We start from the raw sequence: 72,089 nt of genomic DNA, 5'->3' as shown, positions 1-72,089 counted from the left end.
ATTGTTTTGGTTTGCTTCTTTTGTACATTTGTTTATCTGGTTTTGCATTGACATAGGTCATTCACCTGCAGTACATCAATTTATTTTTTTCATGAAACCTTTTGTTATGAAATGCAAAGGGTGTAATTAGCCCCTGTTACTCCACTAAAGACAAGATTTTACAAAAAATATAACATCACATTGAAACAGGGGTATATAAACCCTTTACCCATTGAAAAATATGCCTAGTCATGTAAAAACGTCTCTTGACAATTAAGGTATAAATGAGGAAATTTTCTGCTTTTTGGTATGGAAAAATCAGCACTTTGGGAGTTATTGAAGAAACAGGCTTTTTACCCACTGAAAAATATGCTTAGTCATGTAAAACATGAAAAATCAATTGAGGTAATGAGAAAATAAGCCTTTCTGTAAATACATATTATACTCCTGAATTGAACATTTTAAACCAAACATAGGGTGAAATTGTTTTTTGCGAAAAATATTAACATTTTCCCCAATCATTTTGTTTTGTATCATCACCAATCAATTCCTGACTTCCTGTATCATTTGTGTAAATTAAGGTTAAACATTTCCTGCAGTGTAAAGAAAGGACAATGTATTGCTCTGAAAGTGTTAATTACAGGAACTTAGAGCATAGAGTTTAATCATAATGATTGTATATTGTTGCTGAGTGATGATTTCCTTAACTCAAGAATTTTCAATAGGCTTGGGTTTACAAATATTACTACTGTTGATGAGGTTCGAGATATGTTTCCCAATTTAGACATGGTTGATCACAAAAGAAGACCGCCAAGTACAGAGGTTAGTAAATAAGAACCAAGGAAGTGATAATTTGCATGCATTGCATAAACAATAAAGATACAATGTGTCTGAACTCCATATCATCATAAGGCAAAAAAAAAAGTTGTTTGTTTGTCTTTCACCGCCCGCTCCTCAGTTTAAGGCCTGGCCAATTTTTTTTTTTTTTTTTTTTTTTTTTAAATAAATAAAATACCGTAAAAACTTGTCTACAAGCATATATAGTGTTTTTGATGAAAGCTAAATTAATACGATACATGCGTAAATATGCCAAGACAATAGATTGGTCTTACAATAATACTTGTTTGAATATGCATGGATCTGTAATTTATTTGCTCAAATTCCAAAATGGCACGTGGATTAATTCAGCTTTCATCAGAAGCACTCTATATGCTTGTAGACGAGGTTTTACGGTATTCAATTTTTTTTTCAGATTTGGAGTATCTCTGGACCTAGCTAGAGCTAAATGCTAAAGTTGAAAATAAAAAGCCCCCCGAAAAAACATTTTGTGTTTTCAATATGCACAGTTATAATTTGTGTTCATGTCATAGTCTATTATTATTAATGACTTCAAAATACATTGGATTTATATCCATTTTGAAATCATTAAAATACTATGACATGAACACAAACTATAACTTTGCATATTAAAGAAACAAAATGTTTTTTTTTTTAAGTCACCATGAATGATTGTAGCTTTTAGCTCTAGCTAGATCCAGGAATATGCCAAATCCGAAAAAATAAAAAAATTAAAAAAAATCCGCCCACCCACACCTCCTCTTTCAAAGCTGTGGAGGACAAACAAACAATTTTTTTGGCCTAATCCTCGGTTGGGAGGTATAATTAGTAATTGTATTTGGACATTTGACAGAATTTAGTTGTAAAGGTGCATTGAAATGGGACGCTTACAGTTTTAGGTTTCAGGAGCATTGATCTGAATTCCCTGAAATGCACCTAAAACAAGTATAGCAAGTGCCATTTTATACCCTTGGAAACAAGACTTGGAAATTTTCTTGGCTTTCCCTCCAAGTAAATTGAAATTTCTCTGCTCTGACCTTGCATTTGATACACAAACCTCTACTCACAAGGTCTGAAATTTTACTTGATTTCATAAAATTGTTTTTCTCAAAGAACCCTTAAAATGCGCTTGTTTACATACCATTCATGCTACGTACATCTATTTCTATAGTCTACATGTAGACTCTATAGAGTGCTTTAATCTTGGAAATTTCCCTTTTTACATGAATCTTTGCAGACACTGTCTTTTGGGGAGCTTTGGAACGATTGTTCCTCTACAGCTCCCCTTAAAAAATGGCATGTAGAAGAGTGATAGCTCCACTTGATGACTCATTAACTCTTTAAAACTTGAATGGCCACTGTTGCAAATTCCAGCTCAGCTCTAATTTAAGCTATTCTTGAGGAGACCCTTCATCAATGAAGTTGACACTAATTTGGAAGAAGGAGGAGACCAGAGGAGCGTTATACAGCTCTTAATCACATTTCAAAAGACAGTGCCTGTTTACGAATGATATCCAATGGTCAACATTTCAAAAGACATTGCCTGTTTACGAATGATATCCAATGGTCAATGACCAGTGGCCCCTGGGACCATATCAATACCAGGAAACTATTTCTCTAGTCTACATGTAGATAGCCTTGAGATTGAATAACCAATGACATACACATTGATATGTGATCTAATTACTGGGTGCAGTTTATTATACTGGACATGATAATCGGGCTAATTGAGTGGTCTTGCTTAAACTCCTTGCTAGCCATGTGACCTTTAGGCTAACTTCATATCTTATCAGACTAGTCCGACGAATAGGACATGTTTTTTTCTCAGTTACCAACTATCACTGCTCAGGCTCTGATTGCTCAAGAAAGATTGACCGCGAAAGTCCAGTGACCGCGCCGAGGTCACTGGACTTTAGCGATTCGTCTTTCTTGCGCCATAGTCTGAGCTGAACATTGTCTGGTAAATAAGAAAAAAAGGTCCTACACGTCGGACTATATCAGACACAAGAATTTCTGACTCACGATCCATTTGTCATGGCTACAAGTCTGAAATATGCAATTAAAAAAATTACCCACATTTTAAACACGATTTGTGATTTTATCTAAAAATGTAGCTCAAAAATAAGCAGATTTGTTTTCATAACATTTTGTACTTTTCAGCCAAGACATAAAGGAGAACTACCTAAAATTGATGCAGTTGTTTTGTTTGGTGAGCCAGTGAGGTGGGAGACAAGTCTACAGCTAATCTTAGATGTACTTATGACAGATGGTTATCCAAACAGTGCCCCAAATAGTATCGCTTACCCACATATACCTGTTTTTGGCTGCAATATGGATTTATTGTGGATGGCAGAAGCTCCCCTCCCTAGGTAAAGTATTACATCATGTAATATAACTTTTGAAAGTAAAAATAACACTTCTAGATTCCAAATGTGAAGTTGAATTTATAATCATGATCCAGATAAAGATAGTGTGTGGGTGTGTGTCTGTTTTGTAACTTACATGGAGGTATTAGCAAAATAATCTGAATCCTAAGCTTGATTTCAATATGTATCAAAAAGGCTCATAGAATGGTCTCACATATTGGAATATTTCGTCAAATAGTCGCCCCCTCAAATAAACGCCCCCCACCACAGCAATAAATGGCGAAAATCTGCATTGGCAACCCGGAAGTGAACCAAAAGTCAGTGTCAAAAGTTCATAGTTCGTCATTTTAGCGTGAATTTTAAGCTAACAGGAATTGTCATGCTAAAAATGACCTCTAATAAACCCCCTCCCCTTGGGAAAATGTAACGCCCCCGGGGGCGTTTATTTGACGAAATACGGTAGTACCTTAGGGAATGAGGCCAACACTTCAATTGTTCATGCCATCTAAAGGAAACATTTATCAAGCCTAAAAGTTTACTGGGGATATGAGAAAAATATAAGCATTCTTTAGATATTGAAATCTCAATTTTGATGGAGGGTTTATTAGGGAGTGAGGCTGCGCAACTGAGTCATATAATGAGAATCAGTCTGGTTGTGAATTTTGTTCATTATGTGACAAAAGCTTGTCACTAAGAAGCAAAGTTTAGCTGTGCAAGCATGGAGAGACAGGCAAACATTGACACACTCTCACAGACTCATTTTTGGGTCATATCTTAGAGCAGGGATAGACAATTCAGTGTCCTTCAAATCTATTGGTGAAGGTAGGATGCAACTTTCCCAAACACATCCAGAAAAAGATCAACATTTATAGGATAGTTAAGTCTTCAAAGTAGAACATATATTTGAAGGCTCAGATTGAGGAGGAATATGGACATTTTCAGTGTTTAATAACTGATCTGATAATTATGTTGTACACCCTGCATTAGAGATATTGTGTGATGAGAAAATGCAACTAAACCATTTTTAATAAAACTATATTATTACATCCATTTCTTTCAGGTTAGGACATGGGTCTTTCCTTGTGTGTCTAGAAACTCTATACAATGTGAGTATTATATATGTATTATTCAGATGTGTATTTCAGTATACTATAAAACACAAATGCATTGCATCAAATATTAGAAGGGTAACAGAATATCACTTAGCAATACTCAATAATAGTTTTGATAAATCAGAATTTGATGTTGTTGGCTTTAACGCGGCTGTGTACTCTAGACATTGTTTCTTTCGCGAAATTGAGCTTTTTTGAAATGTATTTACTTTGTTATGTTTTTTATAAATACAAGGAAAGAAAATCCAGATTTGTTAACTCCAAATGCTCTATTTTATGGATTTTATTTCACTATTTCACTCGTTTTTGCAATTTAAAAGGGAAGAAAATCTTTGTTGTACCATCGGGGTATACGCGCGCAACAACTCATCGCGTTCTTTAGACGCGCAATTTGTTAACGCACAGATACGCTTACGCATACGCATAACGCTTATCTGCATGCTTGCGGCGCATCTTATGGAAGCACTACGGAAGCACTGATTTCATAAAACCTTGCGGTCAAATGGCTCCGCTTTTAGCTGATAAAATGTGAATTTTTTCAAGTTCTTTCCCCCGATTTAAACACCAGGATATGAATAGATTTCGCCCAAACTTCTCAAGGGGCTGTGGATTTACCCGATGTTCACGTAATGTAAGGTAGAAAAACAAGAACTGCCGCATTCTCTTGTGAGCTTCGATCAAAGTGCAAAATGTGACCTCTTTAAACTTCAACGGCCTTTATTTCAATGTTCATTTTCTCGGTAAAATGACGATTTAGGTACACGATAACTCAATAAATACAGCATCTATAGGTAAGCAATTATGCTCATCATAAAAAGCATGATCGACTTAAGAAATGGTTTTCTCATTTTTTATATTTTGGTCTATTTCCGATTTTAGGCATCATTTTGTGCAAATAGGCGCTTGTGAATTTTAAAAGTTCATTTTGATGCCTTATATGGTCAATATCTAAAAAATAAGGCCAATATCAAAAACTAAAAAAAGCATTTTTGGAATGATGTCTGAAGATTAAGAAAAAAAGAAAACAAAATTTTTGGAAAGAGTGTTTTTTTGTTATGATGTACCGAACAAAAATGGCCAAAAACTCACTTTTTTGTGATTTTCTTCATAATTGTTGTTTTTACACCAAATCTGTATTTATATTAAGATTCATTGATGTATTGCCTTTATAAAATGTATACTTTTATATGTCTTATGCGTGAATAATTACAAAGTTATGGCACTTTTACTACATGCATGTCTGAGAGTACACAGCTGCCTTAAGGCGATAGCTGGTATCAAGTTGCTTTTGACAAAAGAATATAAAGTGCATTCAACTTGTGCATACAGTATTTTTCTGATTTAAATCCTGCATGTTATTACTTTACATTTAAAGTCTTCTTAACATTCTATTTAATGATTCTATATCATATTATCAGGAAACTAAAATAATGATTTGAATTTCTTAAAATTTAAAACTTAATCTGTGCAGAGGACAATGCTGGAAAGAAAATAAAAAGAACCAAACAAACATTTTATCACCTAAAAAGCTATGTTTCAGTGATAAAATTATAAAGCATGTTTTCACTTCTCTTAGTTTTCTTACGTATTCAGATTTAGAATGAAATTTGAACAAAATTGTGCAAAATAACTAAAAAATCGCCAAATACACTTTGTAATTGTTGGCATAAGGCATAGTTAATTGCATGCTTGGATCTTTTTACTACATACCAACTTCCTGTTTACTTGTCTCTGCAAGGACTGCGATAATGTTTATACTGCTCGTCACCTCCATATTGATAGAGATGTCACTGCACGTTTTAAAGGCGCATGCCAATCATGGAATCGCAGCATAATGTATGCTCATGTCATTTAGTAAAGGCAGCACAATTGCAATGCTCTCTCACATACACATTTTGACGTCACTGCCAATCTCAAGGTGACAAGCTGTTATAACCAATTTGGTGTTTGTAACTTTATAAAATTGATCATAAGAAATATAGGATGCATTTGTCAGTAGCATAGAGTATCTTAAGGGCTGGGGTATGAACGTTTGGACAGTATTTATTTTGGGACATTAGAGCACATCAGACATATCGAATTGCATTCTGAATGCGAAGAATGTCATTCTGATATCAAATAATTTTGATTTTTTGTAATTCGCAATTTAATACACATTTTATGGCAAATCATTAAAAATTGAAATTTTTGATATTTAACAGTACTTGAAGTAAACTTTATAAATCTGATGATTTATACTTAAAGTGTATGTAGGTGGGATGAAAAACTGACGATCAATTGAAAATTTTGACTTTTCGTATTGAAGATATTGATTTTTTTTCCCAAAACACCAAAACAAATTAGGTCTTTTGGGAAAAAATCCATATCTTCAATATGAAAGGTCAAAATTTTCAATTGACCGTCGGCTTTTCCTCCCAGCTACATACACTTTAAGAATATATCATTCGATTTATATAATTTACTTCGAGGACTGTTATATATCAAAATTTGAAAAATATCAAATTTTTATAATTTGTCATAAAATTTGTATTATATTGTGATTTTTAAAAATGAAAATTATTTGATATCAGAAAGACATGCTTCAGATTAAGAATGCAATTGATAGGTCTGAGGTGCTCTCATGTTCCACAAAAAATACTGTCGAAACGCAATAAACGCTCATTTTGGATCCCTTAAGGAGGCACACAGGATCACTAATTATCCATTATTATTCACCTCATAACTCGAAAACTATTTATGTAAAGTATATAAAAGTATACATTTTTTGAAAGGAAATGAGCTCATAAATCCATTTAAAATGTCAGTTTTGGGTCAAAAAGTACAATTTTCGAGAAAATCCCAAAAACGCTTTTTTGACCCAAATTTTTGGTCCGCCATAAAAAATTATTTGAAAATCAAAAACTGTAAAACATGAATTTTATTAATTTAGACAAATAAATCTAGAAAGTGTTTTTTATTTTTTCAAATTTTGCTTAGTTTTTAAAATATAGGCAAAAAATCAGTAAAAACGTGTGACACGTGTTCAAATTTTTGAATTATGGGTGATAAAAAAAGTTCTAGGCCCTAATTTAAAAAAAAATTAAAAAACACTATCTAGATTTTGGCCATATCTAAACGTTTGACTTAAAAACTTACCTCAGTGATGCTTCATTTAGGCGCTATGGCGGACCAAAAATGGTTAAAAGTGGTCAAAAGTGAACTTGCCGAAAATCGCGATTTAGAAAAATACAGCTTAATTTTAGGTCCATTTTTGAAGATTATTCCATAAATATATAATCCGTGACTTGTGACGCTTTGGTCAAGTTAGAAAATGAGAAGGGCGTCCAACTGCAGCAGATTGGCATTTTTTTTTGGTGATTTAGAAGGTAAAATATACAATATGACAAAATTATCCGTGCACATTCGGCAGATGTTTATCCACATGGTGTAGCCATTTTATTTACTTCAGTCTTGTTTCCATGGTGCAGCAGAGCGTCCGCAAGGCCGTGGCGTCAAGCGTCGGCGTTGAGGAGCGACTGGGCGCGGACAGACAGACAGGTTACGCTGAATAAGTTGCACAGTGCATGGTCGTGTTGCCATGAATCGAAACCATGATTATGTAAGCACAATTTTGTCCTGTTCCGTATAAAAAAAGATCATGCTCTGTATTAAAATTTGCGGACATCAGAACATTAAAAGTAGCATAGAATAACTGACAAGCAATTATTTTAGCAGATAATCAGGAAGTTTTATGAAATGAAGAATAAATTGAGACATAATCATGATAATTGCGATTTCTGTTTTGTCCTAATTTTCATAATTTTGCTTTAAAAATGCAATGTTTTTAATTTATCGTTTTTGGTGATTTTCATGATGTTGTTACTACTCGCTGCTTTTTCTTGAGAGGCACCACCGCGGCCCGTCCGCGCCAAAGATAGAGGCCTAGGCATTTTAACACCCGTTATAGCTATAGGCCTACCTACATCACAGGAATCCCAAGTAAAATTTAAAAAGTTTCTGATGTGTCGCATTACTCAATATTCCGTTTTTGTTATGTAATTGTTTGTTGTTATCATATTTTATTTTTAACTTTTTACGGAATATCAAACACGTATACAAAAGTCATAGGCCTATTATAGGCCTAAAGCCACAATAAAGTTGAAAATATTTTGTAGGCCTACCGCATAAAAAGTGAATAAAATACAACAACAAAAATTTAAAAAAATGTGTCTGTTGTTGTTTTCAATCAAATAAACGTGTAAAAAGTGGGGTAAAAGTTGTAATATGTCTTGAATAAACTTCTTGTAGAACGGACAAAAAGTAAGCCTATATATATGTTAAACGGGCAAAACACGGAGAGGTCACAAGAAAACTGAAAAACACGGAAATTGACATAGCCTAACAAAACCGAATTTCAAAACTAGAAAACGGAACACGTATGGCTTTAAATTAGATTGTGGTTTATGCAGTAGGCCTACAGTATAGGCCCTATAGGCATCATGCAGGCATCATGCTATAAAGAGCGTTTTAAAACACTGCATGAAAACATTCACGAAAAATGCTTTAAAGCAGTTTACCTTTTAAAGTATACAGAAAACATTATAAACGTGAAAGTTGAAAGCCAGACAAACATGCAAATAAAAAGTCATTCGGCCAAAACATTCGCAAAAAGTGTTGTAAAACCAAAAACCTTTATCGCAATCATGGCATATGGTAGACCTCATAGGCCTACTAATGGAAATGTAGTTAAAATGGGTTATGAAAAAAGCATGAATTTGCGTTTTCGATTATATTTCTCGTTTGAAATTATTATTTAGCATTAAACCATTCATGAAAATGCTTTCATAAACGCGTGCTCGCTATGCCGATTTCAAATATCGACATTTTTGACATAGAGTTGTAGGCCTATGCCATGCCTAGATGGTCGATATGATGTATTGAAATGTCAACGTTTTTGACATTGCGTTAATGGTCAATCAGTAGTAGAGAACATTTGAAAACGAATCTTAAATCCGTGTTTTAATAACACTTTGAAACATTATTCAGGGCCTTAGGTATCTAATATAGGCCTACCGATAGTAACTGCTTGCCTATTTTTTATGGTCTTCAAAATTAAGACGAGACTGAACGACCGCAGAGGCCCCCGAACCAAGGCTGGGACTGCATAAAATATAAGCTAATAATAATAGGCCTATATTCTTGTCCAACTACACCAACTTGGTAAATCAAATAATAACAATGAAATGAAATGAATGAATGAATGAATGAATGAATGAAATAAAACGAATTTTTAAACATAAAATAATAAGCCTAATGATGTACTATACGGGCTAAGTCCAGCCTACTAGCAAAATATTTAGGGCCTATACGTTTTCTATCTATCTACCAGATTGCGTCATCATTACAGGGCTTCTTACGGGTAGGCCTAACTACTTCTTACAGATAAATTTCATCTTTTCAAGTTCAGAATGAAACTTGAAAAACAAAACAAAAACAAACAAAAAATTCACTATTATGTTCATATAAAAAAAAACACTTTATACCACTATATCAGCCGGTTTTTTTTGGGCGAAATTTATCGAGTAGGCCTACTGATTCTGGGACGGGGACGGTGGTGGTCTGTCGGCCCGCAGTTTCACAATGCAATGGTGCAAGCTTTACCTATACCTTGGAAGAGATCAATACCATGAATACCGTGACGATAAACGGTAGTGATCGCGATTAGCGACTCTAGCGCCTCAATCAGCAATCACCTCGCCCATCCAGTTTACCATGTGTGCGTGTCTTTGCTAGCTGTACGCGTTACGAGAACGCGATCTATTGCGGGAAAACAATGATTTATTTGCTTTTGCATTTTGACGATTTTTTATTGAAAAAGGGTCTTTAAAATAGCTTTTCTTATGGTTCAAATTTTAAGATTTCTTTAAAATCTATTAATGACAAGATAAAATACGGTTTGAAGATGACATTAGTGATGAAAACTCAATTTTGGCCATGTAACACTTCAGTGATCCTGTGTGCATCCTTAATGTGAAACAAGTATTTGCCATTAGATAGTTCTCTAAAGTCAGTAATTACATTTACATGTATTGAAAACTAACATATCACATTTTTCCTCAAAATTATTTATCTTGCAGAAAATCACAGGCAAAGATCTAGAATACATGGTACTAACTGGCAAACCAAGTCAGATTACTTACCATTTTGCCGAGAATGTGTTAGCGCAACAAGCAAGAGAAATGGGAATTGAAGGACCGCTAAGAACACTTTATGCTATTGGGTAAGATACATGAATTGAGCTGTGCATTTGTCTGTCTTTATATGTATATTGTGCACCACAGAATTAGAGAAGGAGAACCGGGACTCCCTCCCTATACCGCCACATACACTCGCGCCATCAACTATGGGGAGAAAATTGGGAGTATTCGGGTCCTTGCCGAAGGTGCGCAGAGACAAACAAAAACAATTCTCATCATGTGTATCATGCTTGCAAGACAACGAATACCTCGTTCACATTCCGAGGGAAAATGAATACCCCCAATGTGCTGGCCTTACATGTACCTGTCGGACACACACCTACTTCCTGACATCATCTTTCAGCCACTCTCACCAATCAGGAACCACCACACTCGGACTCATGACTAATACATCCACAATTTGACATTGAAAAGTTAACAAATTTGAGCACTTTCTCATAACTTTGCACACCCCCAAATGCACATCCACAAAATTGATACATGCTATATTTAGGAGCTGTGCAATAAGTAAGAGCCCTGTCGGAGAGTCAAATTGGGGGGTATTTATGGCAAGCCGAGAGAGGGGCAAGCAATTTTTGGCAAGCCGAAGGGTAGAAGCAATTTTTGGCACACATTTATGGGGTGCCTTTTAAATAAAACGCTCTAAAATGGCTAACAAAAATAGTATGGAAACGCTTCAATATGCAAATTTTGCTATACTCGCAATATACAGGGTACACAACTTATAAGTTCCCCCCTAAATACTTTTTTAAATGAATCAAAAATATTTGATGCAATGCAAACTTGTAAAAAGACATGTGTAGCCTTATTTGTGTTACAACTATGGTACAAATTATAGCGTCACACGTCATTGCGTTCAGTCACAATGGTTCATTATGTAAAAAAGAAACCGTTTTAAACTGTGTTAAAAGTTGCATCTGAGTCCATAGGAGTCAACTCCTCAAACAATACAGCAGGCAAGGCCTATAATTCATGTGTTAAAGAAAACCTGACTGCTATGGGCTCAGGTGCAACTTTTAAAACAGCCTCTTTTCTTACATAATTAACCATTGTGACTGAACGCAATGATGTGTGACGCTATAAATTGGTCCACAGGGGTAAAACAAATAGGGCTATAAATTTCTTTTTACATTTAAATATTTCATAAAATATTTTTGGACTTATTTTAAAAAGTATTAGGGGGAACTTTTAAGTTGTGCACCCTGTACCATTGGGATCCCAAAAATTTGGTATGTGGAAAGGGGGGCAAAGATTATTTGGCAGGCAGAGAGGAGGGGAGGGGCAAGCGATTTTTAACATGTCGAGAGAGGGAGATTGTATCCCACAATACCTACTATGGTATGCCTACTATAGCAAACACAGTTATCAATGCATCAACTACAGTATCAGCCCCAGCATTTGAGAAGGCGACTGCTTCTGGGTATCTAGCATAATCACAGATAGTCACTCAAATGATATATATATCCTCTTTTGAGATCTCTGAAACGGACCAACAGTATCAACAGCAGGGACATCAATCACTGGCGTGAGTAACGGGGGACTTTGCATGTCTGCTTACCTTTATCCATTTTCTGACACATGTCACAGGTTCTACGATACCTTTGAATGTACTGAAAGACACTGGTCCAATAAAAGTGGGCAAGTACTCTATCCTTAGTCTTTTGAACACCCATATGCGCAGCATTGTCATGCGCCATTACCATGATATTTACCCGATATTGACTGACCGTGCTCCCACTTTCTCATCAAAAAGCCATCCTTTTGAAGGAAAAAACTGATATTTTTCTACATCAATAATTGGTAGCACATGCTGTGTGATACTGTTCAATGTAGCATCATCTGCTTGTTGCTGTCACAAATCATCTCTCATATGCGATTGCTGCAGAATTCAACATGTATACTTAATTTAAACTTCAAATTAAAATGTGTGTGTGTGTGATCAATATTGGACCCCCAAAATTTTGGATTGGTAAGTTTTGGATCCTGCCTAACACCCTGCTAAGCTGCAGAATTATCAGTTTTCTATCAAGGTCAAATTTCAATATTGGTTCAATCAAGCTCAAATTGAACAGGCAAATCACCATGGGTTGTTGCAGGTTCATTTCCTTCTACCAAAAGTAATCACAAAAGCAGGCGGATGCGAAAGCAGGCGAGACTCGTGGTTCGAGAACCACCTTGTCTATCAATCTATTATTTATTATATTGTAGCATCTTTTATGGTGTATACATGTTCAAGGATCAAGTTGTACACCTATAGGCTACTTCATCTTGACAATGTTCTTGACTAATCGCTGTGTGCTGGCCTTGCCTTGTAGACACACATCCGCTTCCAGACATCATCTGCCAACCACTCTCACCAATCAGGAACCACCACACCCAGACTATCACCATTTGACATTGAGAAGTTAACAAACTCAGCACTTTCTCATAACTTACAACCTTATAACCCACATACTCACAATATTTAGCAAATGCTATATTCATTATATAATTGATATTTACATAACATGTACATTGTGAAAATATTTGTAAAAAGCGCAGTGATTTATAGTGCGCTACGCACAGGCACGACGCCTAGACGTTGATCCACAAGCCTCAGCACACTTTACAGGTTGTTGCTGACCACTATGGCCCCACATCATTCCACAAACCATTAAACAACATATCAAGGACTTTGCTGCTTCAAGAGCGCACACCCTAGACATTCCATAAATAACCTTCGCAACCAGGATCAGCTGCCGGAGTTACGTACAGGTTATACAACGAGACAAATAAGCAGTGAGTTCCTTGTCCAGGGGAATTTCAAGCTAACTCAATTTTCCCACGAGAGCGTACTATAGGCACCGCCAGGGTTCGAACCCGCAACCTCTCGCACCAATAAATGGGAATATTTGAAATGTTTATGAAGTTATTGTAGTATATCTTTACCTCACTTGTCTCATATCCAAGATGGCAGCCACAGGCGTATGCCATCGCTGCATTTATTGCGCACTGAGTGGCATTTTCTGTTAGCACATTTATACGCCATGAGCGAAGGACATGTTAAACAATAGATTTTTTTTTCTAATTACGAATATCTTGTTTCTTTATGATTTCAGAGATAACCCAGTGACAGATATTTATGGTGCAAATCTTTACAACCAGTACCTCGGCCAAAAAGAAGTTAACCGCCTCAAAAAATCAATGGACCGTAGAATGAAGGCAGTCCAGCGAGGTTCACTATTTGAAGAGAGTCAACTTGAGGAGGAAAGTCAGAAAGTTGTTGCTGGACTAGAACAAGTACCAATACCATATGAACAGCTTGAACAGTTATCAGTAATCATGCAAGAAAAATGTGCAGAGGTCATGGAATCATGCATAGTATATACAGGAGTACATTCTAAGCACTCATCAGTTCAAGCTTTGGAAGGTGACATAGAACCCAATATTCTTGTTGATCATGGACATCGAGACTTTGAGAGTAGTAGTGAGCTTCTGGCACCATCCATGGAAGCACATCACATCTTAGATGCAATAGAACAGATATTCATTCGAGAAGGGTTTAAATAATGTCAGTAACCTAACCTTAGCTTTCTTTATAACCTTAGGGAGGACATGTGAACTGACACAACTTTGGTCACCTTTTCTATGGCAGGGTCAAACTCATGCAGGATGGAAGACAAAGGTATACAAGAATAACAAGGTTTCACAACCAAAGAGGAATGGTGAGGGGTGGGGTGATAAGCACACTTGTAGTTGAGTCAATAGAGGTTCATTTTTGTCTGGAACCAGTCACAGACAAATTTAATATGAACAACAGCAGTATGTAGCGCAGTATGTAGCCTAATAGAATATTTACAGCTTTATTGATAATCGACTCCAGTGGCATAGCTAGCCAAGGGGTGCAAATGGTGTAGACTGCAACGGCCAGCTCAGTCTACCTGGCCGGCAAGAATTTGACCAATATTGCAATGTGCATCTTCTTTTTGGTCTGTTTAACACCAAATTTTAACTTGATTATGGTGTAATATTTAAATTTTTGCACCAGGTGAACAAAAGGCTCTCTACATGCCTGATCAACGCCCCGATTCGAGCTAGATTTGAACCCTGGTCTTGCTATTGGATCCTGGACTAGTGGACTTCACTCATTTTAACTTCCAAATTGGGACATTTTAGGGCTCATATTGAAATACCCTACCACGTTTTCACACAGAAAGAAGGCAGGATTCCCCTCGCAAAGCGCGCGCCTCAGGAAAGCTCGGTCATAAAACGGATGGATTATATGCATCAGTGATACACCCTGCCCAGGATTTTAACAAAAGAAGGCTAGCACAGGAAAGCTGCAGGGTGGCGCACACCTTCCTGTGTAAGGGAATTTCAATATGAGCCCTTAGTTGAATAAGTATGTATTTAGATTGATCACAAGGCAACATGCATGCGAGCCTTGAATCATGACTCAACTACAAATTTGGACCTGTTTAGAGGCAACAAACATGTCTGAATATTTTATATAGCAGGGATGTCACCTAAGAAATATTGCTTTAGTTGGTGTAGCATGGTCAAGCTGTAAGCAGCAATCTTGTTACCAATAATGTGACCTACTTAGAGAATATATTCCCTCTCCTAGTGCAAGTATTAGTAATAAGTAATTGAATATGTATCTAATTATTTGCAGTTTTATTTTTAAATGACAGTGAAACTGACCCACCCGGCATGAGATCTATTCTTTACTTGTCCAGACTGAGTGCCAATGGCAACATACCTCAAACTAATTTGGTTGCCCCATTGGTGAGTGAGCTTTCAGTGTGCCATCACTGTACAAAATATTGGTGGCCAACATCTTTGTCAGCTTTTGTAAAAATTAATCTGTATCATTCCAGAGACAAAGATGATGAGGAAAGTACTCATAATACTTGGCTACTGAAGTGTCTGCGCATGCAGACCCAGGTTTCTAGTAGATGCTCTCCTAACATGTTGTGCCAGTATATTTAAAGCAGAATTTGAAATACTTAACATGTGTTTTAGCATGGTTTTATTCAATACTCGGGTTATTTGTTTATCACTGGGAAAATCAGTGATATTTAGTGTGGGTCAGTTTCAATGCATTATTCAGTAACTAAGAAACACTTTTTGCTCTTAAATCAAAGTCTACTCAGAGTGTCAGTGTGTGTATGCATTGTGAGTGTATAGTGTATAGCTTTGTGGTGTCAGTGTCCAGTTCAATTGACAGAATTTAAATACAAAACAATGTAATGCTGGTTTCATACTTTCTGCCGCTTGCCGCTGAGCGGCATGACGCTTCATCATGCCCCTTGTACTTTTATGCAAGCGGAGCGGCACCCCCCAGAGAGCGGCAGCGGCATGACTATGAAAGCCAATGTTGCCGCTCAGCACCGCTCCAAAATCATATTTTGTTCTCATACGTCAGAGGGGCACCGCCCTGAGTTGACTTGAATTCAACTCCCAGCAGTGCTACCGCTGCGGTGAAGTGGTCGATATATTTCGGCTTGCCGCTGGTCACCGCTAGCGTTTCTGGTGCGACTGCGTAGTAAAGCAAAATCAAGAGTACAAGCACAGCAAATTAGTTTTACATGTCTTGATGTTACAGAATACAGACTTACTAAAGAATAGCAACATTTGTAAGTGTGTGACATCAGTGACCAGTACATTGTAGAGGTTATAATTGATTTCACCAGGGTTGTAATGAATTTCATCACTGGGTAGTGATGTAAAGAGAATGAGTGGCCAGCTTCAAGTCCTCTCTTTATTATGACTTTCTACAATGTAAATGTGAACATGTAATCCTATTCTTGTGTACCCTCCATAGGAAAGAGAGTCATATATACTTTATAAAGCGGGATATTTTTGCGGTATTAATTTTTTGCAATTTGAACTGTTCGGAGCATTTTTGTGGAACAGTTACACATTAATGCATGGGTAAAAATATTTTTGCGGGCTTCTAAATATAGATGTTTTGAAATTGACTGTGAAAAGTGCGAAAATCAAAACCTTGTGGAAATTTGCCGCTATACAGTCATTTAACAGATATATTCAATATTCAATATTATAAATTATGCAGGTTTCATACTTTCCTGCCACTTTGCCGCTCTGAAGATGATTATGCTTCACTGCGCAGTCGCACCAGAAACGCATTGCGGTAACCAGCTGCAAGCCGATATATCGATCACCCCACTGCTTTGCCCAAGCGGCAGCATCGCTGGGAGTTGAATTCAAGTCAACTCGGAGCGGAGCCGCTCTGCACGTATGAGAATAAAATATGGTGTGCTGCTCCACTTGCAGACAAGTGTAAGTGCAGGCATGAAAATTTTCAGCATTTTAGCTGATTTCAGTGTTTTTTGTTACTGTTTTCAGTATTTTTCAGCCTATTTCTAAATCAAATTCACAGAAAATGGTATAAAACCTGGGTATAAAACATGGTTTTCAGTGTTTTTTTCCAAGACCAGTTTTAATGCCTGTAAGTGGCATGATCAAGCATCATGCAGCAAGCGGCAGAAAGTATGAAACCAGCATTATTATCTGAGCACAAAATGGGATGACATAAAATGTTGAGATGAAACACTGACACGCATCACTCTGTATGTGGATTGCGGAACAGTCGTAATAATAGTGTTAACATTTACAATGTGAAAAGTCCAAATGAGTATGGTATAGTGTTTTCAGTTTACCATTAAAAGCCCAATGTTGTAATTGGACATACAATGCCAGATTTTACCCTGTTGTCCTCATACACAGACCCTTGATATTAGAGTATCAAGCAGTAATATAGAAACCATATCAGTAGTAAAAATGGACGATTTGGTCCTATTTTTCACATCTCATGCATGGTACTCTAATCAGTGATATGACAATTAGGCCAAAAAAAGGGGTTTGTCTTAAAGCTTGCGTGCGCATTTGTAAAATCGTGCGATGAAATTTTTTTTATTTAAAAAAAAAATTATAGATTTTTTCCAGAAAAATTCAGCGAAAATCACTTTTTTTCTCAAAATACCATAAAAATACCAAGTTGGGAATATAAAAAAAAAATTGTGTTTGTTTTCAAACCACTTGTGAGCTTTGAGACAAACCTTTTTTTTTTTTTTTATGTATGTACACATTGCATCACTGAAATGGGTATGTAACACTGTATCATTGAAATGGGTATGTAACACACTTTGCAGCATTGAAATAACTGTGTAACGCAAAGAAATGATTTTCAAATGAACTGAAAGTAGAAATCATTTTATTTAAAGTATATATGCTAAGATTTATAAATATCTCTATATTTTATCATTAAACTATTTAAAGTAATAAGGTTAACTGTGATTTTATTAATATTTTAAACTTAACCAACGTAAATGTTTTTAGTAGATGTGTGTACCTGTGAGAACTATTTTCAGTTTCTGAGGTTTCTAATTTTTTTTAAAGGTAAATAGTCACTGTACTGTATGGACTTTACAGAATTTAAATTGGTATTACAGGGAATGGATGCAAGTTATGTAACATTTGCAATCATTACAAGAGAGTGCAGAAAGAGTGATAGGTAGTTTAGTTGGTAGAATGGTATGAAAAGTTAACTTATTGGAAATATACTTGCAGGTTGGCAGAACGGTAAACTGCATATCCGTCAATACACGCTTTTTCAATGGGAAATGAACTTTGCTGCTTGGATGATGTCACGATGAGGTTAGCATTTATTCCGTATTGAAAAGCGTGTACTGACGGATATGCAGTCGACCGGCCTCTTGGACAAAGACATCAATTTACACAATTGGACATAAGGGACCGTTCACAAACACTTGTTAGGGGGGGCCTGATGCAAAAAGGGGGCCCTGAAAATTTTGACCCTCCTAAGGGGGGCCTGAAAAAAATGACCACAAATTTTCCTGGGAAAATTGAGTTTATATGCTTTTCTATGGGGTTGACCCATACTTTACATGTCAAAAAGGGGTTGCCCTGAAATTTTCGAGGTCTGTAAAGGGGGGCCCGAAATTTTTTTTGCATCAGGCCCCCCCTAACAAGTGTTTGTGAACGGTCCCTAAAATAGCTAGCTGTACAATAATAGAATGTGAATACTTGGAACATGTTAATTACCGCTTTGATTTTCTTTGTATTCAGAATACTAATATATATGTGACGTGGTATATCAAAAGGAGACACTTTTGGGCAGGATTGTAAATGGAGAAATAGCCGAAAATCTGTCCGGGGGTGATATATTCACAATTCTGGGTTGTTGCAAATTTGTGATGTTAATAATGTTCAAAATATTGTCTGATAGTTTCAGACCGGAATATAATTGGCATCTTGTATTTTTTCAGATGTTTTTAACGGTCATTCCTACTCTCAACATTGTCAATAATATTTTTAAAGGCTGATATCTCAATTTCCAATTTTATAATACCATAACTAACGAACTCAATATTAGGAATGTGCTTAGGAATGTACGATTTCATTGGGGAAAACAGCATTGTGGAGCAAAATATTTCTATATTTAAGATATGTAAAACACTCAAAATTGATAACCTACCCAAAAGTGTCTCCTTGTGATATGGCATGTCATATATTATAAATTGGTGGGGGAAATGATAATAACAATAAATCAGTAATGCTTAGAAATTAAACACATGTTGCAACTGACAAAATGTGTGATGAAACAGATTTGACTTGCAAAATTGTGGCTATCATGACAATAAAACCCAGGTTACATCTGGTGATTGAAATGTTTTCTCAATCCCAGATAATAGTGTTTGATTTGTAACCCATTTACTTTTCTGCGTATGTCCTTCAGTGTGTGGTGCTATGATGTATTGACAATTTGTAATAGGTGGCAGTTTCGGTACAGTATGTGAGCAACAACTTATACGGCGTCTTGACGAGACCTTGGGATCAGTTTTAACCCACCCAAGTTTCATTACAGGTACTGCCCTGCAGTACACCTTTTTAATATTTTAGTAGAATGTGTACTTGCATGTAAGGGTTGTAGAAGCTAAATTTTTAACCCTTTTAGCACCACCCATACATGTATATATATGTTGCAAGGGCTTGTGTGCCAAATAATGAATTTTTTTCGGATTCACGAATGCGGGCAAAATTTCATTTCATAATGAGCACGGGTGACGGGAAACAAGGAATCAAGTTTCAAGGGCCTAAACTTCTCCTTGTATACAACATTTACATGACCACAAAATGTGCTTTTCAAATTGGGATGAAATTTTGACATTGTTTTAGTAACTGCAATTGATAAAATAACTTCTTCATACATGTAACTAATTTGTGATGTGATCAAGCAAAATCAGTTAGAAGTTAGAAATATTGATTTTGAGATATAGCCAAACAAAAGAAATAATATCTTTTCTAGCCTATTGTTTTGGAAACATTTTAACTGTTCATATCTTTGGAACTAAATGTTCAATTTCAATGGGGTTTTCTGCAAAATGTAACTTTACAAATTATTGATGCAATCATATAGAAACTGAAAATTAAATATGCCCAACTTCAGACTGATTTTGCTTGATCAATTTTGCGGCTGCCGACAACAAATTAATTGGCTATTATTTTGATAATATTTGAGACAAAAAAGTTGAAAAATGAGAATATTTATTAATGCAGTAAATACTTCTGTACACACTATGGACCACAATTGCCTCATCCCAAAGGCATAGTTCAATAACCTCAATTAAACAATCATAGGGCAAAATTTGACATAAAGTTGCAGAGTATGAGTTTTTGTACCCAAATTTTCAAAGGTCATTCTATGAATGTACTAATGTATTGGGGTTAAAGAACCGTGCCTTGACAGATGAACATGTTGTGGATCCTAGTGACAGATTAAACAATGCACAGGGTGAATGATTTGTCACTTATCTAGTGATACAGTGATTGGTTGAGCAGTCTATATGCTCATGCAGATTTGATTTGCCGCTATATAATTATAAAGGAGACCAGACATGTGACAGAATATTATGAAAGTCTATTTATCTAATTATATGAACAAGGTCTTGATGTATATGCCGAGGTTGGAATTCTATACTATGATCAGCTTGTAATAGCCAAGATTTATTTGGTTTTTTTGTTGCTGCACGAGTCATTAAAGACCCCATTTATGCCTGCGTAAAATCACACAAAAAAAGCGCATCAGTCATGCAATACGCAAAGCGCAGTTCGCGCAAGTGCTACGCCCAGCTGTGTGTATGCTATTCTATATCAATCCACAATGTTATGAGTCCCGTCAATTACGAGCTGATCAGAGTATAGGTATCACCTTCATGTAAGCCTCTGCTCCCGAGTTGACTTGAATTCAACTCCTAGCGATCTACTGCTTTGGGCTCTAATTTGGCTCTAAATGATGAAAGTAATGAAATCAGTATTACATGAAAGGACAAATTCTATGATGTAAAAGGAGTTTAAAAAAATTGGTCTGTTTCACATTAGCTAGTTTAACGGAAGGCTTAACAAATCCTTGAAGTTATCTTAAATAAATGCCAACTAGTGCCTTCAGCTAATTGAAGATAACATGAGAAAAGGCTGTCCCAGTAGTTAAAGATCCTTTTGTTGCAACAGGAAACGGATGAATGGTAATGTAATACATAGATTCCATTTGGGTCTTACTGCATTAGAGAATGAATTTGGAGAAAACCTTCTGATAATTACAAACACTCCCTGAGCAGCAACACCTTCCCTCTAAGCTTTTAATCCGATAAGCTGATTATCTATTTGTTTTCATGAATTGGAAGACATTCTTTGATGTATTACTGAGCTCAATCATCTGAAATTACTGGGCGTGAACCACCCAGGCTGGTGGCTCAGCATAGTATTTTATTAACAGAAGGTTTTCTCCAAATTCGTTTCCTAATGGGGCCATTAATCTGCCTAAGATTGTATTCATATTAATCCATGTGATAATTATTCACACTCTTGTCATCAAAATTAGTCATAGGTGCTATTCAGAATTATGTTAATTTTAACAGAAACAAGAAATGGCAAGTTGAAGATAAGCAAGTCTACTACAATTATGAAAATATTGATTCTCTGTATAGGTGATTCGTTAACCCAAGTTATAAAAATTGATAAATCTTTGATTTTAATAATCAATGCTTCATCCACACTATGCTATACTTGTAATGCAAACACATGATAAAACGGTTCAGGTTGGACTTTGCCAACATAAGAGCAAATTCATTATTTTGTTATTCAAGCGCCATTTGTGTCATTCAGGTGCATGTATGATCACTAGTCTTTTATTTCAACTTGTACACACCTCTTGGAATCAGTTCTTAAAATGTTCTGCACTGTAATATATTATTCATGAATTGGAACACTTGTATATTTTAATATTGTGTGTGAAGTAATAAAACATATACATGTGTTTCTCTGAACATATGTTGCCTCATGATGTATTATGCTGAGATTTATTACTTGTTGAAAAATGCAGCCTTAAAGTAATAATGTGTGATTTGCATAGAGAATAGATTCCTATTAAAATGCTAGTTTTCACAGACCACAATGCCCCGTTTTAATTTCGAGTTAAACAAATGATTAAAACAAAGCAAATTTGCTATTTCATTTCAGCGCATACAATGCATGTATTAGCTTGCCGATTGTGTTATTACCATGAATATTGGCGTAGCTTCATGCAGCTGGGACGAAGAAACAAGACGTTAAGATGAATAGTGATGCACACAGTTTATACGTCAAGATGTACGATGAATAGCGATATCCACACAATTTATACGTCAATGATTCAATAATACACATGCACAATGTGTTTAGCCAGCACTTGATCAGTGAACTCCAGAGTAGACTAAAAATGAATTTACATACATACCGCTGTAACAAAGGTTGTAAGAAATAATATTGCTATCATTATACAAATATTAATCTTTCACCGAGTGATTATATTCAACCATTACACAAATTTAAGACAGTTAATATTTGTTTTATATCACTCGTGCATAAATTCTTTTACTAAAATACTATTTAAGGTAGGAAATACATTTTTTCATCAACATAACACCATGTTTTGCCGTGATATACTTCACATTTTGGGGTCCACCCCATAACTAAATCGGCGAGTCCAAGAGTTAGCGCACGGCTTGGCGCAGGCACACTACGGCAGAGCACTATGATGGTAAAGACTATCACACGGAGAGGGTGATAGTAAAAATGATAAATGGTAATCAACCAATGAACTGTCTAGAATTTATGTATGAGTGATATAAAAGTAGATAACATCTGACCCTACCATTGCTATCATCAGTAGATAGCATCTGACTCTACAATTGATATAATCAGTAGATAGCATCTGACCCTAGCATTGCTATCATCAGTAGATAACATCTGACCCTAACATTGCTATCATCAGTAGATAGTATACAAATATTAACTGTCTATGAGTGTGATGGTTTAAATATAATCACGAGGTGAAAGATGGATTGTTCCATTCCACGACCCGAACGGCGAGTGGAATGGAACAATACATCTTTCACCGAGTGATTATATTTCACCATTACACACCTAATTTAAGACAGTTAATATTTGTTTTATATCACTCATGCATAAATTCTATTACTAAAATACTACCGTAAACGTTCGCCTAATGGCGCTATGGAGTGCATGGAAATGAGAGAGCGCCATCCCTGTAAAAGCCGACTATTATCACTGATCATTAAGGGTGCGTGTAGTTAAATGAGTGAAACCTATCAACACATACAATTATGAACAAGATCGAACAAACTTGTTCATGATAATGCGGTAATCATTCACCTGATACGTTGTGGCCCAGTGAGCAGAGCATTAGACTATAGTGCGAGGATAAAGAGAACTTGTGGAGAAGATTGATGGTTCGAATCTCATGCAGTAATTTCTGACAGATTATGATGTCTGTCAATGTTTTTTTTCTGATTTGAGGAAATTTTATTCTCTATTTTATCTTTAACATTGTTTATATAATTTTATTATTTTATCTTGTATGTGTCTTTTTTCATGCTTTGTTTTTATCGTTTCATTTTAATCAAATGTTGTAATGAACCTATTTGATTGTATAAGCATTTGTTATGTGTGTGAGACGAACTGTCATGTACTGACGACAAGTCTTTCAATTCAGCGAGTGTCCTTGCCTATGCATCAGTGGTCATAAGAGGTATATCATTTTATTCGAAAGGAGTGGGGTCCCAAATATACGGGGGTCATAAAGTCTTGGAAAGAATAATAGGAGGGGGGTCATAAAATGTTTTATTTTCTGATTTTATAAAATGTTTTATGACCAAAATGTAGGGAGTCACACGACGACCACAGAAAGTGTGTTATTTTATTCAAAAAGACGAATTTCAATACAATTTTGGGGTTTGGTATCATAAAATTTTTGTTGCGAAATAGGGGTGCGCATTTTATTGACGCAGACTTTTTGTAAATTTGGGACCCCCTTCCGAAAAAATGATAGCCCTCTAAGAGGATTCAGAAGATAACCTCTGCCCCAATAATGCCTAGCTATATTTGTTTGAAACTGTTCCACAGAGGATGTATCATAATAGGCTCAGTCTTCAAATGATATAAATAAAATTTGAATGAGTGAACGAACAAAATCATACAACGACCAACTGAATAGAGGCTGTGCATATGGCGTATCATCCCGTAAATATGGCGGACTACTCAAATGCATTCAACAAAAGCATGATTGCATCTACCGCGACAGTTTGTCTCACACACATAACAAAATGCACTACGATCAAATAGGTTGATGACAACATTTGATTGAATGGACTGCACTGCGCCATGATTACGGGGAAGAAATCGGTTCAAATCCTTTGTTTGGAGCCAATCGATAAACGCAAGCCCTCTAGCTATCATTGAATACTGGCTAGGATTCCACAACACAATGAGAACATGTTATAAGGCGCTTTGGAAGGCACACAATACCCCAATGGCTTTCCATATTATGTGCACTCAACAACTATTCAGTATCGAAGCCCGGTCATCGAAGTTACGTAATGTTACTATGTCAACGGGATCACGCGCTTAAGTAATGAGCCACGATCGAAACAATCAGTACACAAAAAAGGCATATCAAAATAGCGTGATCGTAATGATCGCCATTCAAACAGTGCTTGGTTCCGATACCATCACAGAGTTACGTAACTACTTCGTGGTCTGATAGTTATATGATCAATGGTGTGATCTACTTGGGTTCGATCCTTTTAATAAAAGAAAAAATAGCTGATCATTTATAATGCATAAATGAATAAAGTAATGTAGTTACACAATTTGAAACATTGAGGCCGTTCTATTTTTCAAAGGTCATTTAACTGTTAAATGTAGTGGAATATATCACGCATTGATAGGTAGCAGGTGGAGCAAATTTTGTCAGCGGTTTTTGTTGCCGTTTGTTCGCAGTGCCTATTTATCTATAAAAAAAATAAGAAAATTAAAATTAAATTAAAAAAAAATCACAATATTCATTCGTAAAATGGGGACAAAATCCAAAAACATTTCTTGACCCTTCTTCACATAAAAGTGGGAGCAGAAGTCAAGATTCGAACAAGTACCATTCACCATTCAAAGGCGCACCCTCTACCGACTGAGCTAACGGGTCAGACAATAGAAGGGTGTAATTTTCAACTGAAGAATATTAAAAAATATGAAGAAATTACAATGTTATAAAAAGATTTACCAAAATGAGTTAGGTATAACGTATGAATCGATTTACAAATTAAGTCAAATGGCACTTTGAGAAAGAATACCTGAAGAAACCCCAAAACATCTGCTGCTCTAGCAACTAACCTAGTGACCTAAAGTATTGGGTCATGTCACGATATTTTTTCTGAGGCATTATGTCCAGGTTGCTCAATTCCACATACACGTATCCTTAATGCTGTTGAGATTTTACAAGGATGGCGCTCTCACATTTCTAAGAATCCAAAAGCGCCATTAGGCGAACGTTTACGGTATTTAAGGTAAGAAATACATTTTTTCATTAACATAACACCATGTTTTGCCGTGATATACTTCACATTTTGGGGTCCACCCCATAACTAAATCGGCGAGTCCAAGAGTCAGCGCATGACTTAGGCGCAGGCGCACTCTGACAGAGCACTATGATGGTAAAGACTATCACACGGAGTGGGTGATGGTAAAAATGATAAATGGTAATCAACCAATGAACTGTCTAGAATTTATGTATGAGTGATATAATATCTAACCCTAGCATTGCTATCATCAGTAGATAGCATCTGACCCTACCATTGCTATCATCAGTAGATAGCATCTGACCCTACCATTGCTATCATCAGTAGATAGCATCTGACTCTACAAATGATATAATCAGTAGATAGCATCTGACCCTACCATTGCTATCATCAGTAGATAGCATCTGACTCTACAATTGATATAATCAGTAGATAGCATCTGACCCTACCATTGCTATCATCAGTAGATAGCATCTGCCTACCATTGCTATCATCAGTAGATAGCATCAGTAGATAGCATCTGACTCTACAATTGATATAATCAGTAGATAGCATCTGACTCTACAATTGATATAATCAGTAGATAGCATCTGACCCTACCATTGCTATCATCAGTAGATAGCATCTGCCTACCATTGCTATCATCAGTAGATAGCATCAGTAGATAGCATCTGACTCTACAATTGATATAATCAGTAGATAGCATCTGACCCTACCATTGCTATCATCAGTAGATAGCATCTGACTCTACAATTGATATAATCAGTAGATAGCATCTGACCCTACCATTGCTATCATCAGTAGATAGCATCTGACCCTAACATTGCTATCATCAGTAGATAGCATCTGACTCTACCATTGCTATCATCAGTAGATAGCATCGGACTCTACCATTGCTATCATCAGTAGATAGCATCAGTAGATAGCATCTGACTCTACAATTGATATAATCAGTAGATAGCATCTGACCCTACCATTGCTATCATCAGTAGATAGCATCTGACTCTACAATTGATATAATCAGTAGATAGCATCTGACCCTAGCATTGCTATCATCAGTAGATAGCATCTGACCCTACCATTGCTATCATCAGTAGATAGCATCTGACCCTACCATTGCTATCATAGGGATCATATGGGGGGGGGTCATTAATTTTGGAAAGAAAAATAGGGGGTCCCAGGGGAGGCACTCCCATATATTGACATAGTCATGTGCCCATGAAAAGACCCCTTATTTTTGGCAAATCCTACACCCAATGACCCCGGTTTTTTCCAGTAGGCCTAGGCCTATATAGCCTACACTGAATGACCTCCTTGAACAATTGGTCCTCAAAATTGAAATTTCGGCTTGCTTCGCGTGCATTTTGAGCAAAATAAATGAGTTTTGTCTATTTTGTACTGTAAAATTAGGTAAAAAGGTATTTTTAATTGTGTGTGATGTGACATTTTGGGCGTCCCATATTGCAAAATCACCCCATTTTTGACATTGCCAACACCGTATAGGCCTATGACCCCCTTTTGATGAAAATTTCTACACCGATAGACCCCTAGTTTCGTACGCTGGAATTCCACTTAATTTTCCCCTGATTCGGTGCATTTCCGTGACTTTTGAAAAAACTACATGCCCCCTGCCCACCCCCGCCCCCTTTGAGCATGTCACTGGTGGGGGGTCATAAAATTTTTGTTGCTGAAATAGGGGGTCGCAATTGATGCTGACTTTTAGAAGATTTGGGACCCTCTTCCAGAAAATGATAGCCCCCTTTGACTATTTTGACAATTGTTGACAACGGGTTGACAACTTGGGCAATTTCCCCTGTGCTGTGGGGCCTCTCATCTCTCTGTTTCCCCCCCAGGGGGGCCACTCATATAAAATGTTGTAAGCATGCGTGTGAACATAAACGCGGAATATGGGTGTTTTTTCCTACTGCAACACGGGCCCGCACGTGCCCGTGTTAAGGGTCTCAAAATCATTGATTATAGCAAATAAGGGTGTCATTTTTGACACCCTGTGTCCGTGCTGAGTTTAATCACATTCCTACCCCTACAATTGTCATAATAAAATATACTGCCCTAATAATGCAGGCGATAATTATGTTGAATAATGTTAACTGAGTAGGCCTAAGCCTACCAAATCCAGTTAGGAAGTAGGCCTATCCAATAAGAGTATAGGTCTAATAATAAAGGAAATAAGAAACCTTGAAAGTTGATGTCTTTTACTTTTTTCTTCAAAATTGATCATGCATCCTTGCTATAAGGGTTGGATTTAATCCACTTGTAACTTTGTCCTTGTTAAGGGTATGGTTAACAAACCATTATCCTTGTTAAGGGTCATTTTGAAGACACAATGGTTGTCCTTGTTAAGGGTGTTTTTCTGAAGTGCATTCACACGCATGCTTACAACTTTTATATATGAGTGGCCCCCCTGGGGTTTCCCCCTGCTCTGATCAGTTCCCCGTAGTCAGAGTCGTTGTTTTCCTGATATGCTTGCTATTTGTATAATGTGACCATTTGACGACATTAGCACCCAGTGTATGAGGTTATCGTACAGGCCTTGGTTCCGCTATCCACTTCCTTGTTTACATAATAATGTAATTGGCAATTAATGGAATGTGTCAAAGTCGCACCTTTAATTTTGACCCATTATTTGATAATTAAAGTCTAGATATTCTTCAGGCAAGATTTGAACATTTTGGTGAATTGACAAGAGTCGAAGACATCAGGATTTGCAAGCTGATATTTGGCGAATTCTGCAGTCAGCGCTGTGCACGCACCACGGTGCTGTCAAGAGCTGTAACTTAAGCTTATCTGGTTTTGCAAAGTGTTTAGTCCTTTGAGAGCTTCGAGGAGGAAGAATTAGCCATGAGTGGGCTAGTGAACATTGGTCCCAATGAATTTGTGTTTGTCCTGGATGTGGTAAGTCAATATATAATTGGAAAGAAATATTAAATAAAACATAAACATGGGTCATGACTAGATGAGGTCAGTGATGCGTGACACCATGACCTGAGTGAGATTAAAATACCTACAATCTGCATGTAAATGACCATCACCATTTATGGAAATTCAGAACTATAACAAAGCTGATCACTCGCAATCATGATTGCATGCATATCACTAATAAAGTTGGTAAAATGACACTTCAATGAAGTGTTTTGGTCTTTTAAAAATGTATGCAATTCACTTGTGAAATTTCAATGCTGAGCCCGAGTTGCTCGAGAAGTCTAGCCACGAATTTGCTCACAGATGAGCTTTACATTTGAGCCTAGAGACTGTTGCATTCAAAATCTAATTACTAATTTGCAAAATACAATGATATGCCAAATCAATTCATTGCCTATTTTTTTGCAGCGTCATGAATTAGAAAGTGTGGATGCCCAACACCTTTCTACATTCTACAGGATTTTATGGGTATAGACAACCTATGTACAGTTGTATCACACCCATCTTGTCCTCTCGAACCTAGAGGGTTGAGTGCAGATATCAGAACCGGGGATGATCCCCCTTCTATTTTCGAATAGATCTGATACTTAAAACGTGCACAGGGATGAATCCTCCTGAACATGGGACCAACGGCTTTATGTGACTTCTGAATCACAGAATTCGCACATACACTACCTATATCTGCACGTGCTAAGCAGTGTATGGGGGCGAGAAGAAATTCTTCAATTAAATTCTGAAATTAAATACTGAACTTAATTGAAGGATTCCCGACTAGGAACTTTTTGGGAGGGAAGAGAATTTTCACCTAAGGCAAGCCCAAGGCTCGAACCCTCGTCTATCGTATCTCCCGGCTGGCAGCGCAACGCCTTAACCGCTCAGCCATCTCGCCCACTTCCTTGAGCACCCAGTTTACTCAAGAACTCTCTAGCTTTGAATTTCCACACGATAGTTATGCATAAGATGCTAGAGTATATTGCTTCATTTTGCGGTCGGTCAGCCATGACATTTTTTGCAACGGATAGTATTTTATTATGTCAATGTTGAAATTTGGATGAAAGTTATTTTGATGAGTCAACTGCAAATTACTGCATTATCATTGAATAAAGATTGCCTATTTTGGATAGTCCCCGGGGGTCACTCCCATTGTGGACTGTACACCATCCGCGATAATGAAAACGCGTAAAAAGGGTAGTTTTTCGTGGGTAAGCACGATACGCGCGTCGGGACGCGCGTAACACGTTTAGGGTGTCAAAAACATGAAAGGGTTAAATCCTTGTTTAGGGTGCTTTTCAAAAGTTGATTATCGCGGATGGTGTACAGGTCACAATGGGAGTGACCCCCCGGGATAGTCCAAAATTTTGTTGAAGTGCAATTTTAGCAACATTCTTGATGCAATCGGTCACCCATCGTGATCAGCTGTGTTTACTTCTGAACTTCCATTGCTTTACACGGTGTAATGCTTCAGTGAATCTGCCTAGATTTCGAATGCAACAGTATGTAGGGCCTACATGAACAGCACGGTTTGTAGGGCCTACATGAACAGCATGACTCAATAGATATGCTACATCCATTTGAATTGATCGAATTGACTAAAAGGATGCCTCTTAAAATATAATGATTGAATTACTATTAAAACATATAAATATTCATATTGTCTATTTTTTTGTCCCATACACAGAGCTCTAACGTGACCCGTTTAGAGGTTGGTCCAAAGAGGTTGACTTTGATGAACAATGAGCATGTGACGGCTGGCCCCTTACCATGCATTATTGTACCACCAGGCCATTACTGTGTCATCAAGAACCCAATGAAGTGAGTATGCATGTTCAAGCAATTCCTTCTTTCTTCACATAATATTCAAAACCTCATCTGAATTGTGTATTGATGGATAATCACTGGCATACATGTAAACCATTCCTGCTCATTTGCCTTTAAGTTTGTTCGGCTTTTATTAGGCGGAAATTATTCGGCTTTTGTTACTGCGCGCGTCAAGAAAGTCCCAACTTATGCTCGCCTAAATTCACATAAGGGTGCGCCGGTCATTGATCAATACACTGTGTTATCAGGGTTTTTTTCTGCCTTATATAAACCAAACAAACTTTAGGAAACATTGACCAGTGCATGTATTGTGCCATATATATTGATAAGTTACAGAGATCCTGACCAGCAAATGCTTACACAAGAACATAATATATTATATATCCACTTCATAGCTTCAGCAATTTGAAACAATATAAAATCAAAGATTAAATAAAACACAACGTTATTAAAAGTTGATCACTTACATGTACCGTATTCATTCCAATAAGCGCCCAGGGCGCTTAACAAAGTCATTTTGGGTGGGCGCTTATTTTTTACCTGGTTTTTAGTCATCAATCACCGTCTGAAAGTATTTAGTTACTCTCATAGACATACCAACCTAGACCTATAACTGCCCATCCCTTAACACAGCGGGAGGTGAAGCCCCGTATCCAAGGTGATATTGACGGATTGACGGGGTTACTAGGCGAGGAGAAATATCGCTACATTCTGACGCGCTTGCTTATGCGTGTTTACTGCGCCGTTACAGCCTGCGTTAAATGCAACATGTTCCGTAGACGCGATTGTGTCAGCTTGTTTGCGTCCGCGTTGCGTCCTTGTCAAAATTGTTGCTATGCAGTGTTGACTTCACTACGCGAACCAAAGTCATAGGTCTAGGTTCTTGTTTGTCTGGGGTTACTCTCAGTTAGTGCGCCCTCATATGTATCTTAATTTAATATTATATTGACAAAATTGTTTTGAGGGCGCACTATAAAGATGGCCGCTGCCGCGCCGGCAAAAAATATGAATTTGAGACAGAATTAGCTCAAACTTGGCCTTTTAAAGGCATTTGCAGGTGGTTATTGTGAAGTATTTTTAATATCTATACATCTGCACACTATGAAATAGCGTCATAATTTAATTTTGGTGAACATTTTGGATACTTTTGATGCTCAATTTCCCTCATGCATGCATGTAAAATCATTCGACAGGTAAGCTTACTGGAAGTATTTTGACAACATTGGATGGGCGGTTAATAATTTCATATTGTGTTTGTTGCAAAGTCGCTGGGTGGGCGCTTATTGGGGCATGGGCGCTTATTGGAACGAATACGGTACATGTATAAAATGAGCTTTTGACGAACAAAATCATTTTAGAACCTGGTATTTTGCATTATTGCTGAACATCATTGTTGTTGTTGTTAATGTTGTTATTTTCCTACAGGAAGTACACACCAGGGGAGCCATGTGAAGTGAACCACGGATACCAGCAAGTCAGATTTAATCAGGTACATGTAATTAATGTGTCAATACCTAAAAACAAAAATTCCTAAAAACTAAGCTAAAAGCAAGATTTTAGGTTATAAACACCAAATGCTGTATACCATGGTTTGGGGCTGGAATATGGAACACAGGGAACTGGCAGTCACAAACACCAGAGGTTTGTATTAACGCACCAAAGTGTCTAATTTTGAAAGTCATTCATTGTGCATTTTGAAAGTCATTCATTGCTCTCGATATGAGAAGCAACTAAAATTAATTAGAACATGTTGTTTCTGCTCATTTCTAAAACATAATATTTCCTGATAACTTTCCTTGCCTGCTCTTCCATTAACATTGGATAAAAAGACAAGTTGATCATAGAACTTAGAAATAGCTTGCATAGAAAGTGAAAGTGAAAGTCGGAGGTCCTTTTCAATTGAGTGATAAACATTTAGTATCGGGAGGACAAAATTATTACTGAAATAAATACATTTTTATAAGGGAGGACAAAAGAAACTAACACAAAAATATTAATGAAAAACAAAACAAAATGCAATTTTTGCATCCTCACACATCATTTCTTGCATTTATTGCATCTCATTATAATTTAAATTATTCATGTTTTTTTTTACAATTAACATCAGGTGTACTTGTGGCTAATAATCTTCAAGCATTGAATTGCTTCCTATTATTGAAGGAAAAAAAACTGATTTATGAACTTGTTTGCCAATTACAGGAACCATTTCCATTGTACCCAGGAGAAATACTTCAGGGAGCCGAGAATTTCTACTCACTGGCAAGTTTAATAACTGGAGGATATGGAGGTATGTGATGGAGTAACAGCTAGGGATGTTGATTGTTTTAAGAAACTTAAAAGTTTCAGTGAAGACCTGCAGCACATTATTAAGCTAAAATGCAGACAGAGTAATGTAGGTATTCTACTGCCAAGAACAGAATACAAAAAGCTATACATAGAAAATCATTAATTGTCAAGATCAATAATAGTAAATTACAGACTTAGTTATACAAGCCTGACTGCTTTTTAAGATTAATTTCAAAAATATACAATGTTACAGAGTTTTGGACTTTGATTTTGATTGTGACTTTCATGCCAACACTAATATTCTACTCTGGCTTCTATTCATACGCCATTTGAATCAATTCAAAATCACTTTTCTCTGACTGATATCAATTAAAAAACTAGAGTTGGGTATTTTAGATGCATTGCTGGCCTAAAGAATAAGCTCCTTATTTGAGTCATACAATTTCTATAGACAGTATGATACATTGTGAGTTGTCGATGCCAGTGGAGTAAATATACACTAATATAATGTAGTTTGTCAAATATGAAGTAATATTGTTTGTTACTGTTCTTCATTTGTCTAAAATGAACAATTATTGTGTTGTATACTTGATCTCACAGGTGTGCGTAGTGATCTCAGGAAGAAGACACCTAAAGGTAAATGTATTGATTTTTTTGTGCGTGTTTCTGATTTGTTATGTTGTTTTATTTTATTTCTACAAAATTACTGTCAAATCCATGCAGTAGCAAGGATTTTATTACAGTCAGGGTTCGAATTCAGTCAATTTTTTGCATAGCTGTCTATGCAAAACACATGTTTGTATAGGAGTTTCCAAATTTTGCATCACAGTTATTTTGCTATGCAAAAAAAAAAGTGTAGCATTTGGCGATGCAATATTGTATTTGCGTAGCGAATCTAGTCATCAAATCTCGGCTATCACTGCCGCCAGAAGTATTCGTGCATCACACACATTTCCCAAACTCACCTTGTTGCTAATAAAATATCAAATATATTCAAGAAAATACAGGTTTTATGTGTTCATCATTTATTTATCTGGATTTTATGCTTAAAAGCCATCAGAATTCACAATTGTTTTCAAGAAGTCAAAATTTACGTGTAGGCCTAATATCGCCATTGACATTGATATTTTGAAACCGATGCTCAGTAAACATATAAACAATTTTTATGCGCAGTTGGCATATACAGCTTCAGGGGATATTGAAACTACTTGAAAACATCTCCTAGCAACGGTCAGAGGTCAGGTTTTTTGCTGATAGCCGTTGATTTGACAGACGTAATTTTGCATTTGCAAGAGCTTGACAGATTCGGGAATCACCAAAATTACCTGGGGCTTTGAGGGATATCCCCACGTGCTTTGTGTCAAAATGAATTTAAGACAGTTAGTATTTGTTATATATCATTCATACATAAATTCAAATAAATACCAGATTTAAAATCAAAATATGTTGTGGCTTAATGATTCATTTGATTCAAATTTGCCTGTAGCTTAATTGGCGTGCCCATGTGGTAACATACTGGCATATTTTTGCTTGTAATGTGTGTCTTCCGTGCATGTACACGACACACATACTGTGTCGCCTGATTAAGGTTCAGAGACATGTTACGTATCACACGGTATTGGGTTGGTAACAACTATGAAAGATCATGGTAAAAAAGGTGAACTGTCTAGAATTTAAAAAAATTAAATATTGTTTTGATTGATAGATTATGCAAGTGCCATAAGACCTCTGCCAGTAGTGAAACCAAACCAAGCCATACGTTTGAAAGCAATTCTAGATTTTGAAGATGGTGATGTGAAACGCCAGACTGGTGACCTGTGGCAGATAGAGGGACCATGTACATACATGCCAATAGCAGAAGTTGTAAGTCATTAGACAGCACTATAATAGCAGGGCTGTCAACTCTCACACATTGGCCGTGAGTCTCACGCATTGGGTCACTTTCTCACGGTCTCACGCCAAGGTAGTATAATCTCACGCCTAGGTAGTAAATCTCACGCAAAAAGCTGGAAAATGAGTAAAATCTCACGCATCGTCATGAATAATTTGTTGCTCCTACCCCCCCCCTCTTTTCACATTCTCGAGCGCTCAAATAATCATGGTACAAAATGAACATTGGAGTCGGCAAATCCCGGTACGCTTCTGTCTCACGCCAAGCAATTCCAAAAAGTTGACAGCCCTAGCACTAGGTGAACAAAATGTGAACACAGTACATAAATATGTGATGATTTGTGATGTAGTTGTTACCAATCAGCACTCTTGAATGGCACCAAATTGGCATCACACATTCTCACACTATGTCAATGTTCGTTCACCTTTAGTTTGTTCAGCTTATAAATGGTGAACAAAATGAGACTCAGAACATTGTTTATTGATATAGAATGGTGTGCATTATTTTATGTAAGGTGCATATGTACATTTATGATTCTTTCTAGTCTTGTCATTCATGGATGTGCCTCAGGATTTCCTCAAATACTTTATTTCCTCTATATTAAACACACTGAGGTCAGGCATTGCATTTTCCAAAAGGGTGTATTTATTAGAGGCAATCTTTTGTAAGGCAATCTGCTATGCCAGCTTAACCATCAGGGCTAAATGTGACTTGCTGACAGGTAAAAATGGTGGCCGATGTAAACACTATTTGTACGTGGTGATTTATCGATAGTATCATCACAAAATGCATTTGTAAGTGAAAAATTTGGCAATGGACTAAGTTGAAGTTGACAATACGTTTTATCCTTGCAATTATGCAATTATGCGATTGTGACATGCAGCAAACATGATAAATGCCAGTTATAAGCTTATTACTCACATGATATTGCTGACATGATATGCTTATTACTGACATGATATTGAAGCGTGCACCAAGTAGACGGAACGTTTCCTGCATCGTTTTATTAACTTTTAAATGATTTTCGTTTAGTGGATGTATCCTGTTTTTAAAAGCGTCGTGCCAGGAGATATTTAAATCGCAGTGCATCATCCTTTTAACATTGCAGTTTTTGGTGTTAATTTCGTGAACTTTGTGAACTAGTGAAATAAATTGTGTTGCAGTGTTTTGAACTTTTTTGGTGTGCATCATAAGCGGGAGTAGGAGCATCACAACGCTCAATCTTTTTCATCGCAACCTTTTTCAACAATGGTAATCCCCATCAATCAGGAAAACCAGCTAGCAAGGGAGTGTAATGTGTGTGGCAGACAGGGAAGTCATAACCGTAGATGGATTACATGTGGTGAGTGCAGCCAAGATTACCATGCCAGCTGCTGTGGTGTATCAACAGGTGATTTCAACCAAATCAGAAATGGAAAACAGTGGTCTTGTCCAGAGTGTACATCTCCCTGTACCATGTGTGTTGACAACGTAAAATTTGGAGAGGAGGGCCTGGAGTGTGATGCATGCGGGGCATGGACACACTGTGCCTGTGCTGGAATGGATAATGATACTTATGATACCCTCACAAATAAATCTTTCAACTGGTTGTGTCCGCACTGTGAGATAACTTGCTTCACCAACTCGTATTTTTCTTCAACTGAAGGAGAGACTACTGACAATGATGACGACACTGAAGACAATGACAAGGACAACAAGAGTGGGGACAACGACAGAGACAAAACTGACAGGACCAAAAATAAAAGGAAGCCCGCAAGCAAGAAGAACTTGGAGAGAGATGTTGTTTACTACTCTGAACATAAATTTCCAGAGCATCATGAACAAGCGTGCGGAATGGGAGGCTATGATTCATGAACTAAAACCGACTTCATCCATGGGACAGAGACATGGCTAGACTCTTCAATAGAAAATGCTGAATTTCTGCCAGATGGATACGCTTTGCACAGGAGAGATAGATCTAGTGGGACGGATAGACATGGTGGTGTCTTTTTTGCATACAGGAAGGACCTACCAGTCAACCGTAGACAAGAACTGGAAACAAACAGTGAGATGCTTTGGTGTCAACTTGATATCCAGGGGAGAAGACCTATACTGTTTGGAACATTGTATAAGCCCAAGCATGATGATATAGAAACGGTCGAAGACCTAGCGGTGATGTTAGAAAACATCAACAACCACTCCAAACTCAAGGACGTAGTCATACAGGGTGACTTAAATCAACCAAACATAGACTGGGTAAACAAGACGGTGATTGTAAACCATCCGGCATCCAAAACAACTGCAGAGAGGCTGCTTCAGACTGTACAAGAGCATGGCTTAGAACAGGTGGTTGACAAACCAACCAGACTCAACAGCATACTTGATTTGGTTCTCACCAACAACTCTTCCTTCATCAAGAATGTGGAAGTCATACCAGGCTTAAGTGATCATGAGGCTGTGCTATCGGTGCTAAATGGATTTGCTCAAGTAAAGAAGAAACCTCCCCACAAGATCTACCTGAAGCACAAGGCTGATGTGGAGAAGATAAAGCAAGACATGAAGATCTTTGGTGACTCCTTCAGAAATGAAGCCAACCTCACTGTCCAAGAAAAATGGGACATGTTTGATAGAAAGATCAAACAAGTGATGGAGGAGAACGTTCCAACCAAAATGTCATCCAACAGAAGAAATCTTCCTTGGTTTACTAGAACTCACAGAAGAATGAGCAGGAAGAAGGGAGCTGATCAGGAAGGATGTGCACAAATTCAGCTACTTCCACAGAACGACGACCGACTGGAATGACCTCGACGAGACGACAGTGACAGCGACGAGCGGGGAAATGTTCAAAAATAAACTTCATTAATTAGCTCTTTTCGCGACGCGACGCCATTAAATGCGCATAGACCTTTGACCGCGAAGTTGGTGAAGTACAGCATGTCTGGCAATGCCGACTCGACCAGAACCAGAACCAGATATGGTATGAATATATCTGCATTTTGGTCACTTTGTTATGGAATTATTTATGGGGCCGTTATTAGAGGGTGTGTTTATTAGAGCACATGCGGTATCCTTTACATATGAATGGTCTATAAGCTTTTGACAAAAGCCATTTGGTCTATTGTCACAGATAAAGCATTGCGGAGTCAAAAGATGTTGCAAAAATCAAGTCCAAATCCCTTATTTTTGCAGTATCTGATCAAGATTTGCAAATTCTTTCTGATCCAGCTATCTGATATACATAAGCTGTTGTACATTTACAATAAATAAATTGATAATACATGTAGTTATATACCAATGCTTAGATTTTTATTTGAAAGGGTAAACAATATAAAGCCTGCTATATATGCTATCCCTCACACTTACAGGAAATAGTTGGTATGGTAGACCCTGTGATAATCCAGAAGAATGAAGCAGTAAGATTACAAGCATTGCAGGAGTTTACAGACAAGGATGGAGTGTAAGTAGAGCAGTACACTAGAAACTCTGTTAAAGGTGATCTTGCCATGTTTTTGAAAGAATATCTTGCAATAGAAATTCTGGATATTTCTTTATACCCTGATTTCATTCTATTATATATACCATTTTCAGATAATAGTATCCTGTATAACAAGATTATACATCAAATTTGAATTACTTTGTTCTTTACCTGCATTGTATGGCATCCTGTGCAAAGTTTTCATTCTATGACTGGGTTATATTAATACTCTGCATGCTAGCCATGCTAGCTTCAACATAAGAAGTCCCAAGTTTTGAGATATTTTCAATATCAAGAGCTATCTCAAGAACCACTGAACCAATACTAGGCTTGTTTGTACTCATTTTAATGCATTTTTCATGCCATATGGTCATGAAAATTCACATTTCTGAAATTTTTTACTTAAAAAAAAAAATTGAAACTTGTCGTCTGCAGTCGACACCCGTGTGAAAAGAGTTAACTTACATTAAAAGGACAGCAAGGATTTCACTCGATTCCCATTATATTCAGATTACAGTATCCTGTAAGTAATTTTATACATCAAATTTGATTCAATTACTCTGTTCTTCACCTATATTTATGGCACCATGTATTAAATTTTCATTCTATGATTGATTTTATATTAATTTGCATGCAGTAAAAGGGTGGCAGAAGAAGAATGGCTTGTAAGAGAAGCAGGGGCTTATTTGCCTGGTGTTTATGAACAGGTAAGAAGCCCAGTCCATATTAGGTTTGTTAAGATCTGCATGACTCTGGTTTATATACTCCCATTTCCTGAAACTAGTATACCTATTTCACTACCTCTTTTTTGCACAAGCTTTGAAGGTCTGCGTGTGCTGCATTAGCTTAGCGTTATTTCTTGCGCCACTTTGATCGCGCATGTAAAAAGTATGTACACACACCAAGTAACGCTAAGCTAATGTAGAACATGCTGAACTTCAAAGCAAGTGCTGCTGACTGGAGGTAGTGAAATAGAGTACCGTAAAACCCCGTCTACAAGCATATATAGTGTTTTTTATAAAAGCTTAATTAATTCGAAGCAAGCATTAATATACCAATACAATAGATCGGTCTTAAAATAATACTTGTTTGTATATTCTTGGATCCGTAATTTATTTGCTCAAACTCCATAATGGCGACTGGATTAATGTAGCTTTCATCAGAAGCACATTATATGCTTGTAGACGGGGTTTTACGGTATGTGTAAATGTATGTTGACTGACTTGACTCTATATTGAAGTAGCATGATACTAGATTGGTTATATGGATTTTTGCTATACCAAGATGTAACATTCGCAAGGAGTAATTTTAAATTTGCTGAATCCATTTCTCTCCCTGGTGCAGTGTATTAAATTGCAAATTTCAAACAAAATTATTTGATATCAGAATGACATTCTTCGTATTCAGAATGCAATTCGTTTTGTCTGATGTGCTCTAATGTCCCAAAATAAATACTGTCCAAACGTTCATACCCCAGCCCTTAAACTGGAGCAGACTGAGTCCACATTTCTTTTCCTGTCTGTAAATTTGACCATACAAATGAAATTTTGTTTTTAACAGGTGTTGACCATAGAATCAGCCTATATTTTAACACAATGGGAAGGTCTACATCTGGAAGCGAAATATGCATGTGTAGATGCACAGGGAAAGAAGAGGACTGCTGGAGAACAATGGCTAGTCACAGGAGATGATGTAGAAGCTTATATTCAAGAGATAGGAGAGGTACTGTCTTAAATTTGATTTACCAATTACACAATACAGTTGTTGCAAAGTAGGTGTATATGATCAGACAATAAGATATCAATTATGTATTATGTAGTACTTAGTGACAGTACTTAGTGATGATACCAACATGATGATGATGGCTATATGTTGATATCTTTATAATGAAACTTGAAAGCATGCCTTTGACCAAAGTGTTATAGAACAAAAATCACAAGCATTAACTTTTCTTCTAGATGTTTATATCACATAACGTATACAACAATTAAATTAAAAATGCAGTATATACATGTATTTACATATTGATTGACTGCTCCTCATGTGTAATTGGTTGGATGAAAAGAGTAGTGAGAAAGGGTATTGTAGAGACATCGCTATTCTACACCAACTGAGTGAGAAATTTGGTACGTTGGTACATATTGACATTAGTCAACATGTTAAAGGTGAACCTCATTGAAAATAAAGTTATATATCAATGGAAAGCTTATGATATCAGGATATTAAAAATAATTTTTTCCGAATTTTTTGATAGCCAATAAAGCTGAAAAATTAAAAAATGAATGAATTTTTGGTCTTTTTAAGGCGCCAAAAAGCACCCAAATCAATCGCTCTTTGACCTTGAGAATGCTCGTGACGTAAGCTCAGGGTTCGCAGTCACGTGATCCTACTCGGAAACATGTAAACATGGTAAACAAGACTTACTTCCTGTACTTTGCAAGCTGCCCGGCAAGTCTGATTTTCACAATAAAGCTTGAAATGAGAATAATCTTCAAGTTGCTGATTCCTTCTATATATATTAGAAATAATAGAATTATTGTCAACACGAAAATGTTCCGTAAATTTTTGAAAAAATCAGTCATAACTGGCTGGGTATAACTGGGTAATTGAGTTTGAATTTCGCGCTGGGATCAATTCCATGCGCAAATGTTTGCTGCTACCAGTATACCGTTCATGTCATGGACTGAATAAACATGATCGAATAACAAATTAAATAACTTGTTTGTGACATTCCTATTCTTGATTCATTTAAAATATCTGATTTTTAAAAATATCGCCTTGTAGTAATCAAAAAATTAATTTAAAAAACCGCCGATTTCATCAAATCCAGCCCATAAAGGTTTTCATATTATAGCGCATTGGTAATACATTCTCCGGTACATTCTTTCCACACAATCACGATTGAAAGAAACAGATACTTTATTATAAAATAAATACAATTTAGGCTTAGTAGACCGTTATTTGATGGAATTCTGAAATCTGAATAAAATTAAAATATTGTCACTTGTGTCACGATTCTTTTAATGATACTACCATCAGTGTACTGAAAAAGTGTAACATTCATGGATTACCGAACACGATGCGTAAATTGCTGTTTTTATGCTGAAGAAATTACAGGCAGCCGCGCCGATCAAGGTGGGCAAACACAGCGACTCGCTTGTCTCTCCGGTAGCACAAGTTCAAGTTGCGCCGTGTTTCAGCAGATTTGATCAATCGTTCCCTTATATTTGGAACATCTACAGGAATAAATTTTGCTGATGAAGTAGCAATAAGTTGGAAATATTAGAATGTGAATATCAAATCAGTCATTTTGTCTGCAAGTATACAGTACGTACAGTCGCGGATACGGAACACTCGGCGACTGAGTGAGTTCACCCCGCCCCGTATGTATCTACGAGTTCGCCTATCATACATGACCAGTTGTAAAGTTAAGAAATAATTAAAAAATCCCGTACATGTACTTTATTCTATTCCTTCATTTTCTCATTGTGATAAGTTCATCTCAACTTGGTGTGACGATCTGAACTGGTAGCACTAGCAGTTATTTTTTGCAATCTGTTTTCATTCCGGTTCTTCGGCTGAATCTTCGCTCTTCGTGCTTACTGTAATATTCCCTATGCATATCGTGGATGGCTTGGCCTATCCCAAATCACCCCGGCCAGCACTTTTCCCATTTTTAATCCACACACTTTATTCAGGAACTTCATTCTTGATTTGATCATGATGTTTCCTTCATGTTATTCTTATTTTATTGAAGATATTTTTCATGTAAAGTAAGTTGGCAATGACTGAGTTCGTACATTGGCCCGATGATGCATGCCACAGTAATGCATGGACATTGTGTTTACAATCAAACCCGAAGTAACTGTGTGTCCCGTGTTGACGCCATCATCGAAAGCGCCCAATTTGAACGATTTCGTTTTTGTAATTTAGGGGGTGCCAATATCCAATCTTTGCATGGAGATTATGTCTATCCTGGTGCGTTAGGCAAATAAAAAATATTCTTTTCTGCTTCCTGGCATCATAAGCTTTCCATTGATATATAACTTTATTTTCAATGAGGTTCACCTTTAAAAGCACCATGCCCATACAGGCTGTTGTTAACTTAGGTTTATAGGAATAATTATGTTATACCCTGCACAGCATACCCCATGTGTGCAATTTATATCTTAGTTATAAGGAGGCATCACACCTTATGGTTCTCAGTGCAGAGAGTATTCCGTAATTGTACTAGATTATGGTTATGTGATGTTAAACTGCTCTGCAAGCTTTGTGATACTGTTTAGACAAAATATTATGATAGTATTAAAGCACAAACTGCCTGTGCTGTTTTGACTTACAGACAGTTTTGCGTTCAGTGAAGAAAACTGTTCTACCAAAAGGTTGTTATTGTGTTGTGAAAGATCCTGTAGACAAGAAAGGGAAATGTCAGCTTGGTAAGGAAGAACTGAGAGTGGGAATCTCAAGCTTCTTTTTACATCCAGGTAGGTAACAAACAGGTTGTCATAAAGTAGGTTTATTATTATTATGTTTTATTTAACTTGGGTCAATCATTCAATGTCAGGCACTGTTAACAGTCTCCCATGATGCCCAGGGTAGAGTGTACAGACAGCCAGGTGTTACCCTGATCAGAACTGGCTGCAAGATCTTTTGTCATACACTGCATCTTCCCACAATTCAAATAGAGAAAGTGGATCATAAATCATAGACATTTGCCTTCACCAGGAATTGAACCAAGTCAAAGACTTTAAACGCCAGACCATGCTGCAAGTCAGTAGCGTAGCCAGGGGGCGGGGCAGGGGGCAGAGTGCCCCCCTGACAAAAACTGAAAGAAAAGTGCCCCTCTGACAAAAAAAAAAAGAAAATCAAAGGACAAAAGAAAAGAAAAGGGACAAGGAGCCCTTTTCTACCGAAATTCAGCCCGATCATTGGCCAAAATAGTGTAAAATGCAAAATTTTTGCACGCTACACGCGCACATCGTCCATATATTGTATGATGCAACTGTAATTTGTTCGTCTGTGCCCCCGAAATTTTATTTTGCCCCCCCCCTGACCAAAAAAGCTGGCTACGCCCCTGCTGCAAGTTATGCTGGTTTCATACTACCCTGCCGCTTGCCGCTGAGCGGCGTGGCGCACGCGTATTGCAGACAAACGGACACAATCAAGGCTTGTCATTGGTTGGACATCCCTGCCGCTTGCCGTGAGCAAGCGGCAGGAAAGTATGCTGGAGGCTTTATGGTTAACATCTTCCAATATTTTACAGAAAATTTATTGCAGTAACCTAAATGATATCATAACATAAGAAGGAAAAACACAATTTTTATTTCCCATTAATATTAATTTATATTTATTTTCTTTGTGTAGGAGAGAGCATACCTGCTGGTATCCAACAGCAGTATGTGTTGGCAGAAGATGAAGCTGTGGTGGTCGAGGCTCTTGATAAGTTCACAGACGATTCAATTCCAGGAACATGTGAGTAATCAGTATACAGGTATTATGCTCATCAAGTGAATTCTAACATTGTCACAGAATTTGAGAAGGAGGTTTCAGTGCATTGTTTGTGTTTTGCTTGTTTCCACCCCAACACTGCTGGATTTGCAATATTTTGGCACCGATGCATGACAATCCAAGTTACAGATATCCTGTGGTGTACAGGAGTCCGAGATATCCCAGTAAAACTATGTTTGAAGTTAACCATATCTGGAGATTTAATAGTGTGCTTTGGTGTGCACACATTCCCTTTTCCACTCTTTAAGGGGGTACTACACCCCTGACCAATTTTGTGCCTATTTTTGCATTTTTCTTAAAAATTATAGCGCATTGGTGACAAGTAAGATATGTATATTATAGGGGCAAGGACTACAACTACTGCACTAAAAATTCAGCAACTCAAGGCAAGTATTTATTGATTTATTGATCAAATATTGGTTTTCCCTCATTTTTGACTGTAACTCCACAACTGTTGTCTGTGCTGAAATAAAGTTTCCAGTACAGTAGTTGTAGTCCTTGCCCCTATAATATACATATCTTACCTGTCACCAATGCGCTATAATTTTTGAGAAAAATGCAAAAATAGGGACAAAATTGGGCAGGGGTGTAGTACCCCCTTAACACGAAATCTGTTAACACAAAATTCCTGATAACACAAAATGTTTTTGAAGTCACAAGCATATTATTATATACATTATAAAGACCGAATAACATAAAATCCTGTTAACAAAAACTAAAATCCGAGGCCCTGACAATTCGGTGTTATTTTTAGAGCAATGTAATGTCTTACAGAAAGGTTTGTTCAAGTTTGTTTGGTTTGACATTTTTCATTCAGACAAACCAGACCGGGAGCCAGGTGACAGATGGATGATTCAAGGGCCTGTCAGCTACATTCCTCCTATACAGGTGCAAGTTATTGATCAAGGCAATGGTGTGTTTGTTAGGTAAGTCGGAGTAACTACAGAATACCCCGCTCAGGGTGCCTAACCCTAACCCTAACCCTAACCCTAACCCTAACCCTAACCCTAATCCTAATCCTAACCCTCCTAACCCTAATCCTAAGCCTAACCCTAACCCTAATGCTGTGTTGGGAGGTGAGGTGGGTATTCTGTAGTTATGCCGGTAAGTCAATGTGGACTCAACCTGATAGTACTAAATTATGAGAGACGACACGCGACACTCCTACTGCAATACTGTGGACTGTGTCACATGACTACCAGCCTGTCTTTCATATACAACAGGTGATCTTGAATAAGTAATAAGCTGGACCTCAAATACAGCTCAGATACGCTGAAAAAAGGTGAATTAAGTAGACACTGATGCAATAAAACTGTCTTTTCCCATAATTTCTGGAAGCTCTATAAAGTATGTATCTCTTTCATAGGTTGTTTAACCCTAATCGTACCAAACATCAAAAAACCTCAATTCAGAAAGCGTAAGCACAAGCAGGTATCCCACATGATGTTATTGCATCATCATGCGCACAGTCATATGGCGATGGAAAGCTTGGCCGGGCAAGCTACTCCCCCGTGGCAAGGGAGGCCAGTGCATGGGCGTGGCACCCGAAGGGTCTGGGGTTCAAAACCGCACCCGAGAAAAAAAGTTTTCTCCTGTTCTTTCTTTCTTTCCTCCTTTCCTTCCCCCTCGCCAAAAACCAACTGGGGCGTATAGGGTTAATAACCTTTTAGAAACAAAATGTGTGGTAGATTTAGATTTGCTTTTATATTTTTATAACTGATATTTATAACCAATAATTCCAACTCTGGATTTGTAGTTGTGCATGGTGATTGACAGCTGCATGGCTCGGCTAAGTCTAAAAAAGCCAGCTCGAGCGATGGTGATATCAGCAAAATCATTTGGAAGAGAGTGTCCAATCATTACAGGGTGTGGCTGTGGCTGAGGTTACTCCAAATCGGTATGGAGTGTTGTGGGCCTGACTCTGATCAGTGTGAGATGTGCTGTTCAAGATTTCATTTGTCTTTCAACCAAAACTGGACTTTTCACCTCAAGTTTGGAAGTGTTAAAGGAGGATTTCGTGATCTCACCTCAAGTTTGGAAGTGTTAAAGGAGGATTTCGTGATCCTAGCATCCTCTTTTTATGACATTTTCAGTAGATATCCACGAAAAAAGCTTATTTCCAAAATTTCAGTTGATTCCGATTTTATGCTTATGCGAGTTATGCATGATTATGTGTATTACACTGCTCCATAGACAATGTGTTGTAATTTCGTTCTGGTGCACCAGAACGAAATTCAAATTTGGCGATATTTTTGCTAAACGAATTAATCTGCAAGAAATATTTGGTACATAAACATTATTTAGCCAGAGGTATCCAGTGGTGTAAAAATCACAACTTTTTTTTGGGAAAAGTGGGGGGATGAGGATGTGGATCACGAAATGCCCCTTTAAGTTAATAGCGCAGAGCACACATGCATGCATTGCAAGGGCGTTTGTCCTCAAACTTGTGGCACAACAGCAAAAAAAATTGTTGTCACTGCCCAACTTGAGATGAACCAAAGCTGGTGATTATAAAGTAACCGTTTAACCAAAGTGTATGAAATTGTCAGATTCTAACACTCATTGTTTCTTTATAGCCATTTTTGTTTAAGATTGAACATTTATGTCTGTCTGCACTTGCTTGTTGTGTTTGAAATACTAACAAAAAATGAATACTATTGTGTAATTTCCAATTGTTTTGACCCTTATAGGAAAGCCATTGCATTGGGGATCAATGAAGGTATATACGTCAGAGATATGCAATCAGGAGAGGTTAGTAGCTGTCTGAATAGAGTCTAGCCAGTAATGTGTATCTGTGGAATCTGTTTCAGGTCGAATTATCTGTTGCCCTATACATTTACTGTATGCATATAAAATACAAGTTTGGCCTATGACTTCCAAGAATGATTTTAGGGCAGGTGGAAGCCAGAAGTAGCTACTACTAGGTCAGATATCTGTTCATTCTGTTGTTACAAAACATCAGTGATGTATATTTGCAAAGAATATGAAAAGCATGGATGGAAAAGTCGAGAAGCAAATTTTGTTCAATTTATATTTGTTGCTGTGCTGTACTGTAATATTGTGGTTAAATCAAACAGAAAGATTCAAAGGAAACTCTGGATCACAAACTGCACCCGTTTACAAAATAGTAGATATTTGATTCAAACTGATACCGTAAAACCTCGTCTATAAGCATATAGAGTGCTTTTGATGAAAGCTAAATTAATTCACACGCCATCCATCAACTAAATTATAATATTATTGAGTTTGAGCAAATTAATTACCGATACAAACATATACAAACAAGTACTATTGTAAGACCAATCTATTGTATTGGCATATTTACGGCTGTCTCATTTCAATTTAGCTTTCATCAAAAACACACTATATGCTTGTAGACGAGGTTTTACGGTATTTGGTAACTAAATGCATTTTGTCTGTTTTCTTTCACAGATCCGTGCAGAGATGGGTCCTCAATCATATCTGCTCAATGAAAATGAACAGCTGTGGAAGAAAGAATTACCGCCAGATGTTGAAGCTATACTCAAGTAAGTAGAATTATTACTTTCTGTCACTACCTGGTGATATGAGTGAACTCGGAAGTAACTCACAAAATTCAGTACAGTTTCCATACACACTGACCTGTGCTTCATGCAATTCGGGTCAGAGACATACCTGTTGTTAGATTGTTTGCGTGATACTGACAGGATTCTGATGAATTCAGAGCTTATTGCAGCTAACTTGTGCAGGGATACATAATCTTATTCAGCTTGTGGGTATTATTTGAATGTAGATTTTGTGTAAATCAGTTTATTGTAAAGACTTAACTAACGTAAAAAACTCATCGCAACTCTTCATGACCTGACTACAAACCATAATAATAATCAGACGACTGACATCGCCATCTTAGACTTCAGTAAGGCGTTTGATGTCGTGCCCCACCAGCGCTTACTGCAGAAGCTTAAGTTTTATGGTATTAGGAATAAAACTTCCCGGTGGATTGAAGCTTTTCTCACCGACCGTCTCCAGAGGGTAAGGGTCAACGGTTGTACTTCAGCCTGGAAACCAGTCCTGAGCGGTGTGCCCCAAGGCACAGTGTTGGGCCCGCACCTTTTCATTTTGTTTATAAATGACATCGCCGATGCTGTTGAATCGACTACAAGACTGTTTGCAGACGACTGCATTATATATAAAGCCATAAATTCGCAAGCAGACGAAAGTTCTCTTCAGTCCGACCTCACACGTCTTGTTAATTGGTCCAAAGACTGGGGCATGAGATTTAACGCATCCAAATGCAAAGTAATGAGGGTGTCCAGGAAAAGACAACCAGGTTCTGCGAAGTATTCTATGATGGGTGAAACCCTGGAAGAAAACTTTGTTCAGAGAAACTTTCATCATTGTTCCAAAACTGTTAAAGAAAACCTGTACCAAACCATTGTTCAACCACACTTGGAGTATGCTTCCGCTGCTTGGAACCCTGGTACGAAGAAAATAAACAAATTCTTCAGAAAGTCCAACGAAGAGCAGCTCGCTTTGTGTGCAGCGACTTTAGGCGAAAAATCAAGTGTCACAAAAATGCTCACCGACCTTAAATGGGACCTCATCGAAACCAGACGCCAGACGCTCCGACTAACTACCCTTCATAAAATCATCAACCAGGACATCGACCTCGGCGCCGACTTATACACCAAGAAGAAAGCCTCCAGATCCAGACGAAGCCACGACAAGCAATTCAAGTGCAACACCACACCTCCACACCCTCCATCCAGTCTTTTTTCCCCGAAGCCATTTCCCTTTGGAACGCCTTCCTCAATCTTCAGTTGACATGCCCACCTCACGCCACCTTCAAGACTTCCATCCAAGACCAAGACCACCAACTTCACAGCCCCCGTTAGACCACCGGACCACTCTCGTCAACTTCCAGTATAGTCCCTGGTGGACTCTTCGGGAGTGATATCTACAAGGTACAAGGTACAAGGTACAAGGTACTTGGAAGAGAGATTGGGGATCTGCTATACTGGTTCCTTCTCTAGCTGCATCCAATAGATGATGAATAGAGTGATTTTACTGGTTGACAGCTTTCATCAAAAGTGGAAACCTGATGATTTCTTTTGTCTTATATGTTTGCAATGTAATATAAGATGGAAGGAGTCCACCTGTGGCCTCCTTTGGCCTTTTGGATGGCTCCTCCATGTCAAATTAATCTCATGCAATTAACTCATTGAATTAAAAATAACTTATTAAATTAAAAATATATCTATGCTTTGTATGGTTTGTTTATGGATATATTATTTTAGCATGGAAATAAATTAAGATCTATATGAAGCCCTCTGATGATGTAGGCTAGAATATCAAATATTGTGAGCAAATAAAACTTTTTTAATGTTAACTTTTCTACCAATGCTTGATTTTGTATGTTATTATTGTTAACCAATGCTTGCATGTTTTATACAGGAATGGTGGTGGCATAGGCAAGGGTGACATCAGGAAGCTAGCCTATTTTGAATCCTCCATTGATCCTGAATACTCAGGAACAAAGGTAAATATAGATGAGATTACATGTAATGTCATGACCAATCAATTGGTCAACAAAAAAAAAAAAAAGCGCAGTGATTTATAGTGCTCTCACGCACAGGCACAATGCCTGACGTTGATCCACAAGCCTCAGCACACTTTACAGGTTGTCGCTGACCACTACGGCCCCACATCATTTCATAAACCATTAAACAACAAATCAGGGACTTTGCTGCTTCAAGAGCGCACACCCTAGACAATCCACAAATAACCTTCGCAACCAGGATCAGCTCCCCGAGTTTCGTACGGGTTACAACGAGACAAATTAGTTCCTTGTCCAGGGGAATTTCAAGCTAACTCAATTTTTCCACGAGAGCGTACTAGGCACCGCCAGGGTTTGAACCCGCAACCTCTCGCACCATAGTCAAACACCTTATCGATTGAGCTAACTTGACTGCTACAACAGTTACTAAAAGAATGCCCAGGAGTGTATGTGTACATCATATTTTTTGAAGACCTTTTTTTTTCCAGAAAATTGCGCCAAATCAGCTATTTAACTCTTCCTTCACTCATTGCACATTAATGTGCAGCATAAATGCACCTACAGACAAATGCCACTCCTTGGTCACAGCACATAAATGCGCCAATGGCACAAGCCCACGGTGGACATCTATGATATGCAAGTGGGAAAACAAATACTACAATCACTTCATACATATTTCAAATAATTATTCCTCATTCCTTATAAACATTTTTAAAGAAAAATACATAAGACAATTGCGGAAACCTTATCCGAGACTCGCAAACTGAATTTTAGACCCTATTAAAGATCTCTGGAGTCACTTTGTGATTTGCATATTCACGGACCTCATCTGGTCTTGCGCCTTTCATTGTTTGGAACAAGGTTGTTCACCTGACCAATGTACCACCTAGGGATGTATTGTTTAATGTAGGGTTTGTAGACTTCATTTTGTGCCTATATGACAGACTGTTTGCCTGATTTGATTGTTCTTACTTTGCACAGCCCAGAGACAAGACCCGTGTAGTGAGATACAGATGTCCACATAACACTGCAGTGCAGGTAAGAAACAAGAGTGTAATATTTGATGTGAGTACAAGCCATCCTGAATGAGCTTCATTGGCTGCCCGTCGCCAAACGCATTGAATTCAAGCTGCTTCTGACACAAGTGCTTTCATGGAACAGCTCCAGTGTATCTCGCGAATCTCATAACCAAAGATGTGCCGCGCAGAATTTTACGGTCTTCTTCATTAGACCTCCTTGATCCACCACGCAGTGTAAAGACTAGTTCTTATGGTCAAAGATCCTTTTCTGCCACAGCTCCAAAACTTTAGAATGCTCTTCCAGCTAGCGTTGGTTCGGCTAACACTCTCCTGCAGTTCAAGTTTCTGTTTGCAAAATAATATTGTCTGATTATTGCCAGGTCTTTGCTATGTGCATCATGCATACATTTTTTGGTTTTGCCATTTTGCTTTTTCCTGAGTTGTACCTTAAGATGTATAATGTGTATATGATATTTTGTCATGTACCTTAAGATTTTTAATGTGTTTGAAATAACGTTTCGTAGCATTTGTATATTTTTTTGCTGCTTTTAACTTTTCTGTTAGCGCATTGAGTTTCCTTGTGGTATTATATGCGCCCTAAAAACGTGTTTATTATTATTATTAATTGAATGATTATTGAGGTTACTTTATGTTGTCATTGGCTTCACATCAGTTTGTATTAACCTTCCTGGCTCTGAAGTTTTGTGAAAAAAAATAAAATGCTTGCACATTTATTGCTTTTCAATATCTGACCGTTTTCAGAGTTTAAAATGAAATTACTTTCAATACACAGCTGTATGAATATTGTGATATTTGATCAGGAATACTTTGTTCTTATGTTAACAACACTATTTGTAGTCCCTTTCAAATGTGGTAATGTTTCAAACCATTTGAGGGAAATCCCAGTAAATAAAAATGTAATGCCATTTCACAACATGCCATAAAACATTACAATTCTTTTTGTTATTAAGGTATACAAATATGCAGAGAAGACAGCACGTGTGGTGTTTGGACCAGACATGGTTATATTAGGACCTCATGAAGACTTCAATATTCTAAGTCTTAGTGGTAAGAAAAATTATTTGACATGTAACCTGCATGTTATACATGAGGCTTAAAAAAAGAAAAGATTGTATTGCCTTTAAAGGTATCCAAAGGCGGGGTAGGTCTGTCATTTTTGTTATGTTTTTAAAAATATTTTACACATGCAATATTAAAAACTGAAAAAATTACCATGCAAAATACAATGGTAAACAATGATTTATCATTTTGTCACTCCATCATTTTTCACAATCCAGATGAACTTGCTCAAAGAATGATCTTTCAGGTTTATCAGGCACATTTTTTTAATATATCAGAGCTATGCGGTACAAATCACACACAGGCAAAACATCTTGCAAATTTTATACCAAATATCTGAAAATTCAAATATGAATAAAAAAGGCATTTGTTTATTTATTATTGGGGTTTTCAAGCTACACAACCTGTAGCTAAATTTGTCAAAATAATCTAATATCAGCATGATAAACATGTACATTCAAAAATATATATCACTTGCTAATATCAGAGAAGGCTCATCTTCTCTGCTAATATTAATACTAATATGATATATTTGGTTAAATCTCACAGCTGGTAAGCCCAAAGTAGAGCGTGCCTTACAGACCATCTGCTTGATGCTTGGTCCTGATTACATCACAGACATTCTGGAGGTAAGTCACTTTGAAATGGTGATTGTACAGCAAACACAAAAATATTTTTTAAACAAATGTGTTCGAAACATGTTTTAGTTTTGTTCGAAATGTTTTTATAACATAGACATTTTGGGTTATATAAATGGCTATAGGCCATACCAAAACAAAATTATGTCAGCATGTTTTGTAACAAGTTTTCAAATTGTTTTTGAATGTTATTAAAATGTTTCACACCCTTTATATAACCTGACATTTGAATGTTTTCCGTAAAATATTTTGTGTTTGCTGATTGGAAGTTCTAGTCAGTGATCATTTAAACATAATATAAAGACATAAAGTACATGATCAGTTACAGGAATTATTTGCACACCCATACCACAAAATAAGCAGTTTAAGACATCTGCAAAAGTAACATACACCCTGTGCCTATAACAATGACCACTACTATAATGATTTGCCTTATTCCATTTACAAATTTTAATTTGTAAAATTTTAATTTGTATGCTTAAAAACATACTACTTACCGCCGAGCTGGTATTATTTTGCACAAGTTTGTATGCACATACTTGACGTCGCACTCGTACGTGCAAGGACTAACTTTTAACAAGAGCACCAATGGCGCTGTGGCTCTACGCTTTTTTTTGTGGGAAAGCAATTGTTCTTGGAGTCGAATGCGCAACAAGTTGGTAGGTCGGTCAATTTTTTAAACCTTCAGTTTGAAAAAATTCCCCACAAATATTCAATACGGTCCTTGAAACTCGATGCGGTGGTCAATCTTCCTCCTCCGCATTATTATTTTTTGCCGCATTACTATTAGTTGCAAAATCTGAAAATAATTCATTATTGTGCAAATTACTACTGAACCAGCAAGAATAATTTGTTCTGCAAAATTTTAAAATCCCTTTTTTAGTATTTGAAGCTTTCAACAACTATAGAAAGCCTTGGCAACTATTAGAATTCATCTAAATTGACCTCAGTCGACCCGAAATGACCTCCCAAAAATTTTGCTCTAAATGGTGACCTCAGATGACCCCGAAATGACCTTCTAAAAATTTGACTTCAAATGTTGACTGTACCCACCAAGTTTCATGCCCATACGACAGTTTTAGTAATTTGACCTCAGGTGACCCCTGGCTGACTCGAAATGAGCTTCCAAAAATTTGGTTCTAAATGTTGACTGTACCCACCAAGTTTCATGCCCATACGACAGTTTTTGCTAATTTGACTTCAGATGACCCCTGGATGACCTCTGTTGACCGTGACCCACTATCCAATACAAACTTGTTCTGTGCGACCCTACAAAATTAGGCTCCAAATGTTGGCCGTGCCCACCAATGCCCATACAACATTTTTAGCAATTTTACCTCAGATGACCCCTGGGTGACACCGGTTGACCCTGAAATGACCTTCCAAAAATTTGACTCCAAATGTTGACTGTACCCACCAAGTTTCATGCCCATATGACAGTTTTTGCTAATTTGACCTCAGATGACCCTGGATGACCTCAGGTGACCTTGACCCACTAACCAATACAAACTTGTTCTGCCTGGGGTCAAGATGCACCCACCAAGTTCGAGGAACATGCGACCCCACAAAATTTGGCTCCAAATGTTGACTGTATCCAGTTTCATGTTCATACAACAGTTTTTAGTAATATGACCTCAGATGACCCCTGGGTGACCCCAAAATGACCTTCCCAAAATGTTGATTCCAAATGTTGACTGTACCCACCAAGTTTCATGTCCATACGACAGTTTTAGTAATTTGACCTCAGGTGACCCCGGATGACCTCAAAATGACCTTCCCAAAATTTGACTCCAAATGTTGACTGTACCCACCTAGTTTCATGCCCATACGACAATTTTTAGTATCTTCCCAAAATTTGACTTTAAATGTTGACTGTACCCACCAAGTTTCATGCCCATACGAGTTTTTAGTAATTTGACCTCAGATGACCCCTGGGTGACCCCGGATGACCTTCCCGAAATTTGACTCCAAATGTTGACTGTACCCACGGTTTCATGCCCCTACAACAGTTTTTGCAAATTTGACCTCAGATGACCCCTGGATGACCTCAGGTGACCTTGACCCACTAACCAATACAAACTTATGCTGGGGTCAAGATGCACCTAGTACCAGGGATCTATACGATGATTTTGTTTTTTTGGGTGGATCACCGCGCCGCATAGGCATTTTACACATAAAATACACATATCCCACACACAACGCAATTGAATAACAGACCGGTACTGCACAGTGCCGCTGGTTACCAGTTGTTCTCATTTATGTAATCAGCAATTGGAGCCTACAAAATGTGGTGCATTTATAGTGTACGGTACTATTATGTGATATCGAATTGACACAAATTTTACGGTAACAAAATCAGTCATACCCAGAAAGGATAAAATTCGAATTGAGAAAATATTGTATGTGTGACTTGTTGTACTAAAGATGCATCCACCCACCAAGTTTGAGGAACATGCTTCCCCTACTATGCTAGTGCTCTGATGATAACACTCCGATCGCCATGCAATCTAAGTTTTGTAGGCCAGTGGGACAACGGAATCACTACGTGAACGAGCTACTACTACACTAGTCTCTAGAGAAGAGGCAGACACAGACAAACAAACAGATTCTAGTGAATTAAATAGTGATGATCAGTTGTAGCAGCTACAAATTTCGAGCGCTTGTCAGGGGTCAAACCCCTCCATTTATATTTCCCCACTTTTTATCAAAAATTGAACCCCCACCCTTATGCAGTGTTTGTGACCAAAGCTTACAGCATTACTTTATCAAATTCGAAGACTGAACATCGGCGCTATCGCCGCTTTATACAGTCACTTCCGGGTCCATTTTATCACTATCTGCGCCATCAATCCATTTCAGAATCCAAATTGATGCAGAATTTATCCTCATCTATCAAACACTCGTGATTTTCTTATTCATCTGAAACATTTGCGACATAATATTGGCAAAACTGCAATCATCTTTCGAAAAGATACGACTTTAGATTGTTTACAGCATTACTTTATCAAATTCGGAAGACTGAACATCGGCGTTTCATACAGTCACTTCCGGGTCCATTTTATCATTATCTGCGCCATCAATCCATTTCAGAATCCGAATTGATGCAGAATTTATCCTCATCTATCAAACACTCATGATTTTCTTATTCATCTGAAACATTTGCGACATATTAAATGTTGGCAAAACTGCATCACTGCAACTGCATCGAAAAGATACGACTTTAGATTGTTTATCATAAAGTAACACATGGGCAAATGGGCAAAAGGCTGAGATACCTGTGAGATCCTGAATACATGAATACGTCAGTCTATACTCTCTACACGGCCGCTGTGGTTCGGATCGCTCCACTTCTAGTGTGAGCGAAAGCGGCCAAAGCGGCTGATGTAGAGACTGAAAATTATATTCATTCATAAAACTCACGGCGTCGATTCTACTACAGGTGACGTCGTATGAATTGAAAACATCAGCAAATTAATTTTTGACATTTTCTTTCCAGATTTATGAAGAAAATATGAATGTTTTTCAACAGATCATCAAATTACTTTATTATATTTTTTTTTCAATTGGTAGCGTTACCCCTACGCTTTATAATTATATATTGCTCACACGCTTTTTAGAAACCCACCCTATATTCCGCAAAATTGTAATTTTTACAGATTTTCAGAATTCCCAACCCACGCTGTAGAAAGCGTGCCAGACAAACAATGATAATGAATAGCCAGATGTGACCTTCGCTGTCGAGACGTTGTTTTCAGGGTTGTCAAACCAGCGATTTGGTAACCCAATTAGGCGACTTTTGAAGATTTTCCCGGGACAATTTCCTGCCCCATAGAATACAAAGGGTAAAAGAAAAAATTGGGCGACTTTTTCGATTATTTGACCTGCGATTCGGGCTGAATTTTTTGGCAACCCTGGTTATTTAGCGTTCATTTAATTAAATTACTACGCCGCTGGTCTCTAAATATTTTGAAGTGTTGTCCCATGGTAACAAAACTCCCGAGAACTCAATAAACAATCTGGACAAAGGAATCATCCAATCACGTTTCTATCCATGTGAGATCACCGCAAAAATTCATGATAAAAGGTCACTTTCCCAAAGAAAAATAGTGCAATCCGTCAATTCCCGCCATGATCTCACAACTTAAATTACTCAGACCAAAATAATCTCTAGCGCATACAGGGAACCAAGCAAAACGATAGAAATGACTTGTTTCTCATGACGACTTTTGACTTTTCTCACTTCAAAATAAGTACTTTCCCCACCCCAAATTCACTTCTAAAGGAGTGCAATCGATTGCTAAATAACTAAGCAAACCTTGGAATGTAATTTCAAAGCCAAATATCATTAACAAAAGAAACCTTAGCATAAAAAGCAAGAACGCAAGTGGCCAAAATTTGTAGCAAAAATACAGTCCTCACTGACTACAATGACTAAGGCTCACTAGCTCCGCTAAGAGCCAAAAAGGACTATGCAAATCATTACAAAGCTGGCTTTTATGTAGCAATTCCATTATTGTAGAAATTATCCTGTTATAATAAATAAGTTATTTTTGAGGTTTTGAAAATGGTTAAAAAGCATTGGACCTCAACCATTGTGTGAAATAACATTAATATTATTAATTTCTTCCTAACTGAGCAATAGATCACTTAAAGGCCCATTCAGTGATTTGCTCATCCGGACGATCGTAAAAATCATCAAAATTCAGATTTTGGTACCTTTGTAATTGGCATAGATGTGCTAACATAGCCTGCTAGTGGTTCGGTCGAAAGCCGTGTATTTTAGACAAAATAAAGCATTTGCATGATTCTGGACTTTTGATACTGACAGTACAAAAAGTCCGACTCGAGATCGAAAGAAGCTCACTCTCCACGTACCAACACGCGTTGCGTATTGTTTCTACTACTTATTACATCAGTAGCTACTATTTTAAACAAAATACACAATTTTAACTTTTTTTCATATTTGAATTGACCGTTAGTTTGCCTCGGTGACCTTTAATTGCTTATTTTGTTTTCTACTACAAAATTGTAGCTTAAAAGCGTCTGTTTTAAATCAATTTAGACTCTACTTCCCCGTGTTAGAAACACTGGACTAGGAAGTTTTTCCAGTCGATTGGTGGCGCACTGTACGAAAATCTCGATTTTCTCAGAGTTGAAGTAGAAAACCTTTCTAAAACTTCTGTTTTTGACTAATTTGTCGATGTATTCAGGGAAAAGTGGTTTATTGAAATTCTGTAGACTTATTCTTTATTTCTAAGCAACTCTGACAAATTTCCATTTTTTTTAATGTTCCTGTGAAATCACTGAAAGGGCCTTTAATGGGCCCTTCAGGGGCTAATAGCGTCCTGTCTTAAAAAAAGGTCACTCTAAATGAATGTGAAATTACTTATAGTGTTGTTGACATTTCAGGTGGAAACATCAGACCATGCCAGACTGAAAATAAGAATGGCTTTCAACAATCACTTTGAGGTGAGTGATTTCTGTTATGCTTGAATTAGGGATATAAGTTTTAAGTCAGTTTCAGAACAGTGGCCATTTGAGATTGGAGTAAGATTTTGTTTTTGACTCAAAGGCTGACAGTGAAATTGTTCACTTGCAATTAGTTACCTTATCTTTATATTCATATCAACTTTTTGGAATTGTTTGGCGTGAGATACTGTAGAATAGTGGCGTACTGGGACTGTATTATTGTTTGCTGACAACAAGTGTTCATTTTTGGCCCAGGGCGCTTGAGGATCTAAAAAAAGTGGGAGGGGATGAGGACAACAATATATTTTGACGATATGTGAGATTTTACTACCTTGCCCTGAGAGCGTGAGAGAGTGTCTGTATGCATGAGTCTCATGCTAAAATAGTGTGCGAGTTGACAGCCCTGATCAGGACTCCATCATGTCTCCGCGAAATAAGCTAATATAAACAAATTTCTAGCACAAAATTTTAGTTTTGATAAAAATCACTTATATGGATTTATCCAAAATTCTGCTGCCACCATCCCTAGACTCTTATTATAAATATTTGTTTGTATCTATTTATGTTTCTACCAATAGGTTGAGCCAGGAGACAAAGCAGGGGAGGAGGCTATATTCTCTGTGCCTGATTTCATAGGGCATGCATGCAGGGAAGTTGGTAAGTGGCTATCTCAGTACCATTAAAAACATTACACAAAAGTTATTGGTCATGGTTTTGGATTATTAACACTGATCTAACATTGTTCACAGTGGCGTGCGCAGCACATTGAAAGTGGGGGGGGGGCAGGTTGTTCAGTTCCCCTGAATGGAGTCTGATTAGAAGTGTAAGATGTAAGAAATGACTGATTTCCCCGAAAATGACTGATTTCCCGAAAATGACTGATTTCCCCGAAAATGACTGATTTCCCCGAATGACCAACAAAGTGGGGGCTGTTGCCCCCTGCCCCCCCCTTGCGCACCCACTGATTGTTCATTGAAGGAGTGATTTGAATTCATTTGACAACTTGAAGTAAATGAAGAATTGAACTTTTGTTTACAACACATAAAGTTGTTCACCTTACATTTTCGGTTGTTTACACTACAACCTTCGTTGATCGATTTGACGCCGGACTCTTTGACTTGTGACGTCAGAACTGGATCGTAGACTCTTGCTAAGTTGTAGGTTGTAGTGTAAATAACCGAAAATGTAAGGTGAGCAACTTTATGTGTTGTGAACAAAAGTCCAATTCTTCCATTTATTTGATCACCAAAAAAGATGAACTTTCATGATAACTTCTGGAAGTATTGTGAAAAAATTTTGCTAAGAAACAATGAAAATGAGCACTTTCCACATATTTTGGAGAAAATTTTGAAACAGTACTCCTTTTGTATTAAATAAATTTCTGAAATTTGTTACACATAACTAAACCTAAAAGACTGAATATGCTGCCCCTGTATACAGCTAAGACACCTTATCATATTTATTCTTATATTTAGAGAATAAGGGTATTGTTTTTAGCAGCTGTCGTGCATCTATCGTCTCATATAACACAGGCGACATCATTATTTTAAGCCGAGTTGTTTCACGCCAAAAATAATGATGTTGCCTGTGTTATATGAGATGATAGATGCATGACAGTGACTAAAAACAATACCTTTATTCTCATTATTAAATACTTCAATTCAAATAAAAATAATAAGCAAAAGTGTACAGAATTTTAATAAATTAAATCCTACATTTTACAAGGAATTACCTAGGGTTTAGAATTGATCAGTCCCGTTGTTGCTATGCCTCTGATTGGTTCAAATAGTCCGTACATGTTTCACTTCGACTCACATGCACTGAACTGTGTTATATCATGTAATATCACACAGGTAAGAACCAAAAAGATTGCAGGAACTTTCTCAAGTGTTTAAGAATTTGAACCATGTACAAGTGGTGGCTATACTCAGTGAATCTGGTAGATATAAGATGGATGGGGTTTGATCACCTATACTTGAAAATGTCCATTATTTTCTATCTTTTCTAACAGGTAGTCGAATACGCGGAGCTGTGTCTCGAGTCAAGTTTGATGAGTTTCATAAGCACTCCATGGAGCTTCTCAAAGTAGCTGTATTTGGCGCAACAGACGATGGCAAAGTCAAAGACAGATTGAAATTTTCTAACCAACTGGCAAGTATCATTTTGTTTGATTAATTACATGTATTAGTCTGTCAAGGTTTCATACACTCTTTGATAGCGAGATCCAATCAGAGCAAACGTTAGAAAAATGCGAAATATGCATTGATTGTGTATATTGTGCACTCCGCGTACTACGCGCAGTGTTTCGCGCGCGTTCACGTCGCGTCGGATTGATTCATTTTTCGGGCAGGTTGATGCATTTATATTTCTTTCTATTTTCCAACATATTTAGTGATAATTCGTTATAAAAACAGAAAAATCACACATTTTTCTTTCTTCTCGTGTATGAAATAGGTTCGGGCTCGTGCATTAGATGCATCAACATCAGCACGCGTGCATTATTTTGTCTAATTTCTCTCCCAACAAGTAATACACGTTCATTAACCTATAATTAATGTATATTGCAAACAAGAATTGACAACTTATTATTCAATTTTTGGTAGACAAATCCAAAGATTTAAAACTCATGTTTCTTAGCTTTCGATTGCAGGATATGCCATCTTGATCACAGGTGCTTTATACAGGCTCACTGCATCTCCTGCGGGAACTGGTAGTCTCGTTCCTACGATGTGATGTGTGCTTAATCAGTGAGTGGTATACATGGTCAAGAGAATACATTCCAACCTTTGATATATCCCTGATCCATGATGACGCATAAATTATGAAATTGTTTTAATCCGATCTGCTGTTGGGCTGAATCGGGTATTTTGAATTTTCAGGTTGTCCCTCAGGGCTCTAGTTTCAGTGGAGCTAGATTTCATTCATAGCAAACAAATGTCAAATAAATCTTTTGTATTATCATTTTGTAGGTTATCACAAATGTTGATGTGCAAGGCATAGAGCCAGTTGACCTAACCATGAAGGATAGCTTACTCAAGTCAGTACAAATGGCTATTGAAATTGCCACAAAGTAGGTAACACGCCAGCTAACAAAATCATTGTAATTACTTATACAGACCTCAAAAATATCATGGTCTTTCAAGGGTATGTTTTGTACAAAATGTTGATGGCCCTGCAAGAAATCCAGGGGACATCCCATATTTTTAAGGGCATTTGGCCTGTATGAGGCATGGATGTGTGTAAAATAAAAGACTACAACCACAATGAGTTAATTGTAACTGCATGTTTTCTCTCTCTATCTCTCTTTCTCTCATACACATATGGACACACATTCCTATTTCACATTAGTAAAACCCATGAAATTTGTTTTCATTAAATGATAACTCTATCAAAGTTTTACTTTGAAACCCCCTTATACTATCATGCCAACCTTTTCTTTAATAGTTCTGTTGAGAGAGCAGCAGTTCATGATGCCAAGAGAAAGGAACAGCAAGCATTTGGCCTCTTGGAGAGGCAGAAACTAGTGAATGAGAAAGAAAATGAAAAAGCAAGGACCAAATTGTTTGAGTTACAAGCTGAAGCGGCAGCGGTGGAGTCGTCAGGTCAAGCCAAGGCTGAGGCACAGGTATTATATATTCCATGAAGGCAATTTCTAATACTATATAGTCCATTTGGTTTCCACGAGCGAGTGACATCAGTACTTTGTCGGAGTTACTTTGTAGGTACTGATGTACCACCTTGGATCGCATGTGTGAACAAACACACCAGTTTTGAATCAACCCCGGGGGGGCACTCCCACTTTGGAGGTGACGCGTATGTAGGGCTGTTAAGACCCTCTTTTTCAGCGTCGCTGTCACCCAAAGACCCCATAGTTTTTTACGAACACATGCTCTGTCACCCGAAGACCCCCTATTTTTCCATTTGATCTCTCACCCAAAGACCCTTACAAGTTCAATTTGAACAGCAACTTTCATTTATCACTGATTTTGTTACTTATTTTGAAAAACAAAGAAATTTGAGGCCATTTAGAACTAGAAATTTGATTTTCGAGGTTTCTGTGGCGCTGTTTTGGCTCTCACCCAAAGATTCCATAAAAAAAAGGGTCATGTTCTCACCCAATGACCCCATATTTTTTACATTTTGCTCTCACCGAATGCCAAAAATCATGCTCTCACCCAATGACCCCATATTTTTTACATTTTGCTCTCAACGAATGCCCCTTACTGCGAAAGTGCCAGCCCTACACCTATATCCATTTCATATTGAAGTGCCCTCCCCCCCCCCGGAGTCAACATGTGCTATTTAATACTACGCGCAATGAAGCACGCACTGATGTTACACTTGAGGAAGCCAAATGGACTGTAGTTGTAGTCCAATGGAATGATGAGCAAAAAGCGATGAATCAATTCATCACAATATCAGTGCTTAACAGCATGGTTTTTTGTAAATACATGGCAAGAGAAAATGAAATGTTTAGTTGAATATTTCTTTATCATCATCAAAATCACAACATTGGTATATTACCATTTCTTACTAGTACCTTAGTGATAATGCCCATGTGAATAGTTGAGATGCTTTGCATGTCCACATCTAAAATCATCAATTCTATGATAGTAAGCACATTTGCACATGATCCCTCATAGTGCGAGGGCTCATAAAAAATGCCTTGTGCTGTATATCATATATTCAAACATAGATATTGTTCTTATTATATATAGGCTACTGCAGAAAGGTTGCTGATAGAGGGTCAGAGTGCTATAGAGAATGCCCGTTTGAAAGCACAAGCAGAGGAAATCATGCATACAAGCGAGCTTGAGATTCAGTCTGATATGAGACACAATGAGTTGGCTTACGTCAAAGAGTCAAACCACCTGGAGATATCTAGGGCACAACAGCTTTCTGATATTGAGGTAATTGTATTTGTTGATATAGAGCAGGAGTTCATACATACACGCTATGTAACGGCGCACATGATTGGTCGAGAGCCGGGCATAAACAGCGTTTATGCCCGGTGTCCCGGATGTGCGATCGCCGGATAGGAAAAATGAAGGAAAATCATGATTTTTAATAATGTTACTTGTAATTTTTTGTTATTATTTTGATGAAATAAGAATCACAAAATGTTCTGGTATGTATGAACGGGGTAGCGGCCCCTCGGGTATAAACAACCGTTTAGTAATGAACATATATTAATGAACCCCTAATTCTCAATAGGCAGCCTGCAGGCAAGATTTGGCCTGTTGATCAATTGTGGTTGAACCTTGAATAGCAAAACAAGGTATTTCGCCCTCAAACACAGATCTTTCTGATGAATTTGGCCGTTCATGGCCCGTGTGCAAATGCAATTGAGAACTCCTGATAAGGCAAAAAAAATAATGGTTTGTCTCAAAGCTCACGAGTGGTTTGAAAACAAATGCGAAATACGATTTTTTTATTTTATTTTTTTATTCCCGAATTTTTTCATGGTATTTGGAGAAAAAAATCTGATTTTTGCCGAATTTTTCTGGAAAAACTAAAAAAAAAAAAAAAAATTGAAATAAAAAAAAATTCTGCATTTCTTTTTTTCCAAATCTCACGATTTTACAAATGCGCGCGCGATCTTTGAGACAAACCTTTTTTTTTTGGCCTAAAGAGTAAACAGCAATAGTATGACTATGTAGTATAATATTGTGTGTATTTCTCAGACATGTACTTTATTCAGGTTCTGTCCTGATACCTTTCAACAGCTTATCGGAAATCTTTAAACAATTAGTTCATAAAGATTCCATGTGCAGGAAGCAAAAACACACAACCAATCACATCATGGTAACAGGGTGTTTGATGAGTGCACACACCAATTATGTACAGTGTTGCTCTTGATGCAGCATATTGAAAGCGGTGTCCACTGCATGGTCACATACCTAGGCCTCAAGGAAAAACAGATGATTAATTGTGTTTTTAACGGATTGAGTGTCCCAGGTTAAAGAAGAAATAAAACAAACAAATAAACAAACACATTCAAATTGCCAGAAATTGGTTGGCTGAAATTGTTTTGATTTGTACATGATTGGTGTTTTTAGTTAAAGTTCTCCTGAAAAGGTCTCTTGAGAAAGACAGATGGACACTGGAAAGTACCGGTATTATATTATAAGAAGGGGAAAGCAAAGCAGTAACAGAGGGAAACTAGAGGGAGAGCGTGGTCTAATGGTTAGTGCATGAGGTCCCGGGTTCAATTCCCGACGGTGGCAATTTGCTGGGATATTGACTTGGAAAAAAAAGTCTGAAATTAATTGGCAACTTCTGTAGATTAAATTCAGACTTCCGCTCTCCCCATGGTTCATTTAGAATTGGGTAAATGAATCATGAAAGTACTCCGTCTTTCGGAGGGGACGTTAAGCCGTCGGTCCTGTGTGCAGAGTGCCATACCTGTACATGTATTTCGCAGCCAGTTTCGAAAAGAGTAGGGTGTTAACCTCCGACTGTTCCCAACCTGTCCCGGTGTTCAAATGGACCCCAATGGAAATAAGCTTCAATAGAGGCTTTCTTGGGTTATCCAGGGTTGTCCGAACCAGAACAAATCAAATCAAAATCAAAATCTAGAGAAGGTATTGGTAAAACAAAGAGGTAAAGAATTGTCTTCTAATTTTATGTATATCTGCTCTCCATCATAGCATTGAGCCTTCTTATTCAATGGGTGCGTCTTGTTAAGAATTCACGTAATTTGATTGGTTTTCGGTGTATAATATCTCACAATAGTTGATAGTGATATTAGTCAGGCGTCGCCGCCACGCAACGGCGGCACGCTTGTTGCTCCTCAATGATCGCGCGATAATGCGTTCACGTAATACCGTGCAAGAACTAAGAACGTGATTCGGCGGCTTAGATGTTCGTGATGGTTTCGTTCATTTAAAACAACAGGGATGTCCTCACAAACGTAACTTTATTTTTTTCTGAAAAAAGGCAGTTTTTCTGGCAAAAATTACATTAAAACTGAATAAGAATGAGAATAAAAGATAGATTTTGTCTTTTGCCTATCAATATCGTGTCATAATGGATGGGGTGGCCAATATTTTTATCGTAGTGGATACCGGCTGCGCTGGCATCCACTAATATTGGCCAGCCCATCCATTATGACACGATATTGGATAGGCAAAAGACAAAATCCTATCTTTTATTCTCTAACTCTTTTACACAAAGGAATGCAACTTCATGAATAGTAGGAAAGTTCCATATGTGCCTAATTCATGCAACAATTTAGTAGAGAAGTATACCACCACTTGAAATTCATTTCTTGTGTTGTTCCAATCCTTGACTATATATCTTTGCTTATTTTATCTTTACACAGGGCACTAAGTTTAACGAGATAGTGAAAACTCTTGGTACTGACACACTCAATGCTATTGCTGTATCTGGACCTAAAATGCAGGTATGCTTCTGTCAGTACACATATGAAAGCATGCAGATAGATGACAGTATCACTTGTAATATCATATGTGTCGTAAATATCTTAGGTCATCTAATATAACTATACTACTTGTCACCTCAAGATGAGCCGTAAACTCGGCAAATTGTATTCTGAGATACAGTGCAAAATATGTGTGAAGGTCGTATTCATACAAAATGTAGGTGTCTCAATTAGGCGCGACATGTTTCTCATTTGATAGCGTTTAAACCAATCAATAATCCTATTGCTGAAGAGGATAATATTAAATCTTCTACATATAGAATCAGTAAATAGCTCTAGTCTGTGTTTGCTTTGGCTAAATCCTGTTCAAGTGGTGGGTTACAATTGTATTGTATTTTGTCTAGGTATGTATAACCAACAATAATAATGAGAGGACATTCCTGAACCTCGTTGACTTGGGGATGATTTGAAATGACCACCATTTATGACTTGATTACCAGCAAGGTGGAAAAAGAGACACACATAGAACTGAAAGGAGAGCATTTTATTGAAGGAGCAGAGTTCAACAAAACATAACCCTGCTTCTGGATATCGTTTGAAGTCAAATGATATACTAGTTTAAAGCTTATGATATATATTTTCTAAACACAAAATAAAACAAAATTGACCGTGGGCCGACTTTACGGCTGATTCGTAGTGTTCAGTCACATATGTAAAAAATCTTTCCGATTTTGCTGTCTCTACACACAACATATTATGCTGTGATTCCTAAAACGGTGTGCAAGTTTGAAAGTTATACAACCTAAAATGTGCAGTCACTAGTATACAAATCTCAAGGTGAACAACAGTATAGTCAACTTCAATTGATTGTCTTTGCTTCAAGTCTTTGCAGAAACACGCTTGCACCCTGATGGAACTATTGTAGAAAAATGCCAGCCAATTTAAATTCAAACATTTACTAGGGTTAAAACCCAAATTGTGAATAAAATAGGGTGGTCCAAAAGTGTAGTTACACACTTTCAAAGAGTAATTTTTCATAGTTAGATAGAAAGAAGGATCTGTTAAAATGCTTTTTAAAAGGGCATTTTGTGATCCACAGCCTCATCCCCCCACTTTTTCAAAAAAAGTTGAGAATTTTATACCACTGGAAACCTCTGGCTATATAATGTTTATGTACCAAAAATTTCTTGCAGATTAATTCGTTTAGCAAAAATATAGTCAAATTTGAATTTCGTTCTGGTATACCAGAGCAAAATTACAACAGTGGCCTATGGAGCAGTGCAATACACATAATCATGCATAACTCGTAAACGCAAAATCGAAATCAACTGAAATTTTGGGAATAAGCTTTTTTTGTGGATATCTACTAAAAATGTCATAAAAAGAGGATGCTAGGATCACGAAATCCTCCTTTAAGATTATGTTAATAATTGGGAATAGGCACTCATGAACAGGGTTTTCTTTAAGCATTTTACTGAAGGGGTATTTTCAAATTTTTTTGACCCTTTCAATTGTGAATTTTTCCTCTGAAGGAGTCAAAAACATTGCCCAAGGGGTATTTTTATAATATTATTTTTGAAAACATTTTTAACAATATGTGTGTTTTTGGAGCCATATCCGGATTGGGGTGGTGGGGGGATCTCCCCCAATATTTTGCCAGGGGGATCCCAATGTTGACGCCTGTATGTTTGTTTCTGCACATTTTTGCGCGCTTCTCGCGAATTTATTCCACTTTTGCAACATATTTCAACAGTTAAGCTTCAAAATGGCAAAATTTGTTGTACCATAAACTTATTCTTTCTCCAAAAGGTGCTGGATTCACTATACTTCAAGACACACCCCCCCACCCCGAGTCAAAAAGAAATCTACGCCACTGTTTGGAGCAGTGGCGGATCTAGAGCAGTCAGAAGGGGGTGGGGGCAATTTTAGAAGAAAATAATAATATTTAAAGATGCCCCCTGAGAAGTAAGAAACTTTTGCAAAATGAAGACCCAATTGAAGCAATTTGGTGGATCATTTTGGCAATATTAATGTGTACAATTAGTTTTAAAAAGCCGAACATTTGTGAAATGAGCAGTCCATGGAGTCTTTCGTGGACGGCAAGTTTTCCCTATTATGGTAGGCCTATAAATTGTGTTAAACATAAATTGGCAAATGTCGAAAGCAGAAGTGAAAGTGGCCATTTGTTTATCAACTACGCAGGGTGATGTACCCCCTTAGAACTTGGAAAATTTTGCGAAATGTATACCTAATTGAAGCGATTTGGTGGACCATTTTGGCACTATTACTGTGTAAAATTTAAATTTGAACAGTTGAAAAGCCGAAAATTGTGAAATGCCGGTCCATAAAGCCTTTCGTTGTCCTACATATCGGGAGTATAGGTCCTATGCCAAAAGCCGAGAATAAATACACAATATCAGGTGTTTCTCTATTCAATTTTTTTCTATTTCTCTTGCAATATCTGAACGCGTACGTTTTCAAGATTTTGTACGCATTGGACTTTGGAACTAGGGATTTGAAGGAGTCAGAAAAGTGCCTGAAAGCGTAAATACGTGTGTTTTGTGCGTTAAAGAAAACCCTGCTCGTGAATTATTGAATTGGCGTCCATTTTAAGTCAAACGGTACAAAAGATGTTAATTGATAATATGTAAAAATATTTTGAAATAGACTTTCAAACTATACATGTATAAAAAACTATGAGAAACTAACCTTTGAAAATGTGTAACAAGGTATTTGGACCACTTTGTATATCAGTGAACAGGTTTTCAATTGACACAAAACTGTTTTCTTTTCTTTTGATAGGTTGAGCTACTTGAAAGTCTTGGCATTGAGACAACTATAATCATGGATGGCAATAATCCTTTCAACTTAATACAGACAGCAGGTGGTTTGGTGGGTGATATATCTGCTTATGCTAAGTAATGTATGCAAGTACCAGTGATGCCAATGCCGCGCCTTAGGCGCACAATTGGGCTACTTGGCGATCACTTGCCGCTACTCAAAAAAGCGTGCCGCTACTTGCCTAAAATTGGGCTACTTTTGCCTGTGTCAGGGCGCGGCAGTAATTTGATGTATTTTCCTTTCAATTTAGCCGATTTATAAAGGTTTTGAGTCTCAAAAGCTCCAAATTGCAATTACAATGGGTTTTGTGACCATTTATTGATCGGTCGGTAACTTCCCAGTAAGTACCGGAAGTTTTAAAGTCAAGTGCTTTTCCGCCCAATTGGGTGATTTGCATTCTAAATTCTGATAAATCAGCCCAAATATCCGGTATTGGGTGCTTTTTTTGGAAGCTTAAAAATGCGCCGCGCCTTGACGCTGAAAAGTTTTGGCAACACTGGCAAGTACTAGCATAAGAAGGCTGGAATACGGCTGGGAGACTGGGGTGTGCTACTAGGTAAAATGAAAGGGTCTGCTCCTGATACCAGATATATTAAACAGTTGTTTTTTTTTATTTAAAAAATATTATCCTTGTTGACACAAGTCTATTAGCATTCAAAATCTTGAGTATGGGCTAAGAGTTTGCTCATAATGTTAATATTTTATATTAAGTTTGATAATTGTTATAAAAGGGAATAGAAAATGTTTTTTCCACAATGCATAACCTGAAATAAGTGATTTGCTCATCCGGACAATCGTAAAAATCATCAAAATTCAGATTTTGGTACCTTTGTCATTGTCATAAATGTGTTAACATAGCCTGCTAGTGGTTCAGCTGAAAGCCGTGTATTTAAGACAAAATCAGGAATTTACATGAATCTGTAATTTATATACTGACAGTATCTAAATTAGCTACATGTATTTGAATGGGACTTCAACTTTGTCAATACTGCTGTTTTCTTCGTTTTTTGCCAAATTATAATTTTTGAACACTTTGGCTGGGATCACAGAATAGGTCTTTAAGGATTAGGCTAAAGCTAGGTTTCATGTGGCAAAATAGGATAATATTCTGCTGTATTTGTCTGGAATCATAGTAGATAGATTTAGGAAGAGAAATATTTAACATGGGCAGCATTTTGTTGTTCACATGACGTAACACTACCAATATGACCACTAACAAATCATAGAGCATGTGGAATTAATTGGTGGCAGTGGGGTAACTAGGGGGGGCAACATGCCCTGGGCGCTACCGTTAGGGGGGCGCCAAATTGACCAATTCAGCATCGATTCTGCGCCCCTCCAAGTGATGAAAGTCAAAATTTTCGCACGCGTCAAGCGCATTTCAGCACAAAATCAATTGAAAGAACATTTTAAGACCGATATTCAACTTCTAGTAACCAAAATTAATTAGTGGTAGGCCTTATTTGTCCAAGAATTAAAAATTCTCGGGGGGGCCAATTTTGTTTCATGCCCCGGGCGCTACCAACCCTAGTTACGCCACTGATTGGTGGATTTGTTTTTTTCAGGTGAGGTTACTAGTTTTCCAATTATTAATTTGTATAGTTTGTAACTATAGGTCTGTGGGTGTTGTTGCAGTTCCTGTTATAAGGATAGTGATGGTACTGGTAGTGTCAATTTCAGATCATGAGAGAAACTATTTCTAGTAGATATATTTAAACATCTTGTAGGGAAAGTTTGCCTTATATAATGTATATTTTCACTTGATTATGATAGTTTTAATCATGGCTAAATTATTATAAAGATTATAAGTCTGGTGTTAAAGGCCTAAGAAAACCAACTGTTCAATTGGTGTAACCCAACCTATCCTAAATATATTGTAAACTCTGAATATTCGTACTAATTTTCAGGGATAAAAAATATATTTTGAAAATCATTAAAGTTTAATATATTATGGATAATAAATTCTCTTAATATGGAACCAAGTAGTTTCGTCAGAAGTTAAAAATATATTTAAAAATATTATTTATTTTCACTATTATTGTCTATGTACCGTAATAAAATAGGTGAAGTGATTATGCAATATTTACAGACATTTTATATGATTGCCCACTCAAATTGTAATAATAGTGATAGCTGGACTAAGCACTTTGTATCCATATTTTTAGAAGGATGGTGTTTTATTGGCGGATGCCTGTTTTGACTGGTGATTCAAAAACATTGTATAAAAAAGTAATTCAAATGTTTCAAAGAGTAAGAATGTAGTCAGGGATACACTGTCCAAATTGAAGATTTGATTAAAGCCGTGAGCTGTATACCCCATTTACATTGGGCGAAAGTCGTAATCGAATTCACTAAAGTCGTAATCGACTTAATTCGTATCATACGTGTAAACAGGTACAGTCGTAATTAATCGTAATTCAAAAGTCGTAATTCCAATGATGACTTGCATCATCATTCATTTTATGTGAATTCGAATAAGTCGTCATTAATTACGACTTTTCGCTAATGTAAACAAACACCTGCTGTAACCACATGTAACAAACGAATTCGATATTTGTGAATGCGAATTTGGAATCGAATTCAGCCGATGTAGTGTAAACACCCACCAAACGATTTAATCTGCTGTCGTAATTCAAAATACAGCTTAAGTCGATTACGACTTTTGCCCAATGTAAACGGGGTATTATATAACTCTGCACAAATATTTGCCATTGATATTATTCTTTGTATATGAGGTGTATATAAGAAATGGATTCAAGTTGTAATGGACATGTTTATACAATCATTTTTCAAATAGTATTTGAAAGTATGAAATACGGATTAACCTGGGACTATCCTTATATCTTACCTTACGATTATATTTTATAGGGTTAGGATAAAGGTTACTGGTAGAATACATATAAAATTTAGGGTTAGATTATGGCAGGGATTAAGGCAGGGTCTTAGCTAGAAATTAAGATTTGCCCATCATTTGAATAAATTTGCCTGTCCCAATTTGACCTTTAAAACATTTACCAGACTTCTACAGCCCATTGGGGGTTCAAAGAGTTCAAATATGTCCTGTTATAGCCTTGTTTTGCAAACCTGGTCTACTAAAAAGGAAGAAAAAAAAAGACTTTCTAAACACCTACAATTATAATGTAGCATCTGTCAAAGGCATTAATTTTGCCCGTCCCAGGAGCAAACTCCCCGTCTAAAATGACGGTCAGACGGGTGGCAAGCTAAGACACTGGGTTAAGGTTAGAATTAAATAAATGATGTGAATATAAATGAATTGAATAATCAATATACAGGTGTGAAGTATTTTACCAACTTATACTAAAATGTTCCATTTGGTGTGTGACAATAATTTTACCAATAAATAGCTCTTGTTAGTGCTGTTTATTATTTAATTTGTGAACATAAATAGAGCTCTGTCAAAAGAACAGAATATGTGTACTTATTATTTTACTCTATCCATGTATATATAGATATTTATGAGATGCTATATGAATTCAGAGGTTTAGTAAGGACGCAAAGATAGTATGAGTAAATTATGTTGAAGCAGCAGATTGGGGTTCAAACCCGCAACCTCTCGCATCATAGTCAAACGCCTTATCGATTGAGCTAACTTGACTACTACTTGACATTAGATATGAAACTGTTAAAAATAGTTTATTATATTGAAATATATTCATTATATTGTTTATATGTGCAGAACAGGTGATTTATATTTTAATAAACTCCAGAACATTATGTGAAATAATGGTTTGTTATTGTGTATGCTTCATCTATGTTGTAATCATGGACAAAAAAGATAACAGACCAATCGCAACATATACATACATACATATACTACAACATTTATAAAGCGCCTTTTCAATAAAGTTTCAAAGTGCTGGTAAGCAAAACACAAAAGATCAAATATATAAACATTAAGCAATAATTAAATATAACAATGGTGACATGACTCTTTGTATCATGAGAAGTACAAAGAGATTTGAGAGCTGTTTTGAAACTGTTTATGTTTTGAGCATTTCTGCAGGTATTAAAAGCAACTGCTATCTGTGTAGTACCGCGTGCGGTACTGCACACTTCCGCTCACAGTCCCGCATGCGGAACTGCACCTTCCGTCACGCACTTCCGCATGCGGGACTGCACATCCCGACGTGCATTCCCCGCATGCGGTGATGCAGGTCGGGATGTGCAGTACCGCATGGGGGTGATGGCGGTCGGGATGTGCAGTCCCGCATGGGAACTGCAATATTTTTGGTGCATTTCCGCATGCGGGATGTGCAATATTTTTGGTGTTTATCCGCATGGGGATGTGCAATATTTTTGGTGCATTTCCGTTAGGGGATCTACAATATTTTTGTTGTTTATCCGCATGGGGATGTGCAATATTTTTGGTGCATTTCCGTTAGGGCATGTGCAATATTTTTGGTTTTTTTCCGCATGGGGAACTGCAATATTTTTGGTGCATTTCCGTTAGGGGATGTGCAATGGGGATGTGCAATATTTTTGGTGCATTTTTTGGTGCATTTCCGTTAGGGTATGTGCAATATTTTTGGGTTTTTTTTCCGCATGGGGAACTGCAATATTTTTGGTGCATTTCTGTTAGGGGATGTGCAATATTTTTGGTGTTTATCCGTTAGGGGATCTACAATATTTTTGTTGTTTATCCGCATGGGGATGTGCAATATTTTTGGGTTTTTTTCCGCATGGGGAACTGCAATATTTTTGGTGCATTTCCTTTAGGGGATGTGCAATATTTTTGGTG

At 37.2% G+C, this 72,089-nt stretch overlaps 2 protein-coding genes across 2 annotated transcripts in view; both read left to right on the top strand.

The window, feature by feature from the left end:
* The window catches only part of LOC140148363 (haloacid dehalogenase-like hydrolase domain-containing 5), a 24,648-nt gene extending 7,201 nt beyond the window's left edge, over positions 1 to 17,447 (top strand). Inside the window, exons 4-8 of the mRNA XM_072170289.1 lie at positions 705 to 801; positions 2,977 to 3,185; positions 4,243 to 4,288; positions 10,411 to 10,553; positions 13,629 to 17,447. Coding sequence (XP_072026390.1) covers positions 705 to 801; positions 2,977 to 3,185; positions 4,243 to 4,288; positions 10,411 to 10,553; positions 13,629 to 14,079 — 946 coding nt within the window. The 3' untranslated portion in view covers positions 14,080 to 17,447. The remainder of the gene's footprint in view (positions 1 to 704; positions 802 to 2,976; positions 3,186 to 4,242; positions 4,289 to 10,410; positions 10,554 to 13,628) is intronic.
* A 10,562-nt stretch (positions 17,448 to 28,009) lies between these two features.
* Positions 28,010 to 68,776, top strand: LOC140148362 (major vault protein-like). The gene is made up of 26 exons (XM_072170287.1): positions 28,010 to 28,379; positions 30,085 to 30,218; positions 31,650 to 31,713; positions 32,424 to 32,511; positions 33,111 to 33,146; positions 34,216 to 34,373; positions 37,746 to 37,837; positions 38,493 to 38,562; positions 39,416 to 39,577; positions 42,198 to 42,339; positions 43,220 to 43,327; positions 44,181 to 44,289; positions 46,054 to 46,114; positions 46,796 to 46,890; positions 48,797 to 48,881; positions 49,881 to 49,937; positions 50,890 to 50,986; positions 51,548 to 51,627; positions 57,046 to 57,105; positions 57,684 to 57,762; positions 59,117 to 59,256; positions 60,075 to 60,175; positions 60,550 to 60,730; positions 61,824 to 62,015; positions 64,430 to 64,510; positions 67,292 to 68,776. The coding sequence occupies exons 1-26, from the start codon at positions 28,326 to 28,328 to the stop codon at positions 67,409 to 67,411; spliced, it is 2,646 nt and encodes an 881-aa protein (XP_072026388.1). The 5' UTR covers positions 28,010 to 28,325; the 3' UTR covers positions 67,412 to 68,776.
* Positions 68,777 to 72,089: the final 3,313 nt, after the last annotated feature.

This window comes from Amphiura filiformis, chromosome 3, assembly GCF_039555335.1.
Source record: "Amphiura filiformis chromosome 3, Afil_fr2py, whole genome shotgun sequence".
In the NCBI taxonomy this organism is placed as follows: Eukaryota; Metazoa; Echinodermata; class Ophiuroidea; order Amphilepidida; family Amphiuridae; genus Amphiura; species Amphiura filiformis.
Note: the sequence above shows the minus strand (reverse complement) of the source record. Positions and strands in the feature narration are given on the sequence as shown.

Coding starts and splice junctions, on each gene's coding strand:
- LOC140148362 (XM_072170287.1), top strand. CDS start 28,326: ATGAGTGGGCTAGTGAACATTGGTCCCAATGAATTTGTGTTTGTCCTG. Junction 37,838..38,492: donor TTTACAGACAAGGATGGAGT/GTAAGTAGAGCA, acceptor ATTTGCATGCAG/TAAAAGGGTGGCAGAAGAAG. Junction 57,106..57,683: donor CTTTCAACAATCACTTTGAG/GTGAGTGATTTC, acceptor TTCTACCAATAG/GTTGAGCCAGGAGACAAAGC.